The sequence below is a fragment of the Miscanthus floridulus genome, chromosome 7, assembly GCF_019320115.1.
Source record: "Miscanthus floridulus cultivar M001 chromosome 7, ASM1932011v1, whole genome shotgun sequence".
In the NCBI taxonomy this organism is placed as follows: Eukaryota; Viridiplantae; Streptophyta; class Magnoliopsida; order Poales; family Poaceae; genus Miscanthus; species Miscanthus floridulus.
In genome coordinates, this window is record NC_089586.1 from 30,302,195 (window position 1) to 30,373,218 (window position 71,024).

The 71,024-nt window shown below is 44.7% G+C and overlaps 4 protein-coding genes across 5 annotated transcripts; 2 read left to right on the forward strand and 2 right to left on the reverse strand.

The window, feature by feature from the left end:
• The first annotated feature begins 23,464 nt into the window (after window positions 1-23,464).
• On the forward strand, window positions 23,465-28,888 carry LOC136466796 (copper-transporting ATPase HMA4-like). Its single transcript, XM_066465309.1, has 9 exons — window positions 23,465-23,827; window positions 24,327-24,589; window positions 24,968-25,713; window positions 25,808-26,279; window positions 26,361-26,528; window positions 26,971-27,225; window positions 27,393-27,515; window positions 27,621-28,106; window positions 28,197-28,888. The coding sequence occupies exons 2-9, from the start codon at window positions 24,335-24,337 to the stop codon at window positions 28,617-28,619; spliced, it is 2,928 nt and encodes a 975-aa protein (XP_066321406.1). The 5' UTR covers window positions 23,465-23,827; window positions 24,327-24,334; the 3' UTR covers window positions 28,620-28,888.
• Window positions 28,889-29,154: 266 nt separating this feature from the next.
• Window positions 29,155-30,934, forward strand: LOC136466799 (exopolygalacturonase-like). Its single transcript, XM_066465313.1, has 2 exons — window positions 29,155-29,751; window positions 29,851-30,934. Exons 1-2 carry the CDS (start codon window positions 29,266-29,268, stop codon window positions 30,595-30,597), a joined length of 1,233 nt encoding a protein of 410 aa, XP_066321410.1. The 5' UTR covers window positions 29,155-29,265; the 3' UTR covers window positions 30,598-30,934.
• A 128-nt stretch (window positions 30,935-31,062) lies between these two features.
• On the reverse strand, window positions 31,063-34,676 carry LOC136466798 (fumarylacetoacetase). Its single transcript, XM_066465312.1, has 14 exons — window positions 34,317-34,676; window positions 34,022-34,100; window positions 33,749-33,807; window positions 33,531-33,655; window positions 33,148-33,222; window positions 32,951-33,029; window positions 32,593-32,692; window positions 32,452-32,511; window positions 32,196-32,266; window positions 32,018-32,080; window positions 31,860-31,924; window positions 31,628-31,724; window positions 31,407-31,532; window positions 31,063-31,308 (listed from the first exon to the last, which is right to left on the reverse strand). The coding sequence occupies exons 1-14, from the start codon at window positions 34,545-34,547 to the stop codon at window positions 31,246-31,248; spliced, it is 1,293 nt and encodes a 430-aa protein (XP_066321409.1). The 5' UTR covers window positions 34,548-34,676; the 3' UTR covers window positions 31,063-31,245.
• A 153-nt stretch (window positions 34,677-34,829) lies between these two features.
• On the reverse strand, window positions 34,830-43,625 carry LOC136466797 (3-oxoacyl-[acyl-carrier-protein] synthase, mitochondrial-like). 2 transcript variants are annotated; one of them, XM_066465310.1, is made up of 13 exons: window positions 43,238-43,625; window positions 42,507-42,611; window positions 42,352-42,423; window positions 41,904-41,990; window positions 41,669-41,820; window positions 41,275-41,355; window positions 41,148-41,181; window positions 40,884-40,950; window positions 40,731-40,807; window positions 40,550-40,610; window positions 36,538-36,620; window positions 36,371-36,442; window positions 34,830-36,269 (listed from the first exon to the last, which is right to left on the reverse strand). In XM_066465310.1, the coding sequence occupies exons 1-13, from the start codon at window positions 43,571-43,573 to the stop codon at window positions 36,105-36,107; spliced, it is 1,392 nt and encodes a 463-aa protein (XP_066321407.1). In that variant the 5' UTR covers window positions 43,574-43,625; the 3' UTR covers window positions 34,830-36,104. The 2 variants fall into 2 exon arrangements, with proteins under 2 accessions (XP_066321407.1, XP_066321408.1); XM_066465311.1 differs by having other exon boundaries at window positions 42,507-42,568; window positions 43,238-43,534.
• Window positions 43,626-71,024: the final 27,399 nt, after the last annotated feature.

The window sequence follows — 71,024 nt, forward strand, 5'->3', positions numbered from 1 at the left end:
CTAAGGTATAAGAGATGGACCTTTGAAGCATGATACCAATTGGAGTGCACCAATATACCATCCTTAGCACCATTAGTAACTAGACATATACAAGAGCTAGAATACCCCGTGAGATCAACATTACATGCAAGGGTCTAGTTTCCATAGAATGAACATAAGTCTAGTTTGCTTAGCCTATGCATGCTAGTTTTTCATTTCAACATTCAAACCTACAACTAGCATACACCACACAAGCATGGATATTTGAAATTAAAAATTATGCCATGCAAGCAAACATATGTAATGCTCATTCAAATGTACCATACAAGTTTATGAGCTTGGTCCCCCTATTTGTATGCTCAAAATTTTAATTGATATCCCCTTTTGTTTCACTATCTTTGTACACTATTTCTCCCCCTTTGTCATCAATGACCACAAAGGCTTAAAGTAGAGATAGGGTAGGATTATTAATGCCAACAATTTGCACAAAAGGTGGCCTCAAATTATAGATATGTTGGGGTGAGACCATGTGAAATAAGGATCATTTTCCCAATTTGGTTCAATCTAGATTACTTGCAAAGGATATTTAACTCGGTTTGATCCAAGGACAAGCTTCTTCACACCTCCAAATAAAGGTTATCTTGTACCATGTTGAGTTAAACACTTATAGCTCATTTTCTAAATCAAACACTAGGTTTACAAGCCCACAAACATGTCATATGCTACCACTAGATCATTTCAAACATACAAGCAATAGTGGTACCATACAAGCATCAAATTCATTTGATTTTCATGAATGAGCCTATTCAAATGTGAAATATGTCTAGATGCACTAATCATGTCTTTAGTAAGGATTTATGCCATGCCAATCAACTTTTACCTTGGATTGCTCGAAGGAGAGGCATGTCATATAATGGGGGTGCATCAACACATATTGGAGAAGTCAAGTATGTTCAATTCATTCCTTAGTTTGCAAAACCTCTTCTCATCAAGTGGCTTGGTGAATATGTCGGCAAGTTGATCTTCGGTGCCCACACTCTCTATGCAAATGTCCCCTTTTTGTTGGTGATCTCTTATGAAGTGATGACAGACATCTATGTGCTTTGTTCTTGAGTGTTGAACCGGGTTGTTGGTAAGCTTTACGGCACTTTCATTGTCACATAGCAATGGCACTTGCTTGAACTTGATTCCAAATTCACTCAAAGTAGCCTTCATCCAAAGTAATTGAGCACAACAACTATCGGCCGAAATGTACTCCGCTTCGGCGGTTGAAAGTGCTACACTATTTTGCTTCTTTGATGACCAAGATACAAGTGATCTTCCCAATAGTTGACATGTGCCCGATGTGCTCTTTCTCTCAACTTTGCATCCCGCATAATCGGAATCCGAATATCCAATCAACTCAAATCTTGCTCCTTTGGGATACCATAATCCAACATGTTGTGTATGCTTCAAGTACCTCAATATTCTCTTAGTTGCCTTCAAATGACTTTCTCTTGGTGAGACTTGAAATCTAGCACACATGCATACACTAAACATCACATCCGGCCTTGATGCGGTCACATAGAGTAGGCTTCCAATCATAGACCGATACATCTTTTGATCCACCATGTTGCCACTAGTATCACTATCCAAGCTTCCACTTGTCCCCATTGGTGTACTAATAGCTTTGCTCTCATCCATTTCAACCTTCTTGATCATGTCCTTGGTATACTTGCATTAACTTACAAATGTGCCATTCTTTATTTGCTTGATTTGAAGACCAATGAAGTAACTAAGTTCTCCAATCATAGACATCTCAAACTCACTTGCCATCATCTTGCCAAACTCCTCACAAAATTCTTGATTTGTTGACCCAAAGATGATATCATCAACATAGATTTGCATTACAAACAAGTCATTTCTAAGCTTCTTGGTGAAGAGAGTGGTGTCAATCTTTCTCATCTTGAATCCCTTAGAGAGTAGGAAATCTCTTAATCTCTCATACCATGCTCTAGGTCCTTGTTTCAATCCATACAAAGCCTTTCTCAACTTATAGACATGGTTGGGTTTCTTCTCATCTTCAAAACTGGGAGGTTGCTCAACATACACAAGCTCATTGATGTACCCATTGAGAAATGCACTTTTCATATCCATTTGGTACAACTTGATATTGTGGGCACAAGCATAAGCTAGCAAGATCCTAATTGCTTCCAATCTTGCAACAGGGGCATATGTTTCTCCAAAGTCAAGACCTTCAACTTGAGTATAACCTTGAGTCACTAATCTTGCTTTGTTCCTTATTACTATCCCATCTTGATCTTGCTTGTTCTGAAAGACCCACTTGGTTCCAATCACATTATGATCCTTAGGCCTCTCAACTAAATCTCATACTTAGTTTCTTGTGAAGTTGTTTAGCTCTTCATGCATAGCATTGATCCAATCAACATCCCTCAAAGCTTCATCTATCTTCTTAGGTTCAATGGATGACACAAATGAGAAATGCTCACAAAATGAGGCCAATCTTGATCTTGTTTGCATACCTCTTGAAATATCACCAATGATAGTGTCCAATGGATGATCTCTTGCAACATTGGTTGGTTGAAGCACTTGCACTTGATTGCTAGGATTTGATTGATCACTAGGTTGAGATAATGAACTAGCCATTTGTTGATCTTACACATTGCCATCACTAGTGCTTGCTTGGATTTGATCATGAGAACCACTAGCTTGCACATTTGAGTTAGAGAGCACTTGATTCTTGTCATCTTCAACATCAATCATCTCTCTAGGCCTTAACTCATCAATGTCCATGTTCTTCATTGCATTGACCAATTGAGTGCCTCTTACATCATCTAGATTCTCATCTTCCTCTTAGGAACCATTTGTTTCATCAAATTTCACATCATGAACCTCCTCAAGAATATCACTAGCCAAATTCCAAACTCTATAAGCCTTGCTAGTATTGGAGTAGCCAAGCAAGAAACCTTCATCACATTTCTTTTCAAACTTGCTCAATCTAGTACCTTTTTTTAATATATAGCATTTACAACCAAAAACCCAAAAGTATGCTATGTTAAGCTTTCTTCCATTCAATAGCTCATAAGGTGTTTTCTCTATCATGGGGTGACAATAGAGTCAGTTGCTATAGTAGCAAGCCGTGTTGATTGCTTCGGCCCAAAATGAATGACTCACATTGTACTCACTCAACATTGATCTTGCCATGCCAATCAAAGTTCTATTCTTCCTTTCAACTAAGCCATTTGATTGAGGAGTGTACTTGGTCAAGAATTGATGTCTAATTCCAAATTCATCACACAACTCATCAATTCTAGTGTTCTTAAATTCACTACCATTGTCACTTCTAACTTTCTTGATGGTTGTTTCAAACTCATTGTGAATGCCCTTGACAAATAATTTGAATGTTGCAAACACATCACTCTTATCAACAAGAAAGAACACCCATGTGTATCTAGTGAAATCATACATAATCACAAATCCATATTTGTTTTCACCAATGCTAGTGTATGTGGTTGGTTCAAACAAGTCTATATGCATCAACTCAAATGCCTTGGATGTACATCATGCTCTTCTTAGGATGTGTATTACCAACTTGCTTTCCGACTTGACATGCACTACATAGCTTATCCTTCTCAAATGTGACATCTTTCAAGCCTCTAACTAAGTCATGCTTAATCAATTTGTTCAATTGTTTCATTCCAACATGACCAAGTCTTCTATGCCATAACCAACCCATACTAGACTTAGTAATCAAACATGTTGACAATTGAGCTTCTCTATCATTGAAATCAACTAAGTATAGATTCTCATATCTAAATCCTTTGAATATCAAGTTAGATCCATCTACACTTATGATCTCTACATCATCCACACCAAATATGCACTTGAAACCAAGATCACATAATTGAGCTACCGACAATAGGTTGAGGTTCAAGCTCTCTACTAGTAGCACATTGGAAATGCTCAAATCATTGGATATTGTAATCTTACCAAGCCCTTTGACCATGCCTTTGCCATTGTCACCAAATGTGATACTATTAATCCCATTGCTCTTGCTTTCATTGATTGAATTGAACATTCTTGGATCACCGGTCACGTGTTGTGTGCACCCACTATCAAGCACCCAATGCCTTCCTCCGGCTTTATAATTTACCTACAAAATAAGATCAATTCTTTTTAGGTACCCAAACTTGCTTGGGTCCTTGTAGGTTAGTCACCAAGGTCTTTGGTACCCAAATGGCCTTCTTCTTTGGGCCCACAATTGGTGCACCAATGAACTTAGCCTTCACACCATTGGCACCCTTATAAAGCATGTAACAAGAATCAAATTTGATTGAGGATACATTAGGTAGCTTATTCTTGTTAGTCTTACAATTTTGCTCTATATGCCCAACTTGCTTGCATCTATTACAAAACCGACCATTGCCCTTCACAAAGCTAGCTTTGGGAGTGACAAAGGCCGCCTTGCCTTTCTTGGGGGTATAGCCTAATCTCTCTTTGTTGAGAGAAAATCTTTGGCTACCCAAACACTTTAGCAAGTGGGCTTCTCCACCATAGGCATTGCCTAAGGCACGAGTGAGCTCATTCACCTTCTTCTTGAGGGTTTCATTTTCCACCATAAGTGAGGCATCACAAGTAAGACCATCACTCAAGGGTAAAGTGGAAGTAGTAGTGCTACAAGAAGTGTTAGTAGGAGCAACACTAATGGGTTCATGAAAAGATTCATCAATAAGATCACATGTTAGTCCCACATCATATGTTATGATCACTTGCTCCTTCTTGGCTTCCTCCACTTTGACTTCCTCAATGAGAGAGGAGTGAGCCTTCTCAAGCTTAGAGTGAGCTTTGCCAAGCTTCTCATGGGCTTCCATTAGCCTCTCATGAGTTGCATTGAGCTCATCAAGGGATTGCTCAAGAAATTTAACTTTCTTGTTCAATTCTTTGCACTTCTTTCTCTTCATCTCAAAGCAAGTATGCACTTACTCACACATGTCCATGAGCTCCTCCTTGGAGTATTCCTCCTCATCATCATCACTCCTACAAGCATCACTTTCGCATTCATCATCATCACTCACATCATATTTTACCTTGGTAGGTTTTGCCATGAGACACGTCGATGGAGTGTCGAAGATGGAGGGCTTGTTATTGATGGCAATGCTTGCTAGTGCTCTCTTGATAGATTTCTTGTCATCATCACTAGAGCTATCACTATCCAAAGAGCCATCACTATCCCATGTGACCACATAGCCTCCACCCTTCTTCTTCTTCTTTTGGAAGGTCATTCTCTTCTCCTTCTTCTCCTTCTTTTCTTTCTTATCCTCCTTGTGCTTCTTCTTCTCATCCTCATCATTGTCACTATTGTATGGATAATTTGCTACTACATGATTGGGGCTTTTGCAATTGTAGCATCTTCTCACATACTCTTTCTTCTTGGTGTGATCTCTTCTCTTTCTTGCACCATAGCCCTTCTTCTTCATGAATTTTCCCATCTTGCGCACAAAGAGAGCCATAGCTTCATCATCAATATCACTAAGATCATCATCATCACTTGATTCTTTCTTGGACTTGCCCTTGTTCTTTGATGATGATGAGCTAGCCTTGAATGCTATGCTTTTCTTCTTCTTGTCTTCTTCTTCCTTCTTGTCATCCTTGTCATCCCTCTCCCTTTCCACATGGTATGTCTCTTGTGTCATGACATCACCTAGTACTTGGTTAGGGGTAATATCCTTCAATCCTTCTCTTATGATGAGCAATCTCAACATCTCAAATCTTGGAGGTAAGCACATCAAGAATCGATGGGAGACATCATCATCCTTGATCTTTTCTCCCAAAGCCTTCAAGTCATTGACAATTACTTGTAGCCGATGAAACATCTCCAGAATGCTCTCATCATCCTTCATCTTGAAACTTGTCAACTTGTCCTTGAGGATGTACAACTTGGCACTCTTCACCGCCGGTGTGCCCTCATATGTTTCCTCCAATATCTTCCACACCTCATTTTCTCTTTCACAATCCTTGATTTGCTCAAACACCTTGGAATCAATGGCATTGTATATGGTGTTGAGAGTCATTGTATTGCATTGCTTGTTGATCTTATCTTGGTTGGTTGGATCATCGGGATCAATGATAGCATAGTCATTCTCGGTCACTTCCCATACTTGATCATTGATTGAACCAAGATACATCCTCATCTTTCTCTTTCAATAATCATAGCATGTGCCATCAAAGAACGGTGGTTTGCCCCCCACATGGTTGAACACAACTTGAGCCATAATTTGACACCGTGGTTGTTAAGCCTTCAATCAAACAGTGACCATGGCTCTGATACCACTTGAAAGGTCCTATTATGGCTAGAGGGGGGGGGGTAAATAGCCTATTTCAAAATCTATAAATCAATTAGAGCAATTTGATTAGTATGACAAATAGCGTAATGCAAACTTGCTCTAGCTCTACAAGGGTTGTAAGCCACCTATCCAATAATTCTAGTTGCAATGATTACTTAGGCACACAAACTTGCTATGTAATTACTTACTAAGAGCTCTCAACCTTGCTACTCTAAAGAGCTCAACTAGATGAATGTAAATAATAAAGCAAGCTCTCAATTCTAATTACACTAAAGAGCTTGTATTAACTAGTTTGCAAGAATGTAAATAAGTGAGTAGGGTGATTATACCGACATGTAGGGGATGAGCCAATAATAAGATGAATATATAGCCAATCACCGGGAGAATGCCAAAGACAAGAGACAATCGATTTTCTCCCAAGGTTCACGTGCTTGCCAACACGCTACGTCCCCATTGTGTCGACCAACACTTGATGGTTCGGCGGCTAAGAGGTGTTTCACAAACCTCGTCCACACGATAGGACACCGCAAGAACCGACCCACAAGTGAGGTAACTCAATGACACGAGCAATTTACTAGAGCTACCTTTCGGCGCTCCGTCGGAGAAGGTACAACTCCCCTCACAATCACCAGAGATGGCCACGAACAATCACCAACTCATGCCGATCCTCCACCGCTGCACCGAGCCATCTAGGTGGTGGCAACCACCAAGAGTAACAAGCGAAATCCGCAGCGCAACACGAATACCAAGTGCCTCTAGATGCAATCACTCAAACAATGCACTTGGATTCTCTCCCAATCTCACAAAGATGATGAATCAATGATGGAGATGAGTGAGAGTGCTTTGGCTAAGCTCACAAGGTTGCTATATCAATGAAAATGTGCAAGAGAGTGAGCTTGAGCCAGCCATGGGGCTTAAATAGAAGCCCCCATGAAATAGAGCCATTGTACCCCTTCGCTAGGCACACTGCGGGCTGACCGGACGCTCTGGTCAGACTTGACCGAACACTGGTCCTCAGCGTTCGGTCGCCCGATGGACGCCACGCGTCACTAGCTTCAAACGCTGTTCGTCGGATTTCAACGGCTACGAAGCTGACCGGACGCTCCGGCAAAACTGACCGGACGCTGAAGCTCCAGCGTCCGGTCGTTTCCAGTAAGCTCCCCGAGGCGTATTTTTCGACCGGACGCGTCCGGTCCACCTTGACCAAACACAGACCAGCATCCGGTGCAATACCCTAGGTACTATGTAGACCCATCAGTTTGACCGGACACAGCCTATCAGCGTCCGGTCGCTGAGTGACCCAGCGTCCGGTCAGTAGACCGACGCCAACATCATTTCGACCAACTCCATTTCAACTCTAACTTCTTCACCCTTGCTCAAATGTGCCAACCACCAAGTGTATCACCTTGTGCACATGTGTTAGCAAATTTTCACAAACATTTTCAAGGGTGTTAGTACTTCACTAGATCCTAAATGCATACGCAATGAATTAGAGCATCTAGTGGCACTTTGATAACCGCATTTCGATACGAGTTTCACTCTTCTTAATAGTACGGCTATCTATCCTAAATGTGATCACACTCACTAAGTGTCTTGATCACCAAAACAAAATGGCTCCTACATTTTATACCTTTGCCTCGAGCCTTTTGTTTTTCTCTTTCTTCTTTTCCAAGTTTAAGCATTTGACCATCACCATGCCATCACCATTGTCATGATCTTCACCATTGCTTCATCACTTGGAGTAGTGCTACCTATCTCATAATCATCTTGATAAACTAGGTTAGCACTTAGGGTTTTATCAATTAACCAAAACCAAACTAGAGCTTTCACCTCTGCACAAGGGTCCGAAGGGGTGTGAGTCTATAGAGATTCTGCTACCACCGGTGGCTATCCCAAAGCGTCCACCATAGTGCACTCCCTGGACAAAGGGTGGCCAAGTGCCACGTCGCCGATGCTGGAGCCGTCGCTTTCAACCTCGTCATCCATGAGGTCGTGAAAAAGAGGCAGGAGCATAGCCCGCCATCCCCACAAATTCGGATGTGAGAGGGGGTGGTATCAGCGTCCTTTAGAGCCCCCGTGCGTATGCGTCCGTGGGGGACATGAGGCCATAGGGAATCGGTCACACATCGGTCGTGGCGGGGGCAACGGGGCCCCTTTAGAGAATCGGTGGAAGGTATTCAACAGCGAATAAAGAACAATATGTACGTTACTCACAGTGGGGTTTGAGCCCGGCGTGGGCTCAAAGCGAAGCGTAGGTGTCTCGTTGTTGAGGTCGTTGGGTGGCCTGGAGCCGACGGAGAGTGCTCCTCCTCCGATGGGCGCTGGGACAAGTGCCTCCTCGCGGAGGCAAAGTACACCGAGCTAGTCGGCGATGAAGTCTAGGCTTCCAAAGTGGAAGGTCTGGAATGGCTCGAAGACGGGAGGAACCCACATCCCAATAGGTGGGAGCGTGGGAAGCTCTGGCGAGTCAGAGTGAAACGTATCGCTTGAGCCTATCATGCCGAAGATGGTGGAAATATGGGCCATCCGATGACCAAAAGCATGAACACACGGCGTCCTCTCCACGGACAGCGCCAACTGTCGGTGTGAAAAGTGACCAACAAGTAAATATTTATAGTTTTGCCATATATTATGATCGGATGTGGCCTAGCACTCAATGACACAGGGTTTATACTGGTTTAGGTAATGTGCCCTACGTCTAGTTCTAGTCGGTCGGTGACTTTATTCCTAAACCTAGGTGCTCGAAGTTTGCTGTGGGGTTACAAACGAGTAGGTGTTAAAGGTCCGATCGGGCTCTGAACCGAAGGGCCAAGAGTGACAGGAGCTCCAACGTGTGCTAAGTATTGGAACGTATGCTCTGCGTAGCTTTAGGCCCTGTTTGGTTGGGCTTTTGGCTTTGGCTTTTGGCCCCAAAAGCCAAAAGCCCAACCAAAGGGGCTGCTTTTGGAGGATGCTTTTTCAGAAGCAGCTGCTTTTCCGTAGTTCATTTTTGAAAGCTGGTTTGACCCTGCTTTTGGCTTTTGGCTTTCTGCTTTTCGAAATTGGTGGAATAAAAAGCTCTTCCATAGTTGTTTCAAGAGAGATAAAGATAAAAGGTATATTTTATACTTGTTTAACCAAACAGCTTTCAGCTTTTCTACAGCTCACAGCCCACAACAGCTTTTCCACAGCTCACAGCCCACAGCAGCTTTTTCCCACAACCACAGCTCAACCAAACAGGGCCTTAGAGTTCTAGAGCTGTGGAGCTGTTCGAGTGCCTGAAATGTCTAAAGCTTAGCAGAGAGAGAGAGAGTCGGAATGACCGTCCTCTGTTTAGGAGAGAGTGCATCCCCTTTTATAGGTGAAGGGGATGGCCTTACAAGTTTAGAGAGAGAGAGTATGTGTGCTACCTAGTCTTGTTGCCCACACCGTCAGGTACAAGATAGTTGTCGGCATCCACAATACTGTTGATGCCATCATGTTCGTCTGGTATGGCAAATGTCGACGCCTACCATACTGTAGGACAAATGTCGACGCCCACAACACTATTTATGTTTTGACATGTCTGAAAGGTTGCATAGCACCCTTCTGGCATGGTCTGGCGATACTGTCCTGTACGTGTGTAGGGTACGGTCCTCGGTATTGTTGTTGACTTGAGCGCCTTGCCTTATCTGCTTCGCCTGATTCTTGGGTCCTCACCGAGCGGGGGTCCCCGGTCGGTCGTTCCCAGTCGGCTCCTACCGTGCCGGTCAGAGAAGAGCTATAAGCAGAGGTTCGACGTATTTCCGGTCGGAAAAGCGGGTCGGAGTCGGAAGCGAGCGCCGTCCCCTCCTCGGTCAGGCCTTCCGATCGGAGACTAGATCGCTCTTTCGGCCTGTCGTTAGGTATCTAGGCCGGCCCAGGAGTCACGCGTTATTGTAACGTCGTCTGCTGGGCCGAGCTTTTGCTGGGAAGCAGGCCCATCGGGGACCTGGGTTTATGAACCCGACACAAACATTTTTTTCTTAGTGGCTACAACAATTTAATTGAGGGTTTGTACTAAAAAAAATTGACATTTCTTTGGCAGATTTCAATTACACTCAAGAAAATGTGCATTTTCCTTGGTGTCGTGGAAGAACACTTAGAAAATACTGAACTATCTTGACGGTTTGTAATAAGACTCAAAAATATAGAATTACCTTAGCAGTTTCGGATAGCACCCAAGAAAAAACTAGAACTACATTCATAGTTTGTAATAGCACCTAAGAAAATATGAAAATACCTTGGCGGTTTACGATAGCACTTAACTTCTTGCAGGTTTCCTACAACCACCAAGCTAATGATATATTCTTGAGGGTTCGATTTTGTCCCTCAAGGAAATTATTAGCTACCAAATATTTCATTTTTTGGTATTGAGTACATATGCCCATGATTTTTTTTTATTTTCATATGAATTTTGAATTTCTAGAATATGATTTTGCATATCAAATTACAATGTACATCTATAAATGCATTATGGATGTGCATCATTTCAAAAATTTTGCTAAGTATGGTTTCTAAGGGGGGTTTGAAGATTGCACCGATATTCACCCGACCCGAAATTAGCCATCTTTCTTAAGCAAAATAATGAACTCCATTTTTAGGGTGAAATAATCATAAATATTTGCCGGCCCATCAACATGTTTGCATGTATTTGGCGTCCTTTATTGGAGAGTACGGTGTGTCAAATAAACTCCGTACATCACTATCTAAAAATGCATTACAAATTTCAAATATGACAAAAGTTCACCGTGGTGGTTACGGAACGATGACAAAACCAAGGAATTTTAGATAAAGAGAAGTTTATTTCATCAATCAAATGAAAAATATCCCGATCTCAATATCACAAGATGCTTGTGAACGTACATTATTACAAAGGAATATTAATAATCTTTACATATAGCATAGTCGCACGGCTCGAGACAAAATAAAGGGACATTTGCTCCTTTGTTTATTACCTCTGTCCACAAAATATACAACTATGGTTTTTTGTACCGAACAAACTAGTTTCAGTTTGTCCAAGTTTATAATGAATAATATTAACATTTGTTTCTCCATTAAAATCTATTATAAAAATATACTCTATAATTAATCTAATGATACTTATTTTGTTATGAATGTTACTTTTTTATATAACTTTAGATAAAATTCAAATTGTTTAACTTCTCGAAAAGCAATAGCTGCATTTTTTTGGATGGAGGGAGTATCTTTGTGTCGGTGTTTTGGACCGGCGAGCCCTCAACCGACTAGTGAAAGTGTACTGCGTACCCCTAATCCCAGATGATGATGCAAAGAGACACAAGGTTTATACTGGTTCAGGCAATAGGTGCCCTACGTCCAGTCTGAGAGAGCGATCTTGTATTCCTTGCACCGAGGTGCTTGTAGTAGGGGCTTACAAGCTGAGCGAGAGAGGGAGCTAGTCTCAGGTCTCTGCGTGGAGTGGCGTGGGTTGCTTGAGATGTTGATCTCTTACAGTGAGGGAGCGTGTGTGTTACAGAGCGTTGTGCGTTGCTTGCACGTGTGTCCGTCTGTCCCTCTAGAAGCGGCCCCGGTCACTCCCTTTTATAGTCGAAGGGAGGCACGGGGGCGGTACATGGATTTGCTACGTGGCGTTTTGTGAGCGGAGGCGGTATGTCAGAGCCCTGTAGCTTGTCACTGTGGCGGCATGGTCAGTGGAGCGGCCTTGTCCTCGGTGCACTAGAGCGACGCGCCGGTCACGCCTGATCCTGTGCGACGTGGGTGCTCTTGTGGTCAGACGCAGGGCATGGCGCGTACTGCGGACGATGTGCCGGTCGCTGTATGTTGACAACGTAGAGAGCCGAGGCTTAGTCGGTGCAGAGGCTAAACCATTGTGGGGGGCTCAACGGGTGCGAGTCCCGAGGTTACAGGAGCCCGAAAGCGGATAGCCGAGGCTCGGAGGGAGCAGTTGGTCTTGTACGTCGATTCCGAGGCTACAGGGACCCGGACATGACTCTCCACGCCGCGCTGTTCTTGGAGCAGGGGTTAGGCAGTACAGTGCAGCACGGGTGTCAGTCGTGGGCACAGTGCCGAGCACAGCGGCCGGTAACCCCTGCCCCGTCCTGTCCCGGACGGTATGGCGTCGACGTGACTCCTATCTCGTCGGCCACTCCGCTGTATCGAGCCGTCGTTCGGCTGACGTCGCGGGAGTGGTTGGACGCGTTGGCTGGATGTGACGTCCCGTCCGAGAAGTCGGTCAAGGCGAGAGTGACGGGGTTGATGCCGAGTCAGCCTCGAGCGAGTCGGATAATCGGTACCTCGTCCGAGGCCTTGTGGTTTCATTTTGGGCCAAGCCCGCTTCAGGTGAGTCGGGATACTGTCCGAGGTGGGCCGGGTGGTTCAACCGAGCCTCGGATAAGGTGGGGGTTTGCCGGTAGTTGTCTCTTGGCTTCGATATTTACAAGGACTAAGCGATTTTTCGGTTCTTGCTTAGGGGACCCCTTTTTATGGTCCGACACTTTGTATGAGGTGTCTTAAGTTTTTCAAAAAAAAATTACAAGTTTTGCTAGCAATTGTTTAAATTATATGTGGGAGGATCTGAACCACAAATCTTTTCAAAGAAATTCATTTTTCTCAAAAATCCAGCAAGAGAATTGCCGGTAAATTTATTAGACAGCAAATAAAAAACAACGTAAAAAGGGAGAACAACACAAACACGTAGAGGCATTAGCCTTCGACTAAAAGCTAGGCTCCATGTTGGCAAGAAAAAAAAAATAGAACTACCATTCAACTATACATGCATGATTTCTCATGTCCCATCACCCTGCATAGTAAGGGCATGCATATAGCACACATTCTTTAGTGTTCTCTTCTAGTCTGTGTGTCACATAGGGGCACTAGTTTTTCTGCGAACTCGCGAGACCACCAAACGGAGTAACATGGAACCATGATACACAGGTGGAAGTTAGGGCAGCATGCCAACATGGTGCGTTGGGAAGCACTAAGGGTGTGGAGGGCATAAACCCCAACATAGATGCCCCAACCAAAGAACAACCGCACCCATGCAAAAAGAAAAGAATGACCAGATTACAACTTGTATCACCTCTAAACTATTAGAAACCGTCTACTCATCTTACGAACCATTTTTCTTGGCAACTAGTTTGAACAGGTTGATGTATTCCTTGTTTAGAAATACTAGTTGCAGAGGTTGTAAAGATGTTTGCTAGAAAATTCTTCGATTCCATTCCTTCTAGATATATATTCCACCAAAAATAAACCAGGATGCCATCAAATTCCTTTCCCTCTTTTTTCGTAATTATGCGTCTCCCTTTCCTCCAATATTTGTAGATTGATCCTGATAAGTCTAAGTTTTGCAAATGTCATAAGTCAACCCATGGTAGGATAATTGCCTGGACTTCTCGGGTATAAGAGTAGTCTTGGCACATGTGCTCGAGTGTTTCTAGATGGACTAAGCATAGTTTAGAGATTGGGTCATTCTGCCGTACTCTTTTTTTTATAGATTATTTTCCGTCAATATTTTTTGATACAACCAATGACGCAGCCATCACCCAGCCACCTCGGCGGCTAGCCAAGCTTGTCGGTGAAGTTCAAAAGAAACTTTTCTGTATATCAAAGGAGAACACTATAATTTGCTAGCTAAATATTTTTGGATAACAAGGATCATCCGGGTTCTAAAAGCTTCTGGCTCTGTTATTGGATATATAAAAGTGCACATAGAGAACCTAGATCTTGGTTCCACTTTTGTTTTCTAGATTAGACATAAAATCATTCTTGTATAATTTTTCTAACATGGACGAGGTGTACACTTTTAGGGCTTATTTGGATGCACTCATATAATCGTATTCATCTCAATCCATGCGTGTTAGAGTTAATTAGGGTAGAAATTAAACTAAGTTTATCCTCAATGCACTCTAATACATATGAATTGAGTTGAATACGAGTATATGTAAATAAGACCTAAGTCTAGCGCTACCAAATCTTGTCTCAGATTCACATTCCACAGTTCCTCTCAACTTTAGGCTTGTAAAGGCGTATTTCAAATCGTATCCATACTTCACAGCCATTTTATTTTAATACAACACCGATGTCATAGCCACATATATAGTTAGGCCCTGTTTAGTTCCCAAAAATTTTTGCGCAGTACCCGTCACATCGAATCTTGCGGCACATGCATGGAGTACTAAATGTAGATGAAAAAAAAACTAATTGCACAGTTGAGTGAGAAATCGTGAGACGAAACTTTCGAACCTAATTAGTCTATAATTAGACACTAATTACCAAATACAAACAAACGAGCTACAATACCCAAAACCAAAAATTTTTAGCTTCTAAACGGGGCCTTAGTAGGATTGGATTGGAACCACTAGTGTGACCCCACGAGACACGAATGTGGCATATTTTAGAGACTTGACACCGGTCTAAAGTACCTTTGATCAGCTTTATTGAGGTCGCCCGTGACCTACCGCCCCTTCTCTCTTTAAGGGCAGGAAGCAAATAATGCAGTGGGCATCTGACGATGAATTGCATCACTAGTGCAAGGAAGGTTGTCCGGCTAAAATGTTGGTTTTCTGGTACTGGTCTTTCGTGAACATCAAACCCGACAACTCATTCTGGTCCTTTTTGCTTCTCAGGAGTCAACGACGTAGTAGATGTTGGTCTGGTACCTCCCTTCTAAATTATAATCCGTTTGATTTTTTTACCTTAAGTTTGACCATTCATCTTATTCAAAAATCAATGCTAAATATCGTTCCTTTTGTTGTGGCTTGCTTTATTAACAGAAGTTCTTCAAAAATAACTTAAATTTGACTATGTTTGTATATTTTTTTTAATAAAATGAGCGGTCAAACTTGGAGTAAAAAAAAGTCAAACGAATTATAATTTGAAAGTCAGAGAGTACTGTACTCGTGTCGATGGAGACCGCTTGGATGGCCACGTGGATCATCCGGCAGGATGAGTGCAGAAGAAATCATGGACGGATAAGTGCAGGTGCAGCAGGATTAACTGACTGTAGTGTAGGCAGCAGCAACAACAAGAGACCCGCAACTGTGCCCAAGTTCTCTTTGGGGGAAAAAGGGGATAAAAGGCTCGGCATCTTCGGCATCGGCACGGCCGGCGCAGCGCATCGCCTGTGCTCCTGCCATAGTGGTAGCGGGCGCCACGTCGTCGGGAAGCGAGCCGCTTTTGGGCGTGGCAGCGAGTGGCGTATCTGGGGCCCGCCGCGCCCACCGCCCCCATTTATCCACGGTCGCATCGTGGGGCTCAACTCGCTGCAGGGTCGGAGACGACTGGAGGAGGAAGCTCGTCAGCAATCGGCTTTGTTCTTCGTCTCAGCTCGCCGTTGCGGCCATTGAGCAAATGAACAGAGAGCCATGCACATTCGTTGAACACTGCACATGCTGCTGCGTTCCTACTACTCGTTCAAGTACTCTACTCAGTGGGTGAGTGCCCGTGTAGTACGCGACAGGCGCAAGGATAGACAGCCGTTCGGTAGGTTGGTTGGGCTGGCTGGTGCTGCGCTTATCAGCCCAGCCGTTCGGTAGCCTAGCACCAGCCGAACGGCTGGCTTATATCTGTTGCTGACTCGCGTCCGTCACTTTCTCCTCTTTCTCCCATCGCTCGTGGTGGCTAGGGTTCCACGCTCACGCGCCGCTCCTCGCCATCGCTCCGCGCCTTTACAGGCAGTAGCCTGCGCCGCGTCAACGGCCGGCGTCGGTGGCCCCTAGATTCGGGCACGGCCGCCTCTGTACTCCGTCCTCCTCGGCGAGGCTATGGTGAAAGTGTCGTCGTCCTCTTCCCCCACCCTGCCTCCATCGACGACGCCTTCGGCCAGGCAAGGTAACCCGGATCCCACGCCTCCGTCCTCTCACCTGGCCGCCTCTGAGCCGCAGCTGGTTGTCTTGTAGGTTGACCTCCGCGCGGCTAGGGTTTCCCTCACTCTCGCCGGCCTCGGTGACGGTGGGCTCGGCCTCCCTCCCTGGACCCCGCCTCCATCAACGACGACTCCTTCCAGCACGGTAAGCCCCACGGAACCCGACGCCGCGCAGTTTGATCCCGCTGGATCTAAGATCCAACATTTACTCAAGTCTGCTCCTCTATGTGTCGGATAGAAATCACCACATCTTGTTTCTATAGCACAGAAGTGCTCTACGTACATATTTTAGGACTACGTTTGAGAATACTTTCCGTACAGATCTGATAGCTGATGCTTAATGGCTTAGTTAACGTTCAAATCACCTTTTGCTAACAGTTGTGTGGGTTTGCAGTCAATTTTTGCTACTAGTAACATAGTTCCCGAACCATTTATGGTTACTAACGTCCTAATCTTGTTTGGTCGGATTGTAAGGTTGGGCTCCGTATAGTGTTTATGTCGACCTGCAAGATGTCATTCATTTCTTGGGTGCACATGTTCTATAATTATGTTGTGAATGTATTGCTTACCTCATTTGCCTTCATTGAGAAGCTGAGTTAGTTTAGTTATTTTGCAAGACAACATTTTCCTCAACTTAATTTCTCAGTTTTGTTCAATTGATTGGGTTAGCATTGAATTTGTAACATGTTTGGAGTAGTAGTCGAAATTCTGTTGTTATTAACTTTGTTCCAATGCTATATAGGGTTATGTCCTATGAGTTATCGAGTCCAATGATTCATTGCTTGATTCATCATTGCTTTGATATTCACACGTACTACACATAACTCGAATATGTAATCGACTGGATTATGTTACACCGTACACATGCGATCTTCTTCACCCCTTTCAATGTTAACTTTTTCACATCAGGGTTTTCAACTTACAATTGTGCTCTATGACTGCACTGCAGACATAGAAGGGATTTATCGTCCGGTTGTGATCAACGCTGCCCAAACTGGTAGTGTCGTCGGCTTTGTCTTGCTCTCCAACTGCTGGCAGGCACTACAATCTCCGCTCAAAACGCCGAAAACGGTCACAAAAGGCAAGTTAGTGATACTATTTGTCAATTTGCAGTTTGCATTTGGTGTTTAGTTGGCCTTTTTGAATTTTACAGTGAAAGTGAATGGTGCTCCTTACGCACCATGGTCATTCCTGTGGTTAATTTGCTTACTTCATCTCTTGCTTTTCACCATGAAATTTATTGTATGTATGCTCAGTTTTCAATTTCTCTCTCTGTTTTGTGTCTGTTGCCTATAGTGTTGTCTCCTTTTTGTTCTCTATGTTCGTAGAGGGGTTGCATGTGGTGGAGAATTAGAACTGGGTCGATTGATTCCATATTTCATTTATGGGATAAGTGTTCTAGTTACCTATTTCTTTGGTTTGCTCTATGCTTCCTACACTTCCAGGCAACTAGTAGTATCCGTGATAGAAGCAAGCATTACCAATCACATAGCATATCTATACCAGCATATTCTAATACAATGCTCAGTTTTCAGTTCCCAACATATTCTAATACAATGTCCTAACTGGTGATTATAGTTTGTGACTGGTGCATTACTAATATCTTTGTCCATCCTTGAATCAGATGAGCCTGGACCGTGCTGTCTGGGATGACAGAGCAACCTCTCTGCTTCTTGACCTAATCATCTAGCAGAAAGAGCTCTGTCACTAGACCTCTGCCCACGGCCCAACCCCACTAGGGTGGACCAAAATCGTTCATGACTTCAACCAAGTCACGGACCTTGGGTACAACAAGAAAGTGTGCTAGAACAAGTACAACGAGCTGAAACGTTGTTACTTCAATTGGCGCGATGGCCAGACCCATACGGGGCTAGGCCGTGACCCGCTGACTGGAGAGGTTACAGCTGACCCCGAGTGGTACGGCGCCAGCCCCAGGGTACTAACTACACGCACTTCTTTTAATTTTTGTAGCAATTAGGTTCCTACTAACTCATACTAACTTCACCATCACTGGAACACGTGTAGGAAAGTAGCCAACCCGCTAGAAACAAGTTCAAACGGCCCCAATGCTGTGAGCAACTGATCACAATTTTGGGACGCACCCCACGTGACAGGGGCCAGTTGGTATCGGCAGGGGGCCATCGACCTGACAAGTCACCCAGTAATAGAAGCCCTCGCACTCCTCCATCCTTGTCGGACGAGCCGGTCGTGCCACCTAGTAGTCATCAGCCCTCGAAGAGAGTCCATAGGGAATTTTCAGTTAACAGTCCTCGCAGCAAGAAGAGTAGCCAAACTCCATCCGTAGAAGAGTGCCTTGAAGACCTGGGCTAATTTCTCAGAGAGGCTAGGTCCTAGAAGGCCCGTTGTAACAACGATGCTCGGGAGTTGGCCCAAGTCCAAGACATTCTGCGGCAAGATGGTATTAGCGAGGCTAATGAAGTATTCATGCAAGCCCTGAACCTTTGCAGAGACAGGCTCCGTCGTCAGGGTTTTCTAGGCATGACATCTAAAGAGGGCCGGCTGAACTGGATCAAAGTGACATGGGCCTTTGTGTGCTCCAACAAGTCCCAATGATCAGCACAATCTATGTTTTATTTCCTGTTTGCGGATTTTCACCATGTGCATGTTGAGTTCATTCGGTTTGTTGTATCGTTAGGTTCGTTTTTTTCGTATTACCAAAGACCATTGTGGAAAACTTATTGCATGTCGTTGTCTCGTGTTTTGAATAAAAAATTAATGTACTGCTGTGAGTGTTGTAACACATTATGCATGTATCACTTTTCCCTTGTACATTCCAACCTGTTTTGAAGGTCCTACCTAGTGCAGGTATCGTCATATGTTCACATATTTTGCACTTGTGTTGTTCCTAATATCGGCAATACAATCTGACTTATTGCTGCCCATTTGCAGGTACCATCATGAGCAGCATGAGCAGCACTGATGAATCGTCGTACAACGATACTTCCAGTGATGGACCGAGCAATGTGACCGTGGCAAAGGCAACATTCGTCCTGCTGAAAGGGCTTATGTCACAGCAAATGCCTAAGGTAAATCCTCCTTGTCACATTCCTAGGCTATCGGGAGCCCAGTGGATGCAGCTTACACTTGCCGACCATACTAGATGTTTAGAGAATTTGCGCATGTCGCGTGATGACTTCATGCATTTGCATGAAACCCTGCTGCCGTTTGGCCTGCCAGCAACAGATAAGTGCACCTCGGTAGAAGCTCTAGGCATGTACATTTGGACATGTGCCCACCAATCGGCTAGTAGAGAGTGCAAGGATAGGTTTGAAAGGTCTTTAGATACAGTTAGCAGGAAGATTACACTAGTTGCAGAGGTAATGTACCAGTGAGCAAATACTGTCCTAGTGCCAGCAGATAGGAACTACGCACGTGTAAGCCACAAACTTGCTACACATTCACCATGGTTTGATGGATGCATAGGTGCTATAGATGGCACACACATAAAGGTTTAGGTTAACCGTCAAGCAAAGGCTAATTTCTACAATAGAAAAGGCGAAACCGCAATTAATGTTTGTGCCATCATGGATATGGATGGTCGTTTCACATACGCGGGGGCCGGGAAGGCGGGGGCATGTCATGACATGGCGGTGTTGAAAGACTGTCAGGACGACGCTTTGTTCCCACACCCCCACCAGGGTCGTGATGCCTTGCTGTTCACATACCTTATTTGTTTGCTTGTAGTAGATGTATTGAAGCATACTTGTGTTCAATTTGCTAAGACCGTTGATGGCTGTATACTGTCTCCTAACACAATTTGCAATTTGATTTCTCGCTGCTTTCATTGCTTGTAGGCCGGTACTACCTGGCAGATGCGGGTTACAAGGAGATGACAGGTTACATGACTCCCTACAAAAACACAAGGTATCACATCAATGACTTTAGGGGCATAGATTTGCAGCAATTGCAAAGGGAGGAGAAATTCAACTACATTCATGCAAAATTGCGGAATATAATTGAAAGGAGGTTTGGGGTGTTGAAAGAACGGTGGCATATTCTAGGTGGGGTGCCGTACTGCAGTAGGATGAAGCAGGCTATGATAATCATTTCATGCTTTGCTTTAGATATTTTTTTGTGGATGCGTAAGTACGGCGCAGATCCACCCTCGTACGAGGTGCCAGAGTGGGTTGACCTAAATCTAGGAACCCCTATCTCTGGACTTAGGGAGTTGATATCCATGGCGGTGTGGAGCGGTGTCTGATGGAGGTCAAGGCTGTTGTTTTACGATTCAGTAGCTGTAGGTACAATTCCATAGCAGTCTTGTCGTGTGCATGTGTAAGGTTGTGTGGGACTGTGTTCGTTTCAAAAAAAGGTTTATGGGACTATCATATTGTGTTCATTGATGTATGACGAATTGTAGTGACAGAACTACAAGTGCCAAGTTCTGTACTGTTTGGTGATGTGATATAATAATCTGGTTAATTTGTGTACGGACAATGGACTTGTTGCTACACTATTTCTGTGCTTCACCTGGGAATGCAGTGGAGCAGATACAGCTTAGGCTTGACTTTCTTCAAGGATTCTGTTCCTCAGAGGTATGATTTCATCATATTTGTTCCTTTTTTTGGTCATATGGATGATTGAACCAGAGGTAATATGAGTTTGCAACTGCGCAGGCTGCAGGTAAAGAATAAGAGAAGCTTCCAGTTGACGGAAGAAGACGTGCTTCGTGCTTGTCAAGCCGTGCTTCCGGTTGCAAAGATTATGATATCCACGGCACACATGTATTTGAATCAGTCTTTACTGTGCTAGTTTCAGCTTCCTTTATAGCATTTTCATTCAACCTCTGCTGTCCTAATTTAATGTATCCATGCCGGACTTATTTTCGTCATGTTGTCCTAGATTCTCTACAAAAGTAGGAGCGACAACAGGTTTAATGAAGTCTCAGAAAGTATGTCTGCTGATAAACGTGAGGTAATTTTTGGGCATTATCTCTAGTATGTCATACTGTTTTAACTTCGTTTGTACAAGCTTCCTGTTGTTATATGATCGTGGAATAAGTACAAGTCTTTAGATCTCATGAGACCATCTTTAGTGGAATCATATCATATATTACTTTGGTAGAAGCTACAAGAAGACTTTTGGGCATTATAATTTGTGTTACAATTTGACTAATGTCCTATGAAGTCCCTTGTTTGATGGCATGTAAGAGTGGCCACTCTTTGTTCTAATGCTGTTTTATATAAATGTCACAGCTATCAATTCTATATTCAGGTCTAATCCCTTTCTGCAAAATATGATGAGAGATGCAAGAAGGTTGGAGATGTGGCATCGAAGCTAACAATGGATGAGGCTACTTTTATCCATCATTTGCTTGTTTTGGTTGCGCAACAATACAAGTAATATTTATTTCCTGAAATTTAAATATATGACTTCTTTTCTTTAGTGATATGCTCAATAAACTACCAACCATATTTGTCATGTACAGATTACAACTGAGCCCATTATTTATGTGCTTGATACACCTGGTGTTCTTTTGCCAAGCATGCAAGATATGGTTTAAAGCTTGCTTTGACAGGTAAAATCTTAGAGCATGCCTTTTTTATGTGGAGTTCCATCAACTCATTTGAAGAGTGTGGATCTTTCTGTATAGTCTGCATAGGAACCCTTGTATACTTGTGGATGTGCCTGACCAATAGCGAATTCTTCTTTACTTGCAGATGGCAGTGGGGTGCAAGACCACATTGGACGTGGAGCACTTGCAGGAGGGCAAGTCTGTTTGATAATCAGTTGCTAGTGCTGAAAGGCTTACTCTGTGTTGTGTTATGCATTATTTTGTGTAGTGAGTATTATGTCCTCTGAACTCAATATAGCCAGGTTGGACTTGCTGTGTAGTATCTCAACTCACATTATAGGAGCATACACAGATGCATGATAGTTTGAATTAGAAAATTTGAAATCAGCATGAGCTACAATGCATTGGCGCTAAATTTTTAATGTCTCCAAACCAGCTGGTGACTTAAGGCTGCTGGCCACGGCTTAGCACTGGCTGGCTGGGTTGGCTGGTCCAGCCCTAGCACCAGCCAGCCTACCAAACGGGCTGAGAGTGGCCAGCGCAACAGCCAACAGCCAACAGCCTCCCTTTCCACTCGACCTGTTGGCGTCACAGGTAAAGCAGGCCAGGATCGCCTCCGGTCCGGCCATCCTTCCCATGCGCGTGCCCACGCACGCACTGCCCACTGGCGCAGTCGCACGGCCGCACCACACACATACGTATAGACACGGCGGCCCTCGGAGATCCCATGAACACCGGACGCTGTGAACCGTGGCTATCTTAACTAATCCTTTCTCTTTTTTTAAAAAAAAATGTAAACCTCTTAACCCCGTTCACTTCGCTAAAAAAACAAATCGAAACACTGTTGCAGCTGATTTATTGTGAAAGAAAAATATTATTCCATCTAAAAAATAAATTATAAGAGAAGCGAACATGGCCTTAGACAACATGAACCATGTGTAGCTTAGCTACTCCTTCCTTTAAAAAATTACAAGTCTCCACTGTCAGGACTTAATGAACCTCCAATCTTATCAAATATATAAACACAAGTACTAATATACACTATTTATAATATTACATTGGTTATATAATCCATAAATCGATCTCCAGACCGCTTGATTTGTCCAAAAGCAAAATTTATGTTTTTTTTTGGACAGAGGGCCAACGAAAACTCCGATCGGAATAACTAACTGCAGTTATTAGAAGATGCACTACGACTTGTTCAGGTGGATGAAGTCGACCTCAACACGCTCTATCAGAAAACATACAATAAGCGCTGTTACATGTCAGGATCACCAAAGTCGTAGTCGCGGTCAACAACAATTCTTCTACACAAGGTCACAAGCGCAAAGCTTTTTGTTTTGTTTCGCCCGTGGTACCGAAAACAATGCCACGCTGCCCACGAAAACGAAATGGTTCAAAAAGTCAGCACCTGGTTCACGACAAGTTTGAATCTCGAAACCCACTACGACCATCATTAGTTTTTAAATTCGTCCACACGTCTCAATTCGAATTGAGAATTCAATTGGTCTATTCATTCAAATTTCGTGCCGTGGCCGTTTGGAATGGAAAACTCTAGAAACGCGGCGAGGAAAGCCAGGACAAAATGCGGGCGGAGAAAGCGAGTGCGCACTCAAGGACAAGGAAATGGGCGAGGGAACCCAAAATCAAAACAAACTCGTCCGGGATTTCAAAAGGAATCTGACAAAACCCCGTCGCGTTCCCATCCAAATTCACGCCGAATCCCCACGAAATTTATTTAGTAATAAATAAACAAATCAAACAAACCGCCGCACGCGAGGAGGGCGAGAGGCGACCTCGCCGTCTCCACCCTGTGCCGCACCGCACCACCGCCCGATTCACGCCGCCCCCTCCGCTCCGTGTCCTCTTATATAGACGGACGGTCGTCTAGTCCACTGCTACGCCCGCCAAGGCACCCCCTCCTCCTCGTTCAACTCAAAACCCCCCACCACCCCGCGCAGGCAGGCGCCGCCGCCACCGCGGGAGCAGGGAGGCTACAGCAGGCGGGGGCCGAGAGCTTCTTCTCGCCGCGGTCGTCGGGGACCGAGGTGCGCGCCGTCTCGTGTGCTTCCGCCGCGCCGACCGCGGGCTTCCGGTTCGATTGCTTGATTGATCACAGCACAGGTTTGTGTTTGTGCCACCCATCTTCTGTGGTTTTTTTTTTCCATCGCCTCTCGCGGTCGGGGACTCGCAGCGTTGGATTGGAGTCGTTGGCTGATTGATCCACGGTTGATGCGTGCGCGGGTTTCTCGTTAGCTCTGCTGCACAAAGCTGCTGCTATTTCAGTTCCTGTATTTTTGTTCGCTCCCTCTCTGAGAATTAAATGAGGGAACTCTCGCTGTCGTGGTGTCCACTGTCGTACGCCGTTCAATCACCAGCTGTGTACTTGTGTGCGTCAGTCGTGGTTCCATGTCTCTGGTAGTGTTGCTGCATATTTGTCATGATGGCTCTGATTGCGTCAGCGGGTCTAGCAATTTACCGTGACTTTAACTGCCCAATGATTGGGGTGTTGCAATGCAGACAGTGCTACTGAGCTACTACTAGTAGTAAATTAACAGCGATTGTGTTCAGCTACTTACTTGTGACATCTAACACGCAGTTGATCTTTGGCGTTTCAATTCAGCGACAGGCATGGAGCGGAATGGCGAGAGCCACCTCAAGGACCCGCTTCTGCTGGCGACATCCAGCAGCGCCTCTCCTGCCGGGGCGTCTCCAAGGAAGGAGAGGAAGACGAGGAAGGTCATGTTCAGTGTCCGGGGCATCTCCTGCGCCTCCTGTGCCGTGTCGATAGAGTCCGTCGTGGCCGGCTTGAAAGGGGTGGAGAGCATCCAGGTCTCCCCACTTCAGGGCCAGGCCGTGGTTCAGTACAGACCGGAGGAAACTGATGTAAGATTATCATGAGCCCATGGCCTTGCTATCTTTGCTCCTTTTTTTTTTTGAAATTTTAGCATAGCATGATTTTTTTTTTCAATTTTGTGGGCCAATCTCGTGATGATAAGATGCTAAATCATAGGAAGCTCACTATAAATGTCTGTATTTGTGTTCTCCATGCCAGGAAGATTGTTAGAAATTGGGTTCACAAATGAATTGGCGACGTATATAGATAAAGAGTTTTTCATGTTTACCTGCCTATATATTTGTGCTGTAGGAATTTCCTATCCATGTGTAGTTTATTAATACCATGAAGTAGTGACAGTATATTACACATTAGGTGTTATTTTCCATATTTTCTCAGTTATTAACTTGTGATTCTTATTTCCCCAGACAAGAACCATAAAAGAAGCTATTGAGGACCTCAACTTTGAGGTTGATGAACTTCAAGAACAAGAAATTGCTGTGTGCAGACTTCGGATAAAAGGAATGGCTTGTACAAGCTGTTCTGAGTCTGTTGAACGGGCGCTTCAAATGGTACCTGGAGTCAAAAAAGCTGCAGTGGGTCTTGCTCTAGAGGAAGCTAAGGTCCACTACGATCCAAATGTCACTAGCCATGATCTTATAATTGAAGCTGTTGAAGATGCTGGATTTGGGGCTGATCCCATTAGTTCTGGGGACGATGTGAACAAAGTGCATCTAAAGCTTGAGGGTGTGAATTCTCCAGAAGACACCAAACTCGTTCAGTCTGTACTGGAAGCTGCGGAAGGGGTCAACAGTGTTGAATGGGACACAGTTGAGCAGACAATAAAAGTTGCATATGATCCTGATATTACTGGTCCAAGATTACTTATTCAGTGCATTCAGAATGCTGCACAGCCCCCTAAATGCTTTAATGCTACCTTGCACTCACCACCAAAGCAAAGAGAAGCAGAGCGAAATCATGAAATTAGGAATTACAGGAACCAATTTCTCTGGAGCTGCCTGTTTTCGGTTCCTGTGTTCCTGTTCTCCATGGCTGTTCCTATGCTTTCTCGTTTTGGGGATTGGTTGGAGTACAGAATCTGCAACAACATGACAATAGGCATGCTACTACGGTGGTTGCTATGTTCCCCAGTTCAGTTTATTGTTGGTTGGAGGTACACCCTGGAAGTCTCCAGCATCTATTACTGGTTTATCGATTCCTAAATTTCATTGCACCTTGTAATTTCCTATGATTTGTTTTACCTGCAGATTTTACGTTGGAGCCTATCATGCACTCAAACGAGGATACTCAAACATGGATGTGCTGGTTGCTTTGGGAACAAATGTTGCCTACTTCTATTCTGTGTATATTGTTCTGAAAGCACTTACATCAGACTCATTTGAAGGCCAGGACTTTTTTGAAACTAGTGCTATGCTGATATCTTTTATATTACTGGGAAAATATCTGGAGGTGATGGCAAAGGGAAAGACATCAGATGCGTTGTCGAAATTGACAGAGCTTGCACCAGAAACAGCTTGTCTTCTTACTTTTGACAAGGACGGAAATGCCATTTCAGAAACAGAGATCAGCACTCAGTTACTTCAGAGAAATGATGTCATCAAGATTGTGCCTGGCACCAAAGTTCCTGTTGATGGCGTTGTCATCAAAGGTCAAAGCCATGTCAATGAAAGTATGATAACTGGGGAAGCAAGGCCTATTTCAAAGAAACCAGGCGACAGGGTAAAATCCATTGCATTTTTTTGGGGTTTTGTGTATAATACTATACTACTTGTTCTGATGATTCAATTTGTTTTGTAACAGGTTATTGGGGGCACCGTAAATGATAACGGTTGCATAATTGTTAAGGCCACTCATATTGGGTCCGAAACAGCTTTGTCGCAAATAGTTCAGTTGGTTGAAGCTGCTCAACTTGCAAGAGCTCCAGTGCAGAAGTTAGCAGACAAGATTTCACGGTTTTTTGTTCCAACTGTAAGTTGCCTGTTGCTTTCTCCTGCAAATTTCTTCCCTGTTATGCATGAACTGTTTTTTCTAATTCAAAATTGGAACATGGCCAAATCATCCTACCTGCCCAGTGTTTCATAACTGGATCACCACAATGAATTTATCATGTTGAAGTTCTGAACATGATAAATATGAGTAGGTGACGGATACTTGGTCAGAGTTCAGCTCGAAACTGTCTAGAAGCATAACACATTCATTTAATTCTGTTAACTGGTGGACTTTTTTCCTATTCAGTTAATGAGCTGGTTCATTCCTGCTCTTTATTTGACCAGTTCTCAGCAGTGAGTAATGGTTTAGTTATAGGAAGACATCTGCTCCAAACATGCAGATGTTCTGACATATGCTTGCTGTGAGACTCTCTCTTTATACAAGTTCTTTTGTTCCTCATATCGTTCCTTCTCATTTCAAGGTGGTGGCGGCTGCATTTCTTACATGGCTTGGCTGGTTCATACCTGGGCAATTGCACCTCTTACCCCAACAATGGATCCCAAAGGCCATGGATAGTTTTGAGCTTGCTCTGCAGTTTGGAATTTCTGTCCTAGTTGTGGCATGCCCATGCGCTTTGGGGCTTGCTACACCAACCGCTGTTATGGTTGCCACTGGAAAAGGCGCTTCACAAGGTGTTCTCATTAAGGGTGGAAATGCACTTGAGAAAGCTCATAAGGTAAAGGACATGATTTCTTTTTCCGAAGATTTTAGTGGCAGAAGTGGAGTTGATTTAAAAAACAATGTGCTTGTGGGCCACAAGCACATTATTTTCCAAATGAACTCCGCTGTTCAAATTGGCATACTGAACTAATGTCTCTCTTTTTTTCATCTATCTTTTTGCAGATTAAGGCTATCATATTTGATAAAACTGGAACGCTGACAGTTGGTAAACCTTCTGTCGTTCAAACAAAGATCTTCTCAAAGATACCGCTTCTAGAACTCTGTGATCTGGCTGCTGGTGCTGAGGTTGGCTTCGTAACTACAAGATATTTTCCTGCACAAATGCTATGCTGAACAGTGAATTCTTCGATAACTTCTCTCTACTCTCTAATGTGTTTCTACCTTGGTCAGGCAAACAGCGAGCATCCTCTATCAAAAGCTATCGTTGAGCACACAAAGAAGCTCAAGGAGCAATATGGATCTCACAGTGATCACATGATGGAATCGAGGGACTTTGAGGTGCATCCAGGAGCAGGTGTCAGTGCCCAAGTTGAAGGCAGGCTGGTTTTGGTTGGAAACAAAAGGCTGATGCAGGAATTTGAAGTTCCATTGAGCCCTGAGGTGGAGGCGTACATGTCCGAAACGGAAGAGCTTGCTAGGACCTGTGTACTTGTTGGTATCGATAAGATTATCTGCGGGGCTCTTGCTGTTTCGGATCCTCTGAAACCTGAGGCAGGCCAAGTCATTTCTTACCTTAAGTCAATGGGCATCTCCAGTATCATGGTGACAGGTGATAATTGGGCTACCGCAAAATCAATTGCAAAGGAAGTCGGGATCAGCCAGGTGTTTGCCGAGATCGATCCAGTGGGAAAAGCTGAAAAGATCAAAGACTTGCAGGTACAATCTATTGTCCTTTTCTTTCAGGATTAATTCCGATGTTGCACCACGGACTATTAGTAATCTTTCTTACATTTTTGTTTTAAATAGATGCAAGGGTTGACGGTGGCAATGGTTGGCGACGGGGTAAACGACTCGCCAGCATTGGCGGCAGCAGACGTGGGCATGGCGATTGGCGCCGGCACAGACGTGGCCATCGAGGCCGCTGACATTGTTCTGATGAAGAGCAGCCTTGAGGACGTGATCACGGCCATCGATCTCTCGCGCAAGACCCTCTCCAGGATCCGGCTGAATTACGTGTGGGCCCTGGGCTACAACGTCCTGGGCATGCCGATCGCCGCCGGCGTCCTGTTCCCGTTCACGGGCATCCGGCTGCCCCCCTGGCTCGCCGGGGCATGCATGGCTGCCTCGTCGGTGAGCGTCGTCTGCTCCTCCCTGCTCCTCCAGCTCTACAAGAAACCACTGCACATCGAAGACGCGCCCAGGCCCGGGGACGGCTCGGATTTGGTGTGAGGAGGGAGGACTGATCCCTCAATCTCGATGTACTAACATTCTAACAAGAGCTTGCTGGCGTCACTGATGCTTACAGAGCCAACACTGGCATACCGGGTGATCAAAGAGGCATTGCTTTTGCAAACGCTTTGTTTGCAGCTGCGGCGGCACACCAGATCGATTCGTGTACAGCAAGTAGTTTTGCGCTATTGTTTTCACGTTTTGGAACAGTTCGCAGATTGATTGTGCAATAATTGAAGACAAGGTTTATATGCTAGTACACAGTTAAATGATGGGGTAATGTTTCATTGTTGGTATGCATCCATGAGGCTATTCTTAATCCACGGTATCATACTCTAATAAGGCACGAATCGGACTTCATTGGCACCGGACAATTCACGTGCTGGAACAGACCAGTAGAGCAGGCTGGTAATCGTTAAGCTGCCGCACGGTGTGTTGCTCGAATCGGAGAGAGTTCAACGGGCAACCAGCTGATGGGACCCCTAAAGAAAGCAGAGGACACCGACGTCTCGCCGGGCGCGCCATGCACGCATGGCCATCCCGAACATAGCACGCCACCCCCTCGCCGTCGCCGTATATATGCGCTCGAGCGCACCGCCGCTGTCACCGCACCGGCACGCAGCCTCCATCCTCTCCAACACGAGATATGGCGTTCATCAGCAATGTGGCGATGAAGGCGGCGGCCGTGGCCGCGCTGCTGGTGATGGCCGCGGTGTCTCCCGCCGCGCGCGCGCAGGCGGCGGGAGGCGCGCCGTCGGTGCCCGCGGGCCCGCTGGACATCGCGCAGCTGGGCGCCAAGGGCGACGGCAAGTCGGACAGCACCCCGATGCTCCTCAAGGCGTGGAAGAACGCGTGCGACGCGACGGGGGTGCAGAAGATCGTCATCCCACCGGGCAACTACCTGACGGGCGGGCTGGAGCTGTCGGGCCCCTGCAAGTCCTCCATCATCATCCGCCTCGACGGCAACCTGCTCGGCACCGGCGACCTCAATGCGTACAAGAAGAACTGGATCGAGATCGAGAACGTCGAGAACCTGTCCATCAATGGCCACGGCACCATCGACGGGCAGGGCGCCCTGGTGTGGAACAAGAACGACTGCCAGCATTCCTACAACTGCAAGGTCCTCCCGAATGTACGTACGGTCTCCTGCTCCTGCTCCTGCTCCTGCTCCTGCTCTCGAAAATGATGCGTTAATACACTGATTGATTGCAATGGCATTTGCAATGGACAGAGCTTGGTGCTGGACTTTGTGACGAACGCGCAGATCCGCGGCATCACGCTGGCCAACAGCAAGTTCTTCCACCTGAACATCTTCGCGAGCAAGAACGTGCTGATCGACAAGGTGACGGTCAAGGCCCCCGGCAACAGCCCCAACACGGACGGCATCCACATCGGCGACTCCAGCAACGTGACCATCAGCGGCACCACCATCGGCGTCGGCGACGACTGCATCTCCATCGGCCCCGGCAGCAAGATAATCCGGATCGAGGGCGTCAAGTGCGGTCCCGGCCACGGCATCAGCGTCGGCAGCCTGGGGCGGTACAAGGACGAGAAGGACGTGGAGGACTTGAAGGTGAAAGGGTGCACGCTCGCCGGCACCACCAACGGCCTGCGCATCAAGTCGTACGAAGACTCCAAGTCGTCGCCCAAGGCCAGCAAGTTCCTGTACGAGGACGTGACCATGGACAACGTCTCCTACCCGATCATCATCGACCAGAAGTACTGCCCCAACAACATCTGCGTCAGGTCCGGCGCATCCAAGGTGGCCGTCACCGACGTCGTCTTCAAGAACATCCACGGCACCTCAAACACGCCCGAGGCCATCACGCTCAACTGCGCCAACAACCTGCCCTGCCAGGGCGTGCAGCTCATCAACGTCGACATCAAGTACAACGGGTCCGGCAACAAGACCATGGCCGTCTGCAAGAACGCCATCGGCAAGTCCAGCGGCTTGGCAAAGGAGCTCGCATGCATCTGAACCAATTAACATCACTCTCCAGTCTCGACTATATATATCCATATATCCGCTGCTTTGTTTTTTTTTAATTTTTTGGATCGCAAAATTAACCAACCAATGCAATTATTGTTAGGCGCCTGACAATCTACGAACTTGCTTATTCTACTAGTGTAACTGCTAAGCTCTCCTACCTCCTCATTTGTAATCTAAATATGACTACGGGTCCTCGACCCTGTAGGTGCCTTGGCACCCTCCATCCACCGGCTCGCCGGAATCAATGGAAAATCCATTCAGGTGGAGCTCTCACCCCTCCGGTGATGTCTTCAAAAAAAAAAAACTAGTGTAACTGTAATTCCGTTCCATACATACATTCACGCTCGATGATATGCTCTCTGTTTCACAATCCGCGTGACATTTCTAAATTTCTTGTCAGAGGTCATTGCAATGTACTACAAGTTTAATAACACAACTCTTAGAGAGAGAAAATGTGTAAAATGATGAACCAATTTTATTGCACAACAGAGTATCAGTCTCCTCATCTTCAACAGTGCAGGAAAACAACCCGGTATTGTTCAGTTACATAGCAGCTTGCTAGATTGCGGAATGAACTCTTTGATAGTTGAGATTGTTGAGACTCCGGAGAACTGATGCGAACACGTGTTGTGTGGCTCAGGGAAGCGCCGGCAGAACCTTCCCGGTGCAGGTTCCAAAACCAACGTTGTAGCCCTCACCCTGAAGAACCAGCAGATGGAATCAAAGATACAGCCCGACATCACCATAGAGATAGAGGCCTAGATTTGAGTTGATCAGGAAAGACGAATTCACAATACCTTGCAGCATCCTGTCAAGATGACCTCATCTCCATCTTCTAGATACTTGCGGGTCGAATTCCCCACCGGTATCTCATTCTGCCCGTTCCATGTTAGCTCCAGCAGACATCCGAGGGAGTCAGGTTCCTGAAATGTCACATGTGTCAAAATAAGATTCATCATATGGATAGGCAACCCTCAGTTACATGTCAATGATAAAAGATGCAGTGTTTATTCCATACAGGTCCACTGAGTGTGCCGGTTGCAAATATATCCCCCGGACTCATGTTGCATCCATTGATAGTGTGGTGTGTTAGCTGCTGCGTCACCGTCCAATACCTGTGGAAATTGGTTGCAAGAATGTGCCAATGTTATGTGCTATGGCAAAAACATATGCAGTATTGGTTGATGGGTTGCATCCAACTCAAACACATGAGCATTTAAAGCAAAAAGATGAATAAGCAGTGTACTTACAGATGCTTGAAATTAGTTTTTGTGACAATTGATGCATCATTTTGACCTTTGGGCTTAACCCAGACCTTTCAAAGGAAAAAAAAAGGTGCTCCACTTAGATCTCTTTTTGACATAAATAAAAATAGTGAAGAAGAAGCTGCAGAATAACAATGCCATACTTCAAGAGGAATGTCATAGTTTATGTGGTTCTTTTCAGCTAGGTACGGTAAAGGCTCGGGTTCCTGTAATGCAAAGAGAATTAGGTCTCCATGTTCCATAAAATGCTGATTAGGAAAAATAACTCAGTTGGTCAGTGTTATCTTTGCAGTATTGGTTATTCCAACGACAAATCTTCACCTGCTTAGGAGCATCACACATGAAAGGCTTCAAAGCATCCAGAGAAACAATCCATGGCGATATGGTGGTACCTAGAGAAATTGTAGAAACACAGTAAATTTTCAGGACACAACTGAAATATTATGGAGCCAAAAAGGGAAAACGACGGAAGTGCATATGTTAAGCTTGCAGGACTGCTAACTTTTTATTTATAAAGCATAGCTTAATATTTGTTCAGAAAACCTAAAAGTTTCATTAAGGGTATCAAGTGTCTTACTGAAGCTTTTCCCAAGGAAAGGTCCAAGAGGTATAGTCTCCCAAGCCTGTATATCTCTGGCTGTCATATTACATGCAACTCAGTATAATGACATCATGCATGTTAACATTAAACAGATTAAAATTGAAAAGAATAGAATACCACTCCAGTCATTCATCAAAGTTAGGCCAAAAATATGTTCTTCAGCGTCATTAATATCAATAGGTTTGCCTAATTCATTCCCTGGACCAACAATGGCAGCCTGAAAACAACAAGCATTATGATAAATATAGTGAAAAGAAAACCATCACTGAAACAAAGCACACATTACCTATACTAGTCCTATATTTGATAATCATATACCAAGAATAACTGAAAATGTGCAATAAGAAAATAATAGCTGAAAGTGCTTAATGAGAAAAAAAACAATTAACTGAAAGTGACTTGACAGCTTAATTAGGTAGATAGGCCAATTACAGACAGAAGAAAGAGTTAGTACTAGGGTCAGTAAGAAGCTAACCATCTCAAGTTCAAAATCAAGCTTCTGAGAGGGACCAAAATAAGGAGCGGAGGAGTTTCCTGTTGGATGTCCTTGTCCTCTATATGAAAAACAGAGAAGTAATTAAACAAAAGAGCAACAGTCGGCACACAAAATAGAGGTTTCAAGCTTGAAACAACAGTTAAGACTCTTTTTAGCAAGTATTTTGGGATGCACACCTGGGCCTAATGACATCGGTTCCAGACACAACTATAGATGATGCTCGCCCATTGTATGCTATTGGAAGATAAAACCTGAATTGACAAAATGTATATTGTAAGTTAGTTATAATTGGGTCACATCAACGAAGTGATGAAAACAAAAGTAGAGTAAACAATGACATGCAGCAAAGCATCAAGAAATTTAATCGTAACCATGAAGATTGAACATAGTAACATAACCAGTGCTACGGATGTCCATACTTTAGTCTTGTTATTATCAGTAAAAAGTGCAACTGCATGATCCCTAGCAACTTAGCAAGAATATGACCCCCCCCCCCCCCCCCCCCCCCCCCCGCCCCCAAATGCCAAAAAAGCACATTGTCAGAAAAAAAACACATTACCAATTTGGCATGACTGGAGTCTGCGGTCCTCGGAAGATGAATCCGCAGTTCCTTGCATGGTGCACAGAACAAAAGAAGTCTGTGTAACCTCCAACCGTGATTGGTAGAACCATCTCGATATCACTCTGCATTATCAAAGCAGAGCATTGGCGATGATTTGGTCAAGGATCCTTTTGTTACCATTAGAAGAGACGAGAAGGCTGAGTCATGAAGCTCACCATTGGTACCAGACACTTGTTCCTCAGCGCCTCATTGTCACGCAAGACTGGCTCATCGGCTGCAAAGCAACAAGGAGAGAAGAGTGAAGACTAGCTAGTTTCGTCCTGCAACTGTATATATTGCCATCCATCGACATCGATAGCTACTATGAACAAACAATCACACTTTGTTTTTTCTTGACACTTTGCAGATTGCAGCCTGCTAATTGTGTGGTCAGTGAAAAGGCTAAAAACCAGAGCGAGTAAATAAAAGAAGCAGAAGAAGACTAGAACCTGAGAGGATTTTCTGCAGCGTGGCGCGCGCCTCCCTCCACGCCGGCCGGCCCATCCCCAAGAACATGTTGAGCGTCTCCTGCGCGCACAGCACCAAGGACACCAATTATTTTCTACTCTAGTCCAGTACCGGACCAGTTACCTCAAATCCTCAATTAACTATCTCCACCGTGGCACCAACAACCCACACGGCGACTCGGCGTAGCTAAAATCAAGCTCACACCATCCAACCGTCCATCCGTCACTGGAGCAATCGAATCGAATCAAAGGGCTGAGGATCAGAGCAGGCATGCACCTGGTGGAAGCACGGGGAGCCGGAGAGCACGGGCCCGTCGAAGAGCCCCGCGTCGGCGACGGCGGCGAGGTCGAGCGCGAAGTCCCCGATGGCCACCGCGGGGCGCGGCGCCTGCGGCTGCGGCCCCCGGCGGCGGAAGACTCCGAAGGGCAGGTTCTGGATGGGGAAGTGCGAGCCCGCCGGCACCTCCACGAACGACCGCAGCAGCTGCTTCTGGCTCGGCTCCGCCATTGCTCCTCCGCTCTCTCGTGGAGTCGTGGGTGGTGTTTGGTTTGTTGGTGGTCTCGACGACTCGTCGAACTCTCGGTCGTCTTGTGCTGCCTACCACAGCCACAGGCCACAACAACCCGCCGCGAAGACTTGCAGAGGAGGCAGAGCCCCGGCCGCCCGTATGTATAAATAGATAGGGTGGATGTGTCGGGGCACTGCTGGTTTGGTTTTGGAAATCCTCCTAGGATATGTATGCAGTACGGTTCTAGCTAGCTAGTTTTATCCGAGTCAAATATCTAATTGTAAATATGCAGAAATTATATATAATATAGTATTTAGATTTATTTACTTAGAAAATGAAATAGTAGCTTAAAAGGTACAATGATGTGGATTGAAGTTCAGAAATATTGGACTCACATGGGGAATCCAGGATCTCAACAAGTCTACACATATAGACTTGTTTGCTCGTATTTATTTTAATCTACGCGTGTTAGTGGATGGTATAGAAAATTAACTAATTTCTACAAAACAATCCGTTCCAGCATATACAGGTTGATTTGAATACACGTGTACCAAACAAGTCATAGGATTTTCGTTCGACTTTAATGCCTCTTGGAATAGGAGAGAAGAGGTTCTCTATTTACTACTCCTTCTGTCCGTGAATAAATAGATTTTTAGAGTTATCTTAAGTCAAACATTTTAAACTTTAGCTGAATTTCTAGGAAAAAAAACTTTTTAAACTTTGACCGAATTTCTAAAAAAAAACGTTAAGATCTATGATATCAAATAAGTATTATTAGATCTACCATAAATTATATTATTATAAGGTGCTCATTTTATGTCATATATGTTATTACTCTTTTCTATAAAGTCAGTTAAACTTAACACGGATTTTATGAATTGATTTATTTGGAGACGGAGGGAGTAGTTACTGGTAGTAGCAGTAGTAGTAGGAGTTTACTAGCTGACTAGCTATGGTTTATCTTTGGGCGGATAAGTTTACGATGCGGTTCAGCCGGTCACAAAGAAAACCGTCTAGAAGCCGTAATAGCATCGCTGGCGCTCAGCTTCCAGCTGGCTCATCTTTCTTGGTTTATAAAAGCTGAATCAAACTGGAGAGAGCAACGAGTTTGTGCCTTGGAGGGCTGGTAAATTTGTTCTTAGCTCAAGCTGCATACCACACTCTAGAAGACCCATGGGGCCATGCATACACGAACACGAACCCAAGTACGTACCCAAATATAGCTTTCACTTTGAACTGCTTTCTCCAGTGCAGAGCAAATGATGTTCAGTTTAACAGACACTTGGAACAAAAACCTGCGAAGAACCGTTTAACCGATTTTAGTTGCCTCAGGTGTGTAGCGGTTAAACGGTTTGCACGGCAGCCGAAGCAAACGCATGAGGCAAGCGAAGGAAACAGAACGTTGCGCGTCAAAGCCCTGAAGCCTCCTCCTCGACTTCAGCCAAACGCGGGTGGCGCCTTCCGATGTTTACTCCGGAACATCTCTGAATATTCCGGTACACGCCTCTTCACTTCCAGCGAGGAGCCGAGGAACAGATGGTAGAGTGCTGTTAAAACTAGGGCGGGCACGAGAACAGCAGCGACGTGTTAGTTCCACCAAACCCGAAAGAGTTGGAGATGGCCGCTCGTATCGGCGCCTTCTTGGGTGCAGATAGTGGCGTGAACGCCCCTTCGAACAGGGGGTCTGGCTGCTCCAGGTTAAGCGTAGGCGGCGCGACTCCCTGAAAACAGCAGATGGTGATGTGAGTTGAGCACAGGAGTGTTTTCTCTTTTGGTCCGAATTGAGCCGCTGCTCATAACCAAGAGATGGTAGACGACATACGTGGTGGATTGCTAGCACAGTGAAGATTGCTTCCACTGATCCAGCTGCCCCTAGCAGATGACCAATTGCTCCCTGGACAAAGTTGTGCGTTGGAATGGACTGGGAGGGGGAAAAACAAAAGGGGGAAGAAAGGTAAGTTTTGATAGCACTGTGGCGTGGGAGGCTACCTTTGTTGAGGATAATGCGAGACCACCGGATGCTGCGTGGTCACCAAAGACGGATTTGATCGCGTTAGCCTCCACAGCATCACCTAATTGTGGGTCAAATCCAAATTAAGAGTCAATTCATTTATAGTTCATTTTTAGCTCAGAATTGGAAAAGGAAGTTATCTAAAAAGAACAGAACAAACAGAAGTTATGTGAATTAGGCTATTTGTGGTTCATGAGAGCGAATAGGTCTCAGGAATTGATGGATAGATTAGCAGCAATACAGAGTACAATATATAGGGAAGGATCAATAGGGTTTATAGAAACACCCAATCAACGGTGATCCTTGCCTTATCAATGTAATCTATCTATCTTATCCCCCTAAGGCAGGCAGCCTAACAGGCTAGGCGCCAGGCCCAAGGCTAGCCCATTAGGGCGCCAATTCTAACACGCCCCCGCAGTCGAATCGTCAGCCACTCTGCACGTTTAGACTGGACCTAAACTCCGTGAAAACTGAAGTAGGCAGCCCTTTGGTGAAGATATCTGCATATTGCGAAGAGGTGGGAACATGCAGAACACGAAGATCACCAACGGTGACTCGCTCCCGGACGAAGTGAAGATCGATCTCAATATGCTTGGTGCGCTGATGCTGAACCGGGTTGGAGGTCATGTAGACGGCACTGATGTTGTCACAATACACCAGTGTGGCACGTCGTAGAGGGGCATGTAGCTCCAAAAGTAGCTGGCGGAGCCAAGTAGCCTCTGCAACTCCGTTGGCCACCGCGCGATACTCGGCTTCAGCACTGGATCTTGACACTGTGTTCTGGCGCTTCGAGGACCAGGAAACAAGGTTGTCGCCAAGGAACACCGCATAGCTGAGGTGGACTTGCGAGTGTCCGGACAACCAGCCCAGTCAGCGTCGGTGTAGACGACAAGATCAGTCGAAGTAGACGGTCACAGCAGGAGACCAAGGTGAAAAGTGCCTCGAACGTAGCGAAGAATCCTCTTCAGGGCAGCAAGGTGAGGCTCACGAGGATCATGCATGTGGAGGCATGGACACCTGAAAGAGCAGTGAGCGAACAACATTATTGATGGAGCGAATAATGCGTTAGGCATGGACGCCTGAAAGAGCAGTGAGCGAACAACATTATTGATGGAGCGAATAATGCATTCAGCTTTACCGTTTTGAGACGATGTGTAGGGACAGGACATGCAAAGGTGGATGCCCTGAGCGAGGAAAAACTGATGGGAGCTAGAGTTGTCAAACTCTCTCCCGTTGTCGCACTGAACAGCCTTGACCCGGGCGCCAAACTGGGTGGAGGCGTGAGCGATGAAGTGAGCAAGCGTGCTGAAAGTGTCAGATTTAAGCCGCAAAGGAAACGTCTACAAATAATGAGTGCAATCATCAAGTATGACCAAGTAGTATTTATAACCAGAAATGCTGACAACTGGAGAAGTCCATAAATCACAATGTATAAGATCAAACTTGCTAGACGCACGAGAGGTGGACTCATGAAAGGGCAAACGAACATGACGCCCTAACTGACAAGCATGACAACTCTGAGCAATCCTGAATATGACAGGAGACACTAGACGCGAGCTTCGACAACGCCTCATGACCGGGGTGGCCAAGACGCCGATGCCACAGCGGGGAGGAAGCCTAGGCGACAAGGGAGTGTGCTGGGGGTAGGCGTAGAGGGTATAGCGGCCCAGAGCTATTGCACCTGACGATCTCGGTCCGAGATGGAAGAACCTTCACAGAACAACCAGCGGGGTCCAACTCAACAGAACAATTATTGTCGGTAGTAAATTGACGAACAGAGATAAGATTCTTAATAATTTGTTGTGGCGACACAAGGACATTATTAAGACGTAAATTACGAGACAACTCTGTAGAGCTAGTGGCCCTGACAGGGAGAAGAGAGCCATTACCGACAACAATGGATGAAGGAGTAGGGTACCGCGGGAGAAGAACATGTGAAAGAGAGGAGGACTGAGATGTCATATGTGAAGTAGCACCTGAGTCAAAGTACCACTCGTTGGACGTAGGAGGGGTCAGCGACGTTGTGCTGAAGGCGGAGGCGAGGGCCGTTGGGTCCCAAGAGGGGAGGCCGGCCACCGGGTTGTAATACCCGGGGGCGACCCACTGTCCAGTGCCATCAGGAGCAGGGAGGGCAGCGGCCTGCTGGTGAGCAGCAAGGGCGTGCTGCTGCTGTTGGGCGAGGAAGGCCTGCTGCTGCGCCTGCTGCTGCGTGTGTTGTTGTGCCTGCTGCTGCGCCTACAAGTGAGGAAGCACTAGGATGGGTGCCAGCGGTGGACGAGGTCCCCCTGGCCACATCTGAATGATCCCGGTCCAGGGGTTGTAGACGCTGGGCCATGGCCGCCTGTCGCCCGGCTGCTGCTGCATTCCAGCAGGGTGCTGCTGCTGTTGTGCGCCACCAGTGGGGCGTGACCCCTGTCCAGGAGGGCCACCGCCGTTGTTGCCTTTGCCGCCACCGCTGCGCTTGCTGCGATGGTTGTTAGGCGGCTTGGAGTTCCCACCAGCGCCCGTGCCGGAGGACGCAGGGGCAGGGCTGGGAGTAGTGGAGGCGGCGAGCGCAGTGGCAGGTGCGTCCTTGCGGGTCTCCATGGTGAGTTCCTCGAGGATGAGGTCGTCACGAGCCTCCAGGAAGGTGGGGAACGGTCGAGCGCGACGAAGGAGCGTCCCAACGTGGCTGAAGCGCTCGTTGAGGCCACGGATCACGTTAAGGACGAGCGTGCGGTCGGTGACGACCTCGCCAAGGGTCGTGAGATCATCGGCCATCTTTTTCAGCTTGCGGCAGTAGTCGGTGACGGAGAGGTCGCCCTGGACGAAGTTGCAAAACCGCGTCTCGAGGTGGATGGAGCGAGCCTCGCGGTTGCCAAGGAACTGCGACTCAACGGCGAGCCAGGCATGCCGAGCAGTGGAGCCCTGGATGGAGATGATCTCGCCAAGGTTGTCGGTGAGCGTGGCGACGATCCAGGACTTGACGACGCAGTCCATCCGGGCCTAATCAGGAGGAATTAGGGCTGGAGGTTCCTCTCGAACGTGATCCTGGAGGGAGAACTTGCCGAGAATGAGAAGAAACTGATCACACCAGCAGTTGAAGTTACCGGAATCGACGTCGAGGATGGTGGTGACGTGGCTCCGGATGTTGCTGACCGCAACAGCCTGAACATGGAGCTGCAGAAGGGCAACGGCCTCGTGATGCAGCATGGCAGCCCGAAGATCGGGTGGCGGCACTGAAGTGCCTGCAGGTGCGGCGCCAGAGGGTTCCGAAGCAACGGCGGCAGCAGCGGCCGCCCGCTCCTTGGCAGCACGCGCCAGTGCCTTGCTAGCGCGCTGGGCGGCAGCGTCGCGATCCTTAGTCGCGGCTGTGGCCTCCTCCTCGGCCTGTAGGGTGCGTGCTAGGGCAGCATCACGCGCAGCCTGACGCTCGCGTTCAAGACGCTGAGCAGCGGCGGCAGCCTCGTTGGCCTTGTCCGCGGCGAGGCGTTGGGCGACGGCGTCTGCCTGGATGGTGGCAGAGGAGGCGTCCAGATCGTCCCCAGCCCTGGGGGTTGCTGGAGGGGTGGAGGGCATGGTGGCGCAGCACGGTGGGTACCGGCGCGCAGAGGGGCCGGCGCGCGTGGAGTGGGCAGCGGAAGAGGAGACCTAAACCTAGGCGGCTGATACCATAAGAGCGAATAGGTCTCAGGAATTGATTGATAGATTAGCAGCAGTACAGGGTACAATATATAGGCAAGGATCAATAGGGTTTATAGAAACACCCAATCAACGGTGATCCTTGCCTTATCAATGTAATCTATCTATCTTATCCCCTAAGGCAGCCAGCCTAACAGGCTAGGCGCCAGGCCCAAGGCCAGCCCATTAGGGCGCCTATTCTAATGGTTCAAACAAAAATTAGTTGCATATAGCTTGCAATCAGAAACATAAGTTATCCGAGAAATAGAATAGAACACAAGTTATAGCTAAGTTGATGAATGCCATCAGCATGTGATTGTGAGTGCTTACCAAGAGGAGTTGACGTGGCATGTGCATTCACGTAATCAATTTCATTTGCATGAAGACCTGACTGGAAAGAAGATCCAAACACAAATTAAAGAAACATCCATACTGTTCCTAATTTCTTTTACACTAAAAGAACAACTAAAATATGCAGCACAAAACAACAAAGGCGTATATGATTTTGCACCTGATACAAAGCCCGCTTCATGGCTAAGATAGCACCTCTACCACCATTTTGTGGCTGAGTTATGTGATGTGCGTCACCTGAAAGAAACTGAGCTTCATAATCTGATACATATTAATGACAGAAACAATCTTTCATTGAGGAATAACAGGTTACCAGACATTCCGTAGCCTCGAACTTCAGCATAAATTTTTGCACCTCGTTCCTTTGCATGTTCAAGTGCCTGTGGAGAAGTGAATGGTTAGCCTAAGAAATGGTGCATTAGGATAATTTTCAACGGTAGGGAAGTAAGTGATTTTCAATACATAAAATGAGCACACCATGGAAATATCAAGAAAAGCCAGGCATTACTCTCCAATACTATCTTCTGTGTTACTGGAATAATGATTGGTTTTAACCAACAATACCCAAACCACTCACCTCCAAAACCATGACCCCACAGCCCTCACCAATCCTATTGATCAGTTTAGAAGAAAAAGGTAAGAGCATGGAAAAAAATAAGCAAAAGATTAAAATAGAGTCACGATCTAATAGAGGCATGACATACACAAATCCATCTCTACCGCAATCAAAAGGTCTTGAAGCTGAAAGTGGAGAGGAATTATATTTTGTAGACAATGCCCTTAACCTGCACAAAATACATGGAAATTGGGATAAGGTATTGGCTGGTGACACTAATAAGGGAAAAAATTACATATCAATTAGCAACAGTGGGCAAAAGGTTAAACATGCAGGTAGCTAAAGTTTACATATATATTTACGAGTGGTTGTTAGTGGATGCAAAAGTGGGTTTTCTACTGCTTACTACAACCCTCGCACTCAGCAGTGCCTCCTAATAGCCTTAGTAAAGCATTCAGGCCATTTTCCAATCACCAAAAGGAAAGCACACACAACACTATTTTGGAAGACAGATAACACGAAACATTTGGGAATATACTTGCCTAGAAAATCCAGCTATAGACAAAGCATCAATACTGGACTCAGTTCCACCAGCCACCATCACATCAGCATCTCCAAATTGGATCATCCGAGTAGCATCGCCAATAGAGTGAGCACCAGTGGCGCAAGCTGTCACAGCAGCATGGTTTGGACCCTAAGTTAGAAGCATAACTACTACTATTAACATCCATTTAAAGAAAAACCTTAGCTATTCCAAATGGCAACAAGGAAGTTCACCTGGAAACCATATCTCATGCTGACATGACCTGATGCCATGTTGATCAAAATCTTGGGGATGAAGTATGGGCTGAGTCGACGTAGACGCTGCGACCAAAGAAAAAACAAACTTTACATTTCAGGATTGGAAGTAACTAGAATATAATCATTTATATTGTGAGGCCTGTGTGACATTGTAAGCCAAACAAAGCATTGCAACGAGATAAACCATATATGTATGGGATTGCTTCTGGCTATCTGGTCTAAACAAGACATCTAATGTCGCATTTCCTCGATACATTCTCAACTATACGTAGAATGGATGAACAAAAAGTTGAGATCATAGAAACACATGTCAATGAAGAGGAATTATCTAACTATGTGCAATCATCATTTGAAATTGAACTACCACAATATACAGTGAATGCTGCTAACAGTACACATGCAATGCAGGAGCAAGGATACAAACATTTTCGATGATCATTTGCGACGCATCTAAAATGTCTGAGATGCTTCCAATCCCTCCACCAATTGAAACTCCCTGATACAGCACTAATCAGACCCGGAATTGAAAAACACATATATGAAAATGAAAAATGAGCTTCCACAGAAGACAGATCATACCGTTCTTTCCTTCTTCTCATCTTCGGAAGGCAACCAATTTGCATCTCTTAAAGCCTCATCAGCTGCACACAGAGCATAGGATATAAATCCTGATATAGATTTATCCTGGAAACAAGAAAGTTCAATCAAGATTTAAGAACATGAAAAAGAAAGTTTGACCACATAAGCACACAAGTTAAACACTCATAGATATGCAATAACATTCCAGTAGTGCACGATGGACTTCCTATTGGATTATAGCGATTCCACAATGGAACAAAGCCAACAGAGAAGGCACATCTTTCCTATAGAGATCTGTTTGTTAAAGCAAGCACATATCTAATCCAAGGGAGGTGCAGGACACGCCAATTTTGTAAGCACTGGCATCAGTGACGATGGTGGAAAGTAATTAAATAACTAATATACCACTTTCTGGATTGATTATTTGCAACGGTATACTGAGGAGTGAGGACTGTAGTATAGCATTGTAAGATGTAAACTGTCACATTTATGATTTATCTTCTGCTGATGATAATACATGCTCGAGACTATTACACATGTCCACTGGCATGGAACTTAGCAGTAATATGGGCTTAGTGCCATTGCATGTCCATGTTGTGGTAAATTGTATCGTGGTGTAGAATTAGAGCAAAGATTTCGAACTCCTATTGCAAAGTAAGGACACAAATGGCGCAATGCTCGCGTACTCGCACGTGGACACCGTGAGCAACAATTGAAGTAAAGCATTAGACCTTGGTCCACGCGTCCTCGTCGAACTCGTCCTCGCCCTTCCCGCGCGGCACGGCGGCGATGACCCTGGACGGGAGCTGCTCGAGCGTCCTCCCCGCCGCTTCCTCCGGAAGGCGGAGAGAGTCTGCGGAGAGAGAGCGCACGGCGCATCTCCCCGCGACGAGGCTGTCCCAGGTGGCGCCCACGCCGCGCGCCAGCGGCGTGACGGCGCCCAGCCCCGTCACGACCACGCGGCGGCCCGCGGAGGGGCGCGGCGGCGGGAGCGCCTTCCCCTCCGCCTCCGCCGAGGAGGAAGAGAGGCCCCGGAGGAGGCGGGGAGCGCGGCGGAGGCAGCTCATCAGGCGACGGGGAGCGGCTCGAGGACGGCGGCGTGGCTGTGGGAGACGGACGTTGGCGGGCAGCGGCAGCCGACGAGTAAGGCCTGCGAAGCAACCGCTTTCTAGTTGGGCCGAGGGAAAAGGGTGACGGGCCATTCCTGTGATGCAACGGGCCTTTTCATTTTTGTGTCCAGCTTCATCAGCACGTCTGCTTCACGAATCACGCAATCACGACAAGGTTGACGCGCATGAGACTTCTATAATATATAATATAATATAATGCAATTATTCACGTTGTATTTACAAATGGTATATTCTTGAGATGTTCCGAGGTGTATTTACATTTTTTTTTCAAATTATTCAAGTTCCATATGTGTTGTATTTTCCACTGTTTCTATATATCGTACCCACAAGATGTTCCAGGATGCATTTTTTATTGTTCACACACAACATATGAGATGTTCTATAGTGTATTTCGTTCGTCAATATCAAAAGATCCTCGAGGTACAATTTAATTGTCCCAATTATGCAAGATTTTTTATTTTCTAATACTGGGCACGAATATTATGCAAAGGAACCTATAATTTTATTCTGCTAAAATCTGAAATATTGTTATCCTAAATCTAAAATATATTTTTCTTGTGAACGTTGCTTCCTAAATCTAGAACATTGCTATGCTTAACAAAAAAAGAAAAATACTCTATCTTTAGAAGAAAAATGTTCTTCATAAAAAAAAATTCTAATAAACATATCCGTATGGGGTTTTATTTGTTTTGAAAGATTTACAGTAAGAAACATGATAGTATAATTCAAATTTAGTTTGAATCATTAGTTTGGCAACTATATATACGACTTTAAATTTTCCAAAAGTATTCGTCAAACGCTGCGTGGAAAACAGTCGAGCGGAGAAGCGTGCGGAGCTAAAAAAAACACACACGCGGCCCAACGTTGTGCAGCCTGTTCGCTTGGTCGTATTGAGCTTATCAGCCAATGAACAATATTTTTTTCTCACACCAATTCAGCCAACAGTATTTTCAGTCATGGCTTATAAGCTAAACTAGCCAAAACAAACAGGACGGTGATCTTTCGGCGGGGACTGGTTGACATAGACAAGCGGTGGACACAGACGGGATGCGCACGACACACACACCGCCGCGCCGGCCGGCCGGCGGTCGGCTGTGGTGGGACAAGAGCAAGCTGTTGCGACCTGTAGCGCGGTGGCGGCACGCCACTTCTGCCGTTCTGCGGGCTACGGCTTGCCGCACATAGGCATGGATGCTCACTATTTGGCCAATCTCAGTAAAAGTTTTATACACATTAAATATGTTGCTATATTTATGAAAAGAGAGGTGATAAAAGTTTTATGAGAGTAGAGATAGTTTTATTGGGATGAAATTCTTTAACACTATTTTCAAAACATAGAGGTATTGAAAACTGGGACATGAAATTAGCACTGAGACTGGCCTTATTGTGCGCTGGCCATGCCCCTGTAGGTCCCCCAGCTACAGTTACGTGCCCTGTTCGCTTGACTGATAAGTCATGGCTGAAAGTACTGTTGGTTAATTTGTTATGAGAGAAAAATACTATTTGTTGGCTGAAAAGTACGGCTTATATGCCAAACGAACAGGACGACGGTCTTACTTTCTTTTTATACCGGTTACGGTCTTACTAGTTACTCCCCCGTCCATTGAAAATGTCATTTTTGACTTTTACTTTTTGTTTGACCGTTCATCTTATTCAAAATTTTGGTATAAATATTATTTGTTTTTTTCTCGAATACGCAAAAGATTTACGTATCGTTGTATTAAATAGAAGAGTTTAAACAAACATATAAAATAAATATTATTTATTTTGTTATGACTTATTTTATCATTCAAAATACTTTAATAATAATTTTATTTCTTTTAATATTTATATAAAAAATTAAATAAGACAAACGATCAAACAAAAAGTCTAAAAGTAAAAAACAACATTTTTAATAGGACTCAAGGAGTACTTTGCTGGTTAGTGCATGCCAAGCGCTGACTGCACTGAGGGCCTATTTGGTACCGCTTAATCCAACCGCGCGGTGTGTTGCTCGAGTTATGAGATCTGTGATATGTAAAATTGCTCGTGCAGTACAAAATCAGTTGTGGCTAGTTTTGTGTGGTCGAAAACGTCAAGTGCACCTGTAGCATCCGGTTTTAAGAACAAAACCAGATATACACCATATGTGAGTCCAGGAAATCAAATCTCATATATAGCTACAAATAAGGATAATATCAATGGACAATGCTTAATATATAACATACTTAGTATAAAGAATATAACCTTAGACAGCAAATATCGGAAAGATAACTCCGATCTTCGGGTGAAGACTCCAATCCACAGAGATAACTGACTAGTTGATCACAAGCCTAACTCCTCTAGACTAACAATCTGGTACCCATCCGGGATTTTTTCAAAAATTTAAAAAGTAAAGCAAGCGTAAGTACATGTCGTACTCAACAAATATAACATGGGGTTCATGAGACTCAAAAGGCTGACACTGATTAACTGCAATTAGCCTTTAATGAGTCTTGATTTTAGCAATAGGGTGACAACAAGTTTATTCACAAGCCCATATAAACACATGATCAGGTAAACATGAATAATGAATAGCATTAATAGTATTCATTAGTGAGCATCTTTATCATTACTATCATCAGTGTTCATCATCATTAATCATTAATGAACATTTATTCCGTAAATGTTTTAAGGCCGCTCGTGACCGTGAGCACGGCTGATATACCAGTTTTACACTCTGTAGAGGTTGTACACTTTCACTGTGAGTCGGGATTTACCCTTTCGCCTGAGGTCGGTAGCCTCTTAACCCACAACCTAGGAAGGTCGGCAGGGTTGAAAGGTCCTAATATGGCTAGAGGGGGGGTGAATAGCCTATTTAAAATTCTACAAATCAACTAGAGCAATTTGATTAGTAAGACAAATAGCGAAATGCAAACTTGCTCTAGCTCTACGAGGGTTGCAAGTCACCTATCCAACAATTCTAGTTGCAATGATTACTAGACACACAACTTGCTATGATACTACTCACTAAGAGCTCTCAATCTTGCTACACTAAAGAGCTTGGTACAACTAGTTTGCAAGAATATAGAAGAGTGAGTAGGGTGATTATACCGCCGTGTAGAGGGATGAACCAATCACAAGATGAAGATGAAATCAATTACCGGGAGAATTCCAAAGGGCAAGAGACAACCAATTTTCTCTCGAGGTTCACGTGCTTGCCAACACGCTACGTCCCCATTGTGTCGACCAACACTTGGTGGTTCGGTGGCTAAGAGGTGTTGCACAAACCTCGTCCACACGATTGGACACCGCAAGAACCTACCCACAAGTGAGGTAACTCAATGACACGAGTAATCCAGTAGAGTTATCTTTCGGCGCTCTGCCGGGGAAGGTACAAATCCCCTCACAATCACCGGAGATGGCCACGAACAATCACCAACTCGTACCAATCCTCCACCGCTGCACCAAGCCGTCTAGGTGGTGGCAACCACCAAGAGCAATAAGCGAAATCCGCAGCAAAACACGAATACCAAGTGCCTTTAGATGCAATCACTCAAGCAATGCACTTGGATTCTCTCCTAATCTCACAAAGATGATGGATCAATGATGGAGATGAGTGGGAGGGATCTGGCTAAGCTCACAAGATTGCTATGTCAATGCAAATGGCCAAGAGAGTGAGCTTGAGCCAGCCATGGGGCTTAAATAGAAGCCCCCACGAAATAGAGCCGTTGGGTTCCTCACTGCACTGAGCACGGGTCGACCGAACGCTTCGGTCATATCGACCGGACGCTGGACATCAGCGTCCTGTCGTGCGATGTGTGCCACGTGTCATCGGCTTCAAACGTCGATCACTCGATTTCAACGGTCAAGTAATGACCGGACATGTCAGTTAGAAAGTGACCGGACGCTGGATCTCAGCGTCCGGTTGTTTCCAGTAAGGTTTCAAACGTGACATTTCATGACCGAACGCAGACTCACCCAGCATCCGATCACACAACGTCTCCTCTGTGCGTCTCACGTCAGCGTACGTCAGCACTGACCGGATGCACCCTGCCAGTGTCTAGTCACTAGGTGACCCAGCGTCCGGTCATAAGACCGAAACACGCACCCTCTGCTGCCACTGACTAGACGCACTGGTCCAACCGAGGCCAGCGTCCGGTCACTTACAGTGACCTCCAACTTTTCTGTCTAGGGCACCGATGGCAGCGTCGGACTGTCCGCACTCTATGGTCAGACACTCCGTCGGTGAAGTATCTTACCCTTGCTCAAATGTGCCAACCACCAAGTGTATCATCTTGTGCACATGTGTTAGCATATTTTCACAAATGTTTTCAAGGGTGTTAGTACTCCACTAGATCCTAAATGCATATGCAATGAGTTAGAGCATCTAGTGGCACTTTGATAACTGTATTTCAATACGAGTTTTACCCCTCTTAATAGTACGACTATCTAACCTAAATGTGATCACACTCGCTAAGTGTCTTGATCACCGAAACAAAATGGCTCCTACTATTTATACATTTGCCTTGAGCCTTTTGTTTTTCTCTTTCTTCTTTTCCAAGTTCAAGCATTTGATCATCACCATGCCATCATCATCGTCATGATCTTCTCCATTGCTTCATCACTTGGAGTAGTGCTACCTATCTCATAATCACTTTGATAAACTAGGTTAGCACTTAGGGTTTCGTCAATTAACCAAAACCAAACTAGAGCTTTCAAGGGTTCACTATGAAGCCTTTCAAAGGTTCGTCTAACAAGTTAGGGTCATTAGATTTACTTGAAAAACAGATGTAGAGCCCACCTTTCTAATGGCACAATGACACACAACCTATACTCAAGAGGACAGAGGCCGCACTATACTCGATTCATCAAGACATTCTTATGCTAATAAAGGTAACCACTAACAAGCTAGAAAAAGTCCTCATACCGAGCTATAGCCAGAGCCATATAGCCCTCATCGCTATACTGTAAGTCCTGAATGATCACTTACATATAAGTCCTTAGGGAGAGGAATCTAGAGCACCATAAAAATAGCCCAATGCTCTAGCCCCTTGATTCCATGTTGCTAAAAAGCATCTTTTAGTGTTTATTGCATATACCATTACTCAAGTTACAAGATCATGGTTCTAGATGAGCACTAGCATTATACTATCCAATGCAATACCACATAGGTGATAGGTAATCCAGGATATCAAATAGCTAAGAAAATTTGTTACGGTTGCCAAAGCAGACACATGCATATGATTAAAATGATATTAAGGTGAATAGGACAACAAGGATGATCCCATGCTATACTTTCCTTAGACTTAGATCCTTCTTCTAGTCCAAACCTTCAATGGAACTCCTTGATCAACATGTAAAGCTCACCAACTGGACATGATCATAAAACACCACACAAGCATCCATGCAATCATACACGAAGCAAACAATAGAACTAAATTAGAATAGTACACCAATCCTAATAAACAACAAGTAAAAAGGTTTTAAAGATATTCTACATGTTGCTATGAACACACAGACGCGAAAATCCCTCTAATCGAAGCTATAACGAAAAAGTTATGAATTAAACAAGATTTTCTTTAAAATGATAGATTAAATCTAACCTCGAATTTCAAAAGTTGAAATTATACTTAACAGTAAGATAAACATGTAGATTACTCCATTATGAATCTAACGCAACTTGAATGGGTCAAATCGGAGTTAAAATGGAGAAGATAGGGCCTAATAAAGATAGTGGCAATTTTGTAAATAGATGAAACTTGATTTTCAAATTTAAAATAAATAAAATCTAATTTTAAACCGGCAAAGGACTGCAAGTACTATTTAAAGAAAAGGCAGGGGCTCTTTAACAAAATTATAGGGACGGCGGGTTCTATTGTACAAAAATGTGAGGGCTCTTTTGCAAAATGGCCGGCGAAGGGGTATCTTCTAATCTAGGCCGTTGACCTCAGATCAGGCGGTGCAGATCAAATGGGGGAACATGGGTCGGCGTTTACTTGACCGTTCATTACTTGACCGTTGAAATCGGGTGATCGACATTTGAAGCCGATGACTTGACCGTTGAAATCGGGTGATCGGCGTTTGAAGCCGATGACACGTGGCGCACATTGCACGACCGGACGCTAAGAGGCAGCGTCCAGTCGACTCCAGTAAGGTCCCAGAGAGGGGAAATGACGACCGGACGAGTCCGGTCACACTGTAATCACTAGAGTTCGGGGTATACTGACCGGAGCGTCCGGTCACCCTGTAGAGGCACATAATGGTTCATTTTTTAGCCCATGTTATAAATACCACCTCCACTCGTGTGTGTGGGTACTTTTGTTCATTCCAACAGCTGAGAAACACCTTAGAGAGTGCCAAGAAGAGCAAGGTCCTAGTGAGGTGATTGAGATTTGAGAATCCCAAAGAGAACCCTCATTAGTGAAGATCAAGAGTAGCAAAGTGTGCATCCACCTTCTTATTAGGCTTGTCGTGGTCAAGTGAGTTCGTGCTTGTTACTCTTGGTGATCGCCATCACCTAGATGGTTTGGTGGTGATTGGGAGTTCGGTGCAGAGCTTGTGGGTGACCCAACTCAAGTTGTGAGCGGTTGTGGGTGATTCACAGCGACGGAGTGTCGAAGAATCAACCCATAGAGAGCACTTGATCCTTGCGCGGATCAAGGGGGAGCTACACCCTTGCGCGGGTGCTCCAACGAGGGCTAGTAGGGAGTGGCGACTCTCCGATACCTCGGCAAAACATCACCGCGTTCCTTCCTCTCTATTTACTTTGAGCACTTACTTTGAGCATTTACCTTGAGCAATTCAATTCATGTCTTTACATTCTTAGAATTGCCATGCTAGATTTAGATTGGAACTTAGGTTGCAAGTCTTTTTTGTGGTAGAATAATTAGGAACACTTTCTAGGCATAAGGGGTTAATTGGGCTAACCATAGGACTTAATTATTGAAAGAAATTTAGAATTAGCCTAATTCACCCCCCCCCCTCTTGGGCATCTTGATCCTTTTAATTGGTATCAGAGCTTCGTGCTCACGTATTTAGGCTTAGCCGCATAGAGCAAGATGTCTCATGGGGATGGACCTCCTCCTATCTTTGAGGGAGATGACTTTCCATATTAGAAAATTCGCATGGAGGCGTATCTAGAGGCTCTAGATATTGGTATACTTAGAGCCGCCTCACAAGGCTTCCCAAAACCTCGAGATGCTACTAACCTACAAGGCGATGAGGTTAATTATGAGAAGTGGAATGCAAAGGCTCAAAACACCATCTTTAGAGGTGTTTGCAAAGATGTGTTTAATCGGGTGAGGAACCACAAAGACGCCCATGCACTATGGTCGGACGTTTGTGTGCTCTATGAGGGAACTAAGAGTGAGCATGAGGAATGCTATCATCTTGTCATGAAAAAGCTCAACTCTTTTGAAATGCTTCCTAAGGAAAGTGTTAATGAAATGTATTCATGTTTGAATGTTCTTGTAGAGGAAGTCAATGGGCTTGGATTAACTCAAATGCAACCATCTGATGTTGTAAGAAAGATCTTGAGTGTCCTCCCCATTAACAAATATGGGCATATTGTGACCGTGCTACATCAAGGTGATCTTTCCGCCGCTACACCAACATAAATCTTAGGGAAGATCAATGCTCATTTGATGTATATGCACATCACACCTCAAGATAGCTCATCCTCTACAAAGAAGAAAGAAAAAGATTTAGCATTCAAGGCTAGCCAAGAGAAGGGCAAAGCAAGACTTGAGTATGAAAGCTCAAGTGAAGATGAAGTTGATGATGAAAGTCTTGCTCTCATGGTGAAGAAGACAGCCAAGATGCTTAAGAAGCTAAATAAGAGTGACATCAAGTTTGATGGCAAGAAAAAGAAGTTCTTCACTAGCTCTAGAAGGAAGCCAATCTCAAAAATGGATTGCTACAATTGTGGAGAACTTGGTCATCTAGCTCACCAATGCACAAAGCCCAAGAAAGACAAGTTCAAAAACAAGAACAAGGGCAAGAAACATGACTCAAGCAATGAAGATGAAGATGAGAAGAAAAAGAACAAGCCATACAAGAAGAGAGATGGCAAGAAGAAGAAGAGTGGAAAGGCTTACATCGTCAGTGATTGGCTCATAGACATTGATTCATCTAGTGGACCATCCGATGATGAAAGTGACAACGAGAAGGTGGCCACCATTGCTATTAACTTATCATCTTCACCACCACCACCGCCATCATCCTCTACACACCTATGCCTTATGGCCAAGGGTGAACGCAAGGTATCACATGATAATGATAGTAGTGGTGATGATCATGCTCATAATGATGATAGTGATAGTGATAGCGATGATGAATATGAGTCACCTACTTATGATGATCTTGCTAAATTACTAAAAAATACACTAAGATCATTATAAAGACTAGAGCTAAAAATGAAAAGCTTGAGATTAAGAATGATTCTCTTTTAGCTAAATATGAGATAACCGAAAAGGCTAGTGTTGAGCTTAGAGAAGCAAATGATGCTATGTCATCCAAACTCAAGGAGCTCAAATCTTCTAAGAAAGAGCTCAAAGATAAACATGATAAACTTGAGTGGGTGCACAAAGAGCTCATCACTAGCCATAACAAGCTAAAAGATGAATACACTACTCTTAAGGTTAATCATGATACCCTTGTTATTGCTCAAGAATTTTTACCCAATGAGCCATATGATGCCACTAATGATGTTGTTAAGATTGATATAGCTACATCATGTGATGATCTTATTGGTGAGAGCATTGAGCAAAGTTCTAGTAGCAAGGGCAAGCAAGTGGTTAAAGCCGATGACTATGATGAGTTTGTCAAGCTCAAGAATGATAATGCAAAGCTCAAGAAAGATCTTGAAGAACTCAAAACCACCAAGCCTATTGTGCTAGAAACTATTGTTCATGATGATGGTTTGATCCTTGAGAATGAGAAGCTCAAAGATGAGAACAAGAAGCTCAAGGAAGAAAAGAACAATGATGCTCTCAAGAAAGAAAACAAGAAGCTCAAGTTGGAGAAAGAGCATCTTAAGATTGGATTGAGCAAGTTCACTAGAGGCAAGTATCTTCAAAGTGAGATTCTAATGAATACCGTCATGAAGATGGACAAAAGTGGCATTGGGTACATGGCAAACAAAGAGAAGAAGGCTAAAGTTCAACAACAACAATCAAAGCCAAAGCCAAAGCCAAAGAGATGCTTTGAGTGTGGACAAGAAGGCCACTTTGCTCATGAGTGCCAAACTCCACCACCACAACCCTTGCTCAAGCATGCTAGACCATTTGCCTTCAATGCTCACTACATGCTTAGAAAGGATTCTAGTGGGAAAATGAAAGCGATGTTTTTAGGTCCTCCAAACAAGAATAGGCCTAAGAAAATTTGGGTTGCTAAGTCACTTGTTGAGAATGTGAAGGGCCCTCAACAAGTTTGGGTTTCTAAAGCTTGATCTCTTGTGTGTAGGTGAACTACAAGACTGGTGGAAGTCATTGGGTTATTGATAGTGGTTGCACACAACATATGATCAGTGATCCTCGTATGTTCACCTCACTGATGAAGAAGTAGATGGGCAAGAAAGAATCACATTTGAAGATAACTCAAAGGGCAAGGTCAAAGGATTGGGCAAAGTGGCAATATCAAATGATCATTCTATCTCCAATGTGCTATATGTTGCTTCATTGAGTTTCAACTTGCTATCCGTTGGACAATTGTGTGATCTTGGCTTCCAATGCTTGTTTACCGAGAAGGAGATTGTTGTATCCAAGAAGGATGATGATCATGTGATATTCAAAGGATTTAGATACAAAAACCTATATCTAGTGGACTTCACCTCCGAAGATGCAAACTTGAAGACATGCCTATTCACAAAAACAACACTTGGGTGGCTATGGCATAGAAGACTTGCTCATGTTGGGATAAGCTCACTCAAGAAGCTTATGAAGAATGATTTGGTGAGAGGGTTGAAGGATGTGAAGTTTGAGAAGGACAAGCTTTGTAGTGCATGTCAAGCCAGCAAGCAAGTTGCAAACACCCATCCAACAAAAGCTTTCATGTCAACCGCAAGAGTGCTAGAACTCCTTCACATGAATTTATTTGGACCAACAACATACAAGAGTTTGGAAGGAAATCTTTATTGTTTTGTGATTGTTGATGATTATTCAAAGTATACATGGGTATTCTTCCTTCATGATAAATCCGAAGTTGCATCTTGCTTCAAGAAGTTTGCCAAGAGAGCACAAAATGAATTTGAAGTGAAGCTCAAGAAGATAAGAAGTGACAATGGGAAAGAGTTTGACAACACAAACATAGAAGCTTATTGTGATGAAGTTGGAATCAAACATGAAGTCTTCGCAACATATACTCCTCAATAAAATGGTGTAGTTGAGAGGAAGAACCGAACATTGATCACTCTTGCAAGAACAATGCTTGATGAGTACAACACCCCCAAAGCTCTATGGGTGGAAGCAATCAACACCGCATGTTATGCATCAAACCACCTATTCCTTCAAAAGTTCTTTGGCAAGACACCTTATGAGTTGCTCAATGGGAAGAAGCTGGACGTCTCCTTCTTTAGGGTGTTTGGTTGCAAATGCTACATCTACAAGAAGCGGCAACACCTAGGGAAGTTTCAAAGACGTTGTGATATTGGTTTTCTTGTTGGTTACTCATCAAAGTCCAAAGCATATAGAGTATTTAATCATGCCACTGGCTTGGTTGAAGAAATATATGATGTGGAATTTGATGAATCTAACGGCTCCCAAGGAGCACATGAGAATCTTAATAATGTAGGTGATGAACCATTGAGGGAAGTTATGAAGAACATTCCAGTTGGAGACATCAAGCCTAAAGATGATGAAGATGATGTACAAATGATTGATCCACCTTCTTCATCAAGTGTGCCACATGATGATGAAAAAGATGGGAGAGTAGAAAATGAAGAGACTCACGTCTCTCATGAACAAATGGTGGTACAAGCATAAGATGGTAATGCTCCACAACCTCCCCCTCAAGTGGTCAATAGAAGAAATACACCCCTTCTTCAAGATCATCCACAAGATCTCATCATAGGGAGTCCATCAAAGGGTGTAATGACTCGATCTCAAAAACTTGCTTCATTTATTGCTCATCACTCTTTTTGTCTCTTGCTTTGAGTCTACTAAGGTAGAAGAAGCTCTTCAACATCTGGATTGGATAAATACCATGCATGAAGAGTTGAACAACTTCACCCGTAATGAAGTTTGGACTCTTGAAGAGCGGCCAAAAAGTGCAAGAGTCATTGGAATAAAGTGGGAGTTCCGAAACAAGCAAGATGATCAAGGTGTTATTGTGAGGAACAAGGCAAGACTAGTTGCAAAGGGGTTCTCTCAAGTTGAAGGTTTGGATTTTGGAGAGACCTTTGCCCCGGTTGCAAGATTAGAAGCCATCCGTATCCTCCTTGCATATGCATCACATCATGAAATAAAACTTTATCAAATGGATGTGAAAAGTGCATTCTTAAATGGCTTTATTAATGAACTAGTCTATGTTGATCAACCTCCCGGGTTTGAAGACCCTAGATATCCTAATCATGTTTATAGGTTGTCTAGGGCACTATATGGGCTTAAGCAAGCCCCAAGAGCTTGGTATGAGCATCTTTGAGACTTCCTTATTGAGAAGGGCTTCATCCTTGGGAAGGTCGACACCACACTATTCACTAAGAAGCTTGATGGGCATATCTTCATTTGTCAAGTGTATGTTGATGATATTATCTTTGGATCATCAAATGAAGATTCATACAAAGAATTTGGTGAATTGATGTCAAAGGAGTTCGAGATGTCAATGATTGGAGAGCTTACATTCTTTCTTGGTTTTTAAGTCAAGCAAATGAGAGAAGGGATTTTCATCTCTCAAGAGAAATACACTAATGATCTTCTCAAGAGATTCAAGATAGATGAATGTAAGCCAATCAAAACACCAATGCCAACCAATAGACATCTCGACCTAGATGAGGGAGGTAACCCGGTTGATCAAACTCTCTACCGCTCTATGATTGGTAGCTTGTTATATTTGACCGCATCTAGGCTCGACATCATGTTTAGTGTGTGTATGTGTGCTAGGTTTCAAGCTAATCCTAAGGAAACTCATTTAATTGCCATAAAAAGAATCCTTAGGTATCTTAAGCACACACCAAGCATTGGCCTTTGGTATCCCAAAGGAGCTAGATTTGAATTAATTGGCTATTCCGATTTGGATTATGCCGGGTGCAAAGTTGATAGAAAAAGCACATCTGGAGGGTGCCATTTGCTTAGTAGATCACTTGTGTCTTGGTCCTCCAAGAAACAAAATAGTGTGGCTTTGTCCACCGTCGAAGCGGAATACATTGCCGCGGGTGCTTGTTGTGCACAAATACTTTACATGAAACAAACTTTGCTAGACTATGGTGTAGTTCTAGAGAAAGTACCTCTCTTGTGCGACAATGAAAGTGCGGTAAAACTTGCAAACAATCTGGTTCAACACTCTCGCACCAAGTACATAGATATCCGCCATCACTTTCTTAGAGATCATGTTGCTAAAAATGATATATCACTAGAAGGTGTAAGAACCGAGGATCAATTGACGGATATCTTTACTAAACCGCTAGATGAGGCAACATTTTGTAGATTGCGGAATGAGCTCAATGTGCTTGATTTTAGTAACTTCACTAAAAATTGAGCTTGTGTTGTCCCTTGCATTGCATTGTAATATACAACATGTTTAATGCTTTATATTGCATATAGGGCTTGTCTAACATGGTTAAGATAACCATCGAAAAGCGTGTGAAGAAGCTTAACCTTAGATCAAACTTGACAAGCAACTAGATTTACTCTCAAGTATTGCATTGGATATGCATGATTGCTGTTTGTCGTTTGTCTTCAAATTGCCCTTTTATTGCCTATTTTCTTAAAAAGAATTATAGCCTAAGGCAAATCATTTTGGAAAACTTGAGGGTTTGAGAGAGGTCACTCACATCAGTCCCAATTGGTGTTTATTTGGATCTTATTGGAGTTGGGACTTGATTGGGAATAGGCGGCGCGAAGGACTTTGAAGATTTGCTGAAGGAGTGACCAGAAGCTGTACCGGACTCTGATGTCCAGCGTCCGGTCAGTTCACAAGAGGTGAACCTACTGCCGAAGGAGTGACCGAATGCTGAAACAGTGTTTTCCCAGCGTTCGGTCAAAAGGAGCTTCAGTGTCTGGTCGATGATGAAGACATCAAGGCTAGGTGACCGGACTATGGCTGCGTCCGGTCGGTGTCCACCAGACGCGTCCGGTCGCGATTCCAGAGGATTTGGACCTCTCTGGAATCGACCGGGCGCTGGGTGGTAGCGTCCGATCGCTACCACCGGAGTGTCCGGTCAGTAGAAAACGTGCGGCATCAGATCTCTTTTCCCATTTCCTTCTCTGATTCGGGGGGGCACCTTATTTAATCCAACTGCCGGCGTTGACCTATCCTATTCCTCTCCCACGCCGCGTCGACTTTGCCCACGCGTTGTCGTGCTGCCCTGCTCTGCGCCGCCGCGTCGCTGCACGCCCCAGCGCCGCTCGTGCTCTATGTGCTCCACGTGCTCCACGTCCCACTGCTCACCCGTGCGCCGCCGCCACTCATCCTCGCGCCGCTGCTCGCCCATGCGCCGCCGCCGCTCACCCACGCTCTATCGCCGCCCGCAGCGTCAGCGCCGCCGTGCCCCAGGCCAGTAGTCGAGCCCTACATTGGAGCCTTGCCGGTGATCACAATCGCCAGTGCCGCTGATCCACCATTGCAAACCCTAACCCTAGATTCGGTGGTTCCCCGCATGTCGCTTATCTTTTCATCGGATCACCGGTTCGTCAGGTAGCAAGTCCCGCGTCTCAATTTCGTATCTAAATTGCTTGCTTCTTAGGATTTCACATCTATTAGATACATTGTATTTATTGTATATCCTATCTATTCCATCGTGCAGCAAGTCGGTGCCGTTGAGATCGTGTGGTAGTTGTCAGTTAACTCGGGGCCAAGCTCACGAGTACGGAACGAGGCCAAGCCTTGAAAGTGTCAGAGGCAGTTATTTCCTGTCAGCGGCAGTTGATTCTCTTCAGATTCATCAGATGGCTCACACGAAGAATGTCAGTGGTGGTCCAGGAGATGAGGATCTGAGGCATCCACCTCACTTGCCTACAGATCCTAAAGGCAAGGCGACGAAGAAGGTTACATCAAAGAAGCGCAAGTACCCTGATGCAGAGACAGCCAGAGTAGCTGTAGTCGCTGAGGCCACAGAGCGTGCCGAGAGAGAAGGTACTCATAGTGGAGTTGTTATTGCAGATCATCTGTCACCAGAAGTGCAGGGTAGACTTGAGCGTATTGAGCGTCTTCATGGTAGTCCACCTGGGACTGTCATGATGCAAGGACGACGTCTTGCCATTGAGGAGCCTCAGCCTTAGGGGGAGTCACAGCAGGAGCCATAGCAGCAGCCCCCACCAGCAGAGCCGACAGAGCAGACTTAGGAGGGCTAGCAGGCCGGGGAGACAGAGCAGGCACCTCAGCCACAGCTTCACCGCTCTGGTCATACCCGTGCCCTAGTCACACCGAGGGCTGACACACAGTGGAGGGGTTCTCGTCCACTACCCAGACCACAGGGTCCACCTCCAGTGACCCATCTTGACTTAAGGGTCGCCACGGCCAAGTAGGTTCAGCAACTGAGATTTGTTGATTTTGAGGTATGGTTTCCACCCAGGAGGGTTGAGAGAGCTTTAGAGGGCTTCTACACTCCACTATAGGAGGATTTCTACAATGCCTATCTCAACAGTGGGGTAGTTTTCAGATCTCAGAGGGTGTGCCACATTGACTCTATAGTTGCAGCAGCTGGAGAGCACATTTGCCCCTACCTTACATATCTGCCGGGGCTATCAGGTTTGATTGGACGGACCAGACTATATGTTCCATCTTGGGTTTAGTAGTTCTATGCTTCCCTCTAGATTGACCCGCAGCATAGATATATTCACTTCGCATTCGGAGGAAGAGACTACCACCTGATAAGCCAGAGGGTTAGGGAGATACTGAGACTTCAGGAGCAGCTAGTCAGACTTCACGAGGTGTGCTATGGCGATACAGCACCCCCTAGACGCCCTCATGGTGGCAATGTGCCCCCTATAGACTTGGTTCACCACTACTTCACTAAGCCCTTTGGAGAGGGATCACGCAGGAACCCCAGTGACCCAAATCCCACTGCTCGCATACTTGAGGCTATTATGAGGAGGACACTGCTTCCTAGGATGGGATACAAAGAGGGCTTGACATGTATACAGTTGTGGCTGATCAACTCTCTGATGCAGCAGACAGTCTTTGATATCTTAGATCTTATTCTATCAGAGATGGAGGACACTATAGCTGAGGGCTTTAGAGGACACAGGCAGCTACCTTATGCTCACTGGATCACATGGCTTATCCATAGGGCAGTCATAGTGAGGCCGCTAGAGATGCTTGCTGAGTACAGTGGTGCCATCATAGAGTTTCCTGCCTATAACATGACTTAGATGATCAGGCATAGTACACCTATAGCACCTAGTCAGCCATGTCGATGTCTTGAGGTGCCAGAGTCTATAGCCCAGTAGGATGATATTATCAGGGGCATTGTAGCTACTAAGGAAGAGGAGCTTGCTCAGCAGGAGGGTGTAGTCATGAGCGACCCTAGTGATAGTTCTGATGATGACTACCAGCCCATTCCTCGGATGCCTCCACAGTGACATGATCATGAGGCAGACTGACCTCGCTCTCCTTGCTATACTTGAGCGGATGAGACAGGACCAGGCATGATAGGCTCAGGAGACAGCTGCTACATTTGCACAATTCTAGACTCGGTAGGATGAGTTCCAGCAGCAGCAACAGGCGATCCAGCAGCAGTAGCTAGTTATTCAGCAGCAGACTCAGGCTCTACAGCAGCAGCAGCAGGCCATGCATCAGCAACAAATACTCATGCAGTAGTAGCGCCTTGGCTTTATGTAGCATCTAGTGACAGCCATTGGGGCTCCACCGACACAACCTTTGCCCTAGCTTGGTCAGGCTGCCACTACTTCGATGACTCTAGCGTTATAGCCTAGTGGGCTTCAGAGTTAGGGACAGCCACCAGCGCCATTTACTTCCCCTACAGAGCCGGTGTCCCAGTACTTTGCTTCGCCAGCACTAGCCCCGCAGTTCACACCTTTTTAGATGGGCTTCACACCGGTTGGGACGTCTTTGCTGCTTGTGCCAGAGACCACCATGTCCAGGAGCCTTGGTGCTTCATTCAGTGAGTTGACAGGGATGCCCACTCCTCCATATCTACATGTCCTAGGTCCTTCTATAGTTGTACCTGTTACCGGGACTACAGAGACGCTCCATTCCTCAATGGCATCATCAGAGCCTACTATAGTCATACCAGCTCAGTCCATAGCAGCACCAGCTCTAGATCCGACCTAGACTGCTACAACATCACTTCCAGCTATAGAGGGTCAGACTGCTTAGAGCTCAGGGTCAGATGATGATGGCACTTAGTTCCACCTTGCTCCTCGTACCTCAGCGCCTGGCTCATCCGCTGCAGCCCCGCCGACTGACCTGTAGGTTTTGGTGTTTGATGCCAAAGGGGGAGAGGGTTCGAGTATGATAGTCTTAGGGGGAGTGACTATTTAGGGGAAGCTTAGTTATTATATTAGCTTATATATTACATTTGGAGTTTTTATGTGTGATACACTATTATGCATTCATCGTGTGTTTACTTTCATGCATTGAACTATATATATGTGATAGTGATATATGACATATGTGCTCCCTACTTTGAATTATTTATATGTCATATCACTTGTGCAATGCTCATTTGCCTTTGCTTCCGCATTTTACTCTGATGCAAATGAGCTTTATTACTTGTACTCATGCTTATTACATATCTTTTGAGTACATCATGTTGGCTTAGATCATATAAGCTTGTCTAACACCTTTGTTCTTATTGCCTAAAGCTTATATGAACCAAGCATGTTAAAAATCTCATCTCTTTCACATACTCGAGGTAGTATTGTCATCAATCACCAAAAAGGGGGAGATTAAAAGCATCTAGGCCCCTAGTTGGGTTTCAGTGATTAATGATAATACAAGATTGCTATGACTAACATGTGTTTTGCAGAGGCATTTAAGTTAGGTCATGGTAATGGAGATCGATTGGGCAATCGAGGTGGTCATGCCCCTACGATGGAAATCATTTCGGTTTTCAAAGGATGGACGACAAGGTTAAGGATGGACTAGTTCTAAGTGTCGATTGGAGTTGGAGAGACACTTAGAGTAGTTTAGGACTTTGTTTTTCCTTTGGCCATACTATTAAGGGGGGTATGAATGGGTAGCTTGACCTAGGTGAGTCTAGTGAGTTAGGTGTGGTGCATACTTGTTGAAACTAGCACTAGGTTACTCCACAACAGCCCTATGATCCAATGGAGCAAACTTCATTCACATATGATCGAGAGTTGGAAGTGAATGGAGGGTCAAATACTGATCGGACGCTGGCTCCGGTGTGACCGGACACTGGCTTAGGGTCCGGTCAGTTCATTTGACCAAGGTGATTGCATCTGGTTTGACCGGACGCTGAGAGGTCAAGTGACCGGACGCTGAGAGGCAGCGTCCGGTCGACTCCAGTAAGGTCCTAGAGAGGGAAAATCACGGCCGGATGCGTCTGGTCAGTGCTGAGCGTCCGGTCACACTGTAATCACTAGAGTTTGGGGTATACTGACCGGAGCGTCTGGTCACCCCACAGAGGCACATAACGGTTCGTTTTTTAGCCCATGTTATAAATACCACCTCCACTCGTGTGTGTGGGTACTTTTGCTCATTCCAACAGCTGAGAAAGACCTTAGAGAGTGCCAAGAAGAGCAAGGTCCTAGTGAGGTGATTGAGATTTGAGAATCCTAAAGAGAGCCCTCATTAGTGAAGATCAAGAGTAGAAAAGTGTGCATCCACCTTCTCATTAGGCTTGTCGTGGTCAAGTGAGAGTTCATGCTTGTTACTTTTGGTGATCGCCATCACCTAGACGGCTTGGTGGTGATTGGGAGTTTGGTGCGGAGCTTGTGGGTGACCCAACTCAAGTTGTGAGCGGTTGTGGGTGATTCACCGCGACGGAGTGTCGAAGAATCAACCCATAGAGAGCACTTGATCCTTGCGCAGATCAAGGGGGAGCTACACCCTTGCGTGGGTGCTCCAATGAGGACTAGTGGGGTGTGGCGACTCTCTGATACCTCGGCAAAACATCGCCGCGTTCCTTCCTCTCTATTTACTTTGAGCACTTACTTTGAGCATTTACCTTGAGCAATTCAATTCATGTCTTTACATTCTTAGAATTGCCATGCTAGAGTAGGATTGGAACTTAGGTTGTAAGTCTTTTGTGCGGTAGAACAATTAGGAACACTTTCTAGGCACAAGGGGTTAATTGGGCTAACCATATGACTTAATTATTGAAAGAAATTTAGAATTAGCCCAATTCACCCCCCTCTTGGGCATCTTGATCCTTTCAGTACCATCTACTTGCTTACCTCCTAACGAAGCTCGGCGAGCGGTCCTAGACGACGGTGGAGCGGCAGAACTATGAGGCGACCACGGTGGCGGTAGCGGCTAGGGTTGCAGCAGCGTAGTGACTCGGTGGATGCAGCCTGCTCTAGAGCCTGGTAGGGAGGCGACACGATGCGAGCGGTTGCTATTTATGGCTTGGGGAGCATCTTGGCACGCACAGCAAGGCAGACGAGGCGGGGCGACGTCGGACTCCTACGCGGCGGCGGTGCAGAGTCTGGCGTGGATAGGAGAGGAAGACGACGTGAGGAAGGAGTTATGGCACTAACATGTGGGCCCCACTTGTCGGCGACACACGTGGGAAGGAGGCGTGGTATAGTGGCGCGACTACTTGCTGGGCCGGCTCGGCAGTGAGCGGGGTTGGGCCACCTACGGGAGGGAGGGAAACGGCGCGCGGGGAAGAGGAGGAGCTGGGTCGAGCAGCTTGCTGGGCCGGTTGGGCCAGAAGAGAGGGAGAGTTTTCCATTTTCCTATTTTCCTTTTTCAATCAAATTCAAATATGATCCAAATCAAATTCAAATATAGTTTCAAATATACTTTTCAATTCAAATAAAAATGAGAAATTTTGGTAAGCTTCGCAACAATAAATTTTACATTTTTTTAAAAACTCTTTTATTTTCAATTCTCTTTTTATTTCTTTTCCTTTACTTCAAAGCCATTTTTAATTTATTTCCAAAAGCAATTCAAACCATTTTGAATCTTGATTCAAACCACTCAAGCAATAAATCAAATGCACCGGCATGTATGCACAACCATGTTGCTACTCCTTATGATAAATTTTAATATAATGAAAACTATTCTTTTTCCTATATTTCATGAGCACAAAATACAAAATTAAATCAATTTATATCTTTTTTAAAGAGCAAATTTTAGGGTGTTACAATTCTACCCCCCTTAAAATGAATCTCATCCTCGAGATTCGGAAGATGGTGATAAAAGAGATACAGATTCTCCGCCTTTGGATTCTTCTCTACTTTGCATACCTATTAACCATACTCCAAGTAACTTGTCAAACTGATTCCAAGATTCTGAAAGATACTCCAAACAATACTCAGATAACTCCAATCACTAGGCCACCTTTCCTTTTTAATCCATACTTATTAGACCTCTTTCTTCATATGTTCACCTTCTAACGGAGCCTTTTCACTTTCTTGGTCAGAAAGAGAATCTACCACCAATCTTCAAAACATTAATGATTCCGGTTAAGTTGCTCGAACTTAGAATACAATTCTTAGTTCTTGGTGTCTCCCGAACCTTCTTAGCACAATTCTCCGTTGCTAAGGGCATCGGCCATGACTTTGCTCCTTGAAGTGATAACACTTTTCTGAGTCATAATCAATTTCATTCCAATGGGGATATCACAAGCTCGAAGATGTCTTGTAGATTCTTGTGATCCTCCTAGATGTCACTTTTACACCCAAAAGATAGCACTTCCATGCTCCACAATGGGTAACTCCACATAATATGTTGGGTAATCCAACTCACGCTTCCTTAGTTGACTTAACAAATATGGTACTACTTTTTCTTCTTGCATAAGGACACATCCCACACCTTTGACAGGGTGCATCATAGTGGCTATAAAGCTCTTGTCCGGATCTGGCCAAGCTAATACATAGGTTTTACTTCAACCTCTTCTCTGACTCCTTTAAGTACCTACGTAAGGTTTTCTTGATCCCAACTAACTTGAAACCTTCTCTAGTGACTCTATCAATATTTTGATGGTCTTGGATAAACCTCCCTTGAACCTCTAACCAAATCTCATTATTAAAGACTCTGAGTTTCTGTCACACATTTGAGTGGGTTCCTATCACATCATTAACTTTCTTCGATCCAAACCTTCTTGTCATGCTTAGTATATCATTGGAATTTCCTAAGACTCCATAGAACCAACTATAGTGGTTATATATCTCATTCCTATGTCATCAATGTCTACTTGTCTTAGGTATGTTGAAGATTGGACTTCCAACTGATTATAACGTGAATTGGATCAATCTTGATGAATACATAAGCTCTTGTAGATGATCCAATAACTTATCAACCAAGCAAAGGATACTTACTCTGGCTTATGAAGCCCTCAAGTGATATACATCCTCTAGGTACCACCTTTCTTATCAGATTAACCGATTCTTCCAAGTGAGAGCTAGAGAGCATAATTGAACTTCATATGGCACCTTGAGCATTTGGACCCTTCTTAGTTGGATAGTTTGCATAGGCGTGATCATCTATCTTATTGATCTCCTCCAAAGGTTTCGATCCTAGGACCTGTGGGTTATGGGCCCACCACGCTTCCGCTTTGCAAACTAGAACGTATGATACTTTATCTTGCAAATTCTTCAACTTGGTTACCCCCTTAAGAAAAGATCAGCTAGGGGACATAAAAAGGGTAGCTTGCACCTTCTTCTAGATGAGCTAACTAGTATCAACATGTTCTGACATCCCAATGATACTCTCGTGTATGAACAAGAGCAAGAAATCTAAAATTCCTCGCGGGATGAAAAACAACAGCGTAGTAAAACAGCCGTAACTCTTATTCTATTAATCCAATGAAGTTTTAGCTTATACCGTTGGAAAGCTTATCGAATCCTCCACAACTTTCTTATAGAACACTTTTCTAAATTCTGCAGTTTAGGTAGTCGAAAATAGTGCAGAACAGAAACTGCTCCAGCTTTTAAACAGCACAGGTACATCGTCTTCTGATTTTCATAGCTCCATAACCAAAATAGCTATCAGAGTGATTCTTGTGGTCGGAGAAATATATTGAAGTCTACTATTGTCCATAATTTTCTCATGATTTCTGATCGTCCAAAATCAGAGATATAAGCCAAAGAGTGTAGGCTACTCCGAAATGACAGGATAGAGGAGACAGGAGATAACCAAAACCCGATTATTTATTTCATTAATCCTTATACCTTAGGCCTATGAACTAAATGAAATTGTGGGCAAACCCCCTAAGATCATTGCACTCATTACAAAGATTCAAAGCAAGCATAAGCATAACGACAATTCAACAAAGCAATAAAGGTGCACAACTCAATCATTGACTCAACTTGCGATACTATCGTACTCATTGTACTAGGGGTAACAATCCTAAGACTCATCTTTAGATTACGCAAGAAGGTGGTGAGGAATAGTTCTAAAAGCATGTCAAATCAAGGAGTGAAGATGAGAACAAAGACTTTAAAATAAGCACCAAGGTAGAGATGAATAGCAAGGGTAGAGATATAGTAGAGAAGAAAATATCAAGGTTCATAGAGCAAGGATTTTTGTAGCAACTTCTAAACCTTAGAACGACCAGTTTCTACTAGGCTTGCGCCCTACAGTCAGCATTGCTCTAATACCACTTTGTAGCACCCGGTTTTAAGAACAAAACCAGATACGCACCATATATGAGCCCGAGAAGTCAAATCTCACATATAGCTACAAATAAGGGTAATATCAATAGACAATGCTTAATATATAACATACTTAGTATAAAAAATATAACCTTAGACAACAAATAGTGGAAAGACAACTCCGATCTTCGGGTGAAGACTCCAATCCATAGGGACAACTGACTGGTTGATCACAAGCCTAACTCCTCCACACTAGCAATCTAGTATCCATTCAGGATTTTCCAAAGATTTAAAAAGTAAAGCAAGCGTAAGTATATGTCGTACTCAACAAATATAACATGGGGTTCATGAGGCTCAAAAAGCTGACACTGGTTAACTACGATTAGATTTTAATATGTCATAATTTTAGCAATAGGGTGGCAAGAAGTTTATTCATAAGCCCATATAAACACATGATCAGGTAAACTTGAATAATAAATAGCATAAACAGTATTCATTAGTGAGCATCTTTATCATCAGTGTTTATCATCATTAACCATTAATGATCATCTATTCCATAAATGTTCCAAGGCAGCTCGTGACCATGAGCACGGCTGATATACCAGTTTTACACTTTACAGAGGTTGTACACTTTCACTATGAGTTGTGATTTACCCTTTTGCCCGAGGTCGCTAGCCTCTTAACCCACAACCTAGGAAGGTCGGTAGGGTTCACTGTGAAGCCTTTCAAAGGTTCGTCTAACAAGTTAGGGCCATTAGAATCACTTGGCAAACAGATGTAGAGCCCCCCTTCCCGATGGCACAATGACACGCAGCCTATACTCAAGGGGATAGAGGCCGCACTATACTCGATTCGTCAAGACATTCTTACGCCAATAAAGGTAATCACTAACAAGCTAGAAAAGGTCCTCATACTGAGCTAAAGCCAGAGCCATGTAGCCCTCACAGCTGTACTATAAGTCTCGGATCACTTACAGATAAGTCCTTAGGAAAAGGAATCTAGAGCACCATAAAAACAACCCAATGCTCTAGCCCCTTGATTCCATGTCGCTAAAAAGCATCTTTTAGTGTTTATTGCATATACCATTAGTCAAGTTACAAGATAATGGTTCTAGTTGAGCACTAGCATTATACTACCCAATGTAATACCACATAGGTAACAAGGAATCTAGGATATCAAATAGCTAAGAAAATTTGCTACGGTTGCCAAGGTAGACACATGCATATGATTAAAATGATATTAAGGTGAATAGGACAACAAGGATGATCCCATGCTATACTTGCCTTAGACTTAGATCCTTTTTCTAGTCAAACCTTCAATGGAACTCCTTGATCAACATGTAAAGCTCACCGACTGGACATGATCATAAAGCACCACACAAGCATCCATGCAATCATACACGAAGCAAACAATAGAACTAAATTAGAACAGTACACCAACCATAATAAACAACAAGTAAAAAGGTTTTAAAGATGTTCTACGTGTTGCTACGAACACATAAACGCGAAAATCACTCTAATCGGAGCTATAATGAAAAAGTTATGAATTAAACAAGATTTTCTTTAAAATAATAGATTAAATCTAACCACAAATTTCAAAAGTTGAAATTATATTTAATAGTAAGACAAACATGTAGATTACTCCATTACGAATCTAACGCAACTTGAATGGGTCAAATTAGAGTTAAAACGGGGAAGATATGGCCTAATAAAGATAGCGGTAATTTTGTAAATAGATGGAACTTGATTTTTGAATTTAAAATAAATAAAATCTGATTTTAAACCGGCAAAGGACTATGGGTACTATTTAAAGAAAAGGCAGGAGCTCTTTAACAAAATTGCAGCAACGACGGGTTCCATTATACAAAAATTCGAGGGCTCTTTTGCAAAAATGGCCGGCGAAGGGGTATCTTCTAATCTAGGCCGTTGACCTCAGATCGGGCGGTGTAGATCAAATGGGGGAACAGGGGTCGCCGGAGCGGCGTTGTGCGCGGCGGTGCCATGGCCGGAGAACAGAGGACCTCGCTGGCGTTCGTCAATCCGACGTTCCAGGCATCATCGGCCATAGGATTAGCACGAGGAGGGAGAGCGGAGCGAGTAGAACTCGATTAGGGGATCAAGAAGACAAGCGAAGGCACATAGGCGCGCGTTTGCTCGATCGAGTGGATCGGGACTCCGACGAAACAACGGTGATGGCACTATGGTAACAGAGAGCTAGCACGGTACCATCTGCTTGCTTACCTCCTAACGAAGCTCGACGAGCGGTCCCGGACGACGGCGGAGCGGCGGAACTACGAGGCGAGCATGGTGGTAGCGGCAGCTAGGGTTATAGCAGCGCGGCGACTCGGCGGATGCAGCTTGCTCTAGAGCTCGGTAGGGAGGCGGCTGCTATTTATGGCTTGGGGAGCATCTTGGCGCGCACGGCAAGGCGAACGAGGCGGGGCAGCGTCGGACTCCTACGCGGCTACAGTGTAGAGTCCGACGTGGACGGGAGAGGAAGACGACGCGAGGAAGGAGATGATGGCGCTGACACGCGGGCCCCACTTGTCGGCGACACACGTGGGAAAGAGGCGCGGTACGGTGACGCGACTGCTTGTTGGGTCGGCTCAGCAGTGAGCGGGGTTGGGCTGCCTACGGGAGAGAGGGAAACGGTGCGCGAGAAAGATGTGGAGCGGGGCCGAGCGGCTTGCTGGGCTAGAAGAGAGGGAGAGTTTTCCATTTTCCTATTTTTCTTTTTCAATCCAAATTCAAATATGATCCAAATCAAATTCAAATATAGTTTCAAATATAATTTTCAATTCAAATAAAAATGAGAAATTTTGGTAAGCTTCCCAACAATAAATTTTACAATTTTTTAAAAACTCTTTTATTTTCCAATTGTCTTTTTCTTTCTTTTCCTTTACTTCAAAGCCATTTTTAATTTATTTTCAAAAGCAATTCAAACCATTTTGAATCTTGATTCAAACCACTCAAGCAATAAATCAAATGCACCGACATGTATGCACAACCATGTTGCTACTCCTTATGATGAATTTTAATATAATGAAAAATATTATTTTCCTATATTTCATGAGCACAAAATACAAAATTAAATCAATTTATATTTTTTTTGAAAAGAGCAAATTTTAGGGTGTTAGAGCACCGCATACTGTTTGGTGGGATTGTTCGCTTCTGACGATCAACACCGTGAAAAACGTGTGGTTCCAAACAGGGCCTGACAATACTCTCTCAGATCTTAGAGTATGTGAGCAGATGCAGGGTTTAGTATATAAGTACAACATATTGCCAGGACAGAACCTTGTGTCATAAATTTTAGCTAACAAAATTTTGCTCCAGCTTATTGTCATACAGCCGGTGCAAACTCTAGTTTAGTTGTTATTTTCCCTAATTACTTACTGGCCGATTGTTTTAGATGACGCCAAGTTTATTCAAAAGGAGTCTCAACATTTCTTGCCACAAAAGACGGGAGAGAGAGAGAGAGGAGGTTGAGGATTGGGAATGCACAAATTTTGAACTCTAGATTTCTTATATTTTAGGATAGATGGAGTAAACCACTAATTAAATTAAAGAAATGCATGGAGACTATACTATTACATGCATTATGCATTTGAGGGGGTACTATACTATTACATACATTCATCTATATACTACATGCATTTGCATCTATACACTACCGGAGACGGCTTCTTTGCCGAGTGCTTTTTATCGGGCGCTCGGCAAAGAGGCTATTTGTCGAGTGTTAGAGAGAAAGCATTCGGCAAACAACTGGCACTCGGCAAAGAGGTGGTTTGCCGAGTGTCGAGCACTCGGTAAACAATAACACTCGGCAAAGACCAGGTTTGTCGAGTGTCGGGCACTCAGCAAACCAAAACACTCGGCAAAGGGCCGCCGCCGTTAACCATTTGCCGAGTGTCTTCTCCTGAAACTCGGCAAAGCGGTGATTTGCCGAGTGTCATTTTTTGACACTCGGCAAACCATTTTTTTCACTTTTGACCTCCAAACTTTTTCTACAGTCCTCATACAAGACCTGGTACTCCATGTTCCAATGTGGCATATTTCTTGGACTTTTCTATATTTCTTTAATTTATTTTATTTAATTGAATTTTCTTGGATAATTCAAATTATAACTTCTAGTCATTCAAATAATGAAAAAATGAATAGAAAAATGATATTCATGTTATTTAGTATAATATGAGGCCGTATCCAGGAACAAACCACCAATTTTGAACATCTTGTTCATGAAACATGACCACGAACTTGTGGTCGAGTTATTTTTAAATTCTATAAAAAGCAAACGAAGTCCGAAAATCATGAAACTTGTCAAGATGTTATGATATCATATGTGGAGGCTGTGATAAAAATTTGAGAAGGTTTCGCGTAAGTTGTCACGTACGATGCTTGCAAACCGAAGAATCTCCGAAGAAGTTTCATGATTTCGTGAAGAGGCCGACAAGGTGGTAAGCATCGTACGTGACAAACTTGCGCGAAACATCCTCAATTTTTTTATCACAGCCTCCACATATGATATCATGACATCTCGACAAGTTTCAAGATTTTCGATCTTCGTTTGCTTTTTATAGAATTTAAAAACAACTCGACCGCAAGTTCGTGGTCATGTTTCGTGAACAAGATGTTCGAAATTGGTAGTCAATTCCTAGATACGGCCTCACATTATACTAAATATTATGAATATCATTTTCCCATTCATTTTTTTCATTATTCGAATAACTAGAAGTTATAATTTGAATTATCCAAGAAAATTCAATTAAATGAAATAAATTAAAGAAATATAGAAAAAGTCCAAGAAATGTGCCACATTGGAACATGGAGTACCAGGTATTGTATAAGGACTACAGAAAAAGTTTGGGAGTAGGAAGAAAAAAAATAAAAACGGTTTGCCGAGTGTCTGTGTTTGGCGCTCGGCAAAGGAGCCTCTTTGCCGAGTGCCAGGATGGCTGGCACTCGGCAAAGAATTTTTTTTAAAACCCCTCTTTGCCGAGTGCCAGACTCGGTGGCACTCGGCAAAGAATTTTTAAAAAATAAAAAAATACTTTGCCGAGTGCCGGATCGAAGGCACTCGACAAATATTTTTTTTTAAAAAAAACTCTTTGCCGAGTGCCAGGCCAGGTGGCACTCGGTAGAGAATTAAAAAAAATTAAAAAAAATACTTTGCTGAGTGCCAGATCTGGGGCACTCGGCAAAGGGGGGATTTAACCCCGCCCGCCCAGCTGGCCCACACACACCGCACACATGCACACACGCACGCAGGCAACTGACCGCTCCCGCGCCGCCCGCGCCAGCGCCGCCACCGCCACCGCCCGCACCCGCGCTAATGCCATCGCCGCCCCTGCCCATGCCCGCGTCGCCCCCCGCACCGCGCCGCCAGAGGAGGAGGAGAAAGAGAGGAGGAGGAGAGGAGAGGAGGAAGAAGGAGGAAGAAGGAGGAAGAGAAAGAGGAGGAGGAAGAAGGAGGAAGGAGGAAGAAGGAGGAGGAGGTGGCGCTCCGGCCACCGTTGCCACGTCCTC

What these genes read in the sequence shown, in the direction of transcription:
- LOC136466796 (XM_066465309.1), top strand. Translation starts at nt 24,335, where the DNA reads ATGGAGCGGAATGGCGAGAGCCACCTCAAGGACCCGCTTCTGCTGGCG. An exon ending in ACAGACCGGAGGAAACTGAT is followed by an intron (nt 24,590 to 24,967) that starts GTAAGATTATCA and finishes TTATTTCCCCAG; the next exon opens with ACAAGAACCATAAAAGAAGC. An exon ending in CACGGTTTTTTGTTCCAACT is followed by an intron (nt 26,529 to 26,970) that starts GTAAGTTGCCTG and finishes TCTCATTTCAAG; the next exon opens with GTGGTGGCGGCTGCATTTCT.
- LOC136466799 (XM_066465313.1), top strand. Translation starts at nt 29,266, where the DNA reads ATGGCGTTCATCAGCAATGTGGCGATGAAGGCGGCGGCCGTGGCCGCG. An exon ending in ACTGCAAGGTCCTCCCGAAT is followed by an intron (nt 29,752 to 29,850) that starts GTACGTACGGTC and finishes TGCAATGGACAG; the next exon opens with AGCTTGGTGCTGGACTTTGT.
- LOC136466798 (XM_066465312.1), bottom strand. Translation starts at nt 34,547, where the DNA reads ATGGCGGAGCCGAGCCAGAAGCAGCTGCTGCGGTCGTTCGTGGAGGTG. An exon ending in TTGATTTTGAACTTGAGATG is followed by an intron (nt 32,693 to 32,950) that starts GTTAGCTTCTTA and finishes TGTTGTTTTCAG; the next exon opens with GCTGCCATTGTTGGTCCAGG. An exon ending in AAAACTAATTTCAAGCATCT is followed by an intron (nt 31,725 to 31,859) that starts GTAAGTACACTG and finishes CAATTTCCACAG; the next exon opens with GTATTGGACGGTGACGCAGC.
- LOC136466797 (XM_066465310.1), bottom strand. Translation starts at nt 43,573, where the DNA reads ATGAGCTGCCTCCGCCGCGCTCCCCGCCTCCTCCGGGGCCTCTCTTCC. An exon ending in GCATGAGATATGGTTTCCAG is followed by an intron (nt 41,821 to 41,903) that starts GTGAACTTCCTT and finishes CTTCTAACTTAG; the next exon opens with GGTCCAAACCATGCTGCTGT. An exon ending in TCGAGGCTACGGAATGTCTG is followed by an intron (nt 40,808 to 40,883) that starts GTAACCTGTTAT and finishes AGTTTCTTTCAG; the next exon opens with GTGACGCACATCACATAACT.